This window comes from Atractosteus spatula, chromosome 19 (genome assembly GCF_055471065.1).
Source record: "Atractosteus spatula isolate fAtrSpa1 chromosome 19, fAtrSpa1.hap1, whole genome shotgun sequence".
NCBI lineage: Eukaryota > Metazoa > Chordata > Actinopteri > Semionotiformes > Lepisosteidae > Atractosteus > Atractosteus spatula.
This window is the reverse complement of record NC_142724.1, coordinates 3,516,354-3,567,838: the sequence shown is the minus strand read 5'-3', so window position 1 is coordinate 3,567,838 and position 51,485 is coordinate 3,516,354. Positions and strand designations below refer to the sequence as shown.

Genomic DNA, 51,485 nt, shown 5'->3' with positions numbered 1-51,485 from the left:
ATCCTGCTTATTAAGTCTTGCCTGTTATATTTAAAACTTGCAGCTCACATTGCAAGGATAGCCATCTACAACACGCATTGCAGCAGTCCATTTTGAACCCCTCGCTCTTCCAAAAACAACGCTTCACCTGTGCCGTGACTGTCCGACGTCACAACGTGATGGCGCGTTCTGCGGATGTCCCCGGCGTCGATGTCGCAGAGCAACGGCCACGCTGTGAAGCGCCGACGCGAACAGCCGCCGCAGACCTTTAACGCGAAGCATCCTCTGACGCAGCCCGTTTCCAGTTGAGCTCCGCCGTCGCGTGGCGGCCTGCGTTTTGATCATTCCCGCCGACTTGTCAACACCCCTCAGTGCAACGGACAGTCTCACCGCCCCCGTGCGACCAGACCCCTGGCGGGCGAGGTCCTTGTGCTCACAAGCCCCCCAGCTGAACGCAAAAACCCAACTCCCACTATAATATCTGCAGTGCGGCTGCGTTTAGCTGCCTGAACAATAATGACGAAATCAATTGCTTACCCTGCGGCACTGGAGGATCAGGGAAGATCAAATTAAATGTTCGTTTTAAATTTTTAAATAGGAAAGCACAGCATGACCACAGTTTTACTTTCATCAGCTGACAAATCATCTCCTTCCGACACAAAACATCCACGGGTCTTGCCATTTGGATTTCAGAGACCAAGACCTCATTACTCGTTAGAAAGATGAAAACCAGCTGAAATAACCTGCTTGGTTCCATTATGCTGCAACGATTTTTAATTAACTCGGATTCCAAATTCAGAACATCAGATGTAACCAACCACACAGTTGGATCTGTCATTTTCTGTCTGCAAGTATTTCCATCCAGATCATGACCCTCTGAGGGTTGTGGAGTTTAGTTTTTGTAATATGAGATGTACTGTACTGTACATCTCTGCACTTGTTGAAAATATTTGATTTTGATGCTGTCTACTTTTTCTTCAAATGTGCGCAAAGCACAAAGCTTTCGTTTTTTCCTATTGTTCTTTCATTTTACATTTTGATCAATTATTTAAATGCATGGTTAGCAGCAGTGGGGCCCTGGGTTCACTTCCAGAACTGGGGTACTACTGTATCGTCATGGAGTTTGTATGTTGTCCCTGTGTCTGAGTGGGTTTCTTCTTGGTGCTCTTGTTTTCTCCAGGGAACATTTGCCCTGGTGTGAGTTTGTGTGTGCTTGTGTGCCCTGCGATGGACTGATGACTCATCCAGGGTGTACCCTTCCTGGCTCCCACTGCTTGCTGCGATAGGCTTCGGCTCGCCTGCGATCCGGAATTAAAAGAAGTGCTTAGAAAATGGAAGGATGTTTACAGTCTGTTTCTTTTTTTGACTTTTTTTGTGTCCTAGGAAAGGAGTCCCACTGAATAAATAAAAAAATAATGAAGACATGGGCTAAAAGTCTGAAAACCTAATTCAGAACATGAATAATAATGCAATATGGTAAAAGAAAAATAATGGCAATCTGGGGAATGGGGAATACAAAATGACTCTGCACTCTCGACAAGCCGTATTTAAAATGAGTCTGCCTTTCATATTCTATTAGCTTTCAAATAGCAGTGAAAAGAAAAACGAAAGACAAGTAAATCCAATTTTCCTCACACATTACTGGAGAACGTTTTGCACTCAGATTATTTGCAAAGGAAGGAAAAAGCCTGTCTTTTCAGGGTGACCTAGCACATCCTGATAACCTTTAACCTTTTGTTCAGAGCAGGAATCCTTGACTGCAGTAATAGCTGTAAAGAGTAAACTGTTGTCATTGACAGACAATTACCAGTGAAGGAACACTCAATGTTATAGCAGGAGAGGAAGAATCAATGCACCTCTGTGTCAATAAAACTTGTGAGTGTTCATTATCCTCATAAAAAAAACTGTTGAACAAGCAAACATTTTGTGTTAAGTTATTACTCTTAATCAATTAACGAATCACTTTGCTGGATGTGCAGGCTGTGAGACTGTGATTTGAATTACACCCAGTTGCCATTATGGAAAATGACTTGTTTCTCAATGATTTGACTTTGAATCACAATAACGATTTCATTAGCCATTTTTAGCTGTCTGAAACTGACTGTTAGCCTTTCAAATGATAGGAACTTGACCTTACACGTTGACAGATTTAATAAAAACAATTGGTCATGAAAAATTGCCTGTCTGACAGTAACTGATCTTGACAGGCTATTAGGTAGATAAACACCTTCTTTCTAAAATGACAGATCAGAATACAACAGAAAAATGACAAGTCAGGCTTTTACTGGAACAGAATGTCAATTCCTTCAGTAATAACAGTATAACCATCTTACATACATTGAAGCAAAACAATATGCAGTGAAATAAAACCATTTTCTTCCTTGTGGCCAATAACGTTTTTCCATTGTTCATGTGGATTGGTTTTTCATTAATAAACAGGCAAGTGCCACATTTTAGCCAAACACAGAGCACAGCTTCACACAGAGCTACTTGTACTGTACCACAGACTGTTGCAGAGGTACTGTAGCATGCTCGAGGAGGCAGAGGACTCTGCTAATGAGGATATACAGCACTGCATATTCCAGGAACCGAGATACCCAGAAGTAAAGTACTATACAATCTCATGTTCTTTATGGGTTTTAAGATATTTGGTCTTCCCTAATACTGTATATCTCATCTTTAAAGTGTTTCTACTTAATGATTTTTGTTTTAAAAAATGAACACTTGCACTCATCTAAATGAATAAATGAAGTGGTATATGTCAGTCAGAGACTAACCTGTAGCTACAAACATCTGGACACAGTTTGCGAGACGACACTAGTGCCTTATACTACGCAAATCTCATTAAGGCGCCGTCTTCCCTTATTCCTTTGAGGTCACTGTTTCAAAAGACTGTTTAACGATTAAGAAATCAAGGTTACACCAGATCTCACCAGAGAAGAGTCCCAAATTCTCACACTTTGAAAAATCCATCCAAACAACACTGTAAACGGTACACGTTTATAAGTACTGAAAAGGATCAAAAGTACATGGCTAGGATCATCAGGGAAAACTGGTGAATTGTTCAATAAAAAGAAGAAGTGTTTGAGATTCAGAGGACCTGTTTTAAGTATTCCATATCCTGAGGGGCTCTGACAAAGCTAGCCCTCTGGACGTCCTCAATATCACCTGCACGACATGAACCAGAGCACACAAACAGAAACTAAGGGAAAGTGTTTTTAATACACCGAGAACTCCTAAGAAGAGGAGGCACTTCGTTATGCAAAGAGTTGCGGGTGTTTGGAACAAGAAGCCCAGCCACATTGTCAAAGCCAATACCACAACTTATCTCAAGAAACAGCCAGAAGAGATCAAGCAGATACCAAATGAAGTGATGGGCCGAAATATCATTAGGAAACCTAATTCTACTGTATGTTCATTTTTGTGTTCCATCAATCATTATACCTAAATGGCATAATCAAGCACAGCTGCAAAGGTTCTATGAAAGTAATATAAAAAGGCATGTTTTAATTAACATGATCAGCAATTATCCTCATTTTTTTAACAGCCCCCCCCCCCGTAACGTGTTTGACGAACATATAATTGGTGCAGTGGTGTTTACCTGAGCACAGAGAACAGTCACTATGTGACTGAAATACACAATTTCATCAAGTGCCTCAGTCACAGCAATCATTACCTGTTACAGGCTGTGAATGCGTTTGCCATTTTGTTGGATCTATTCCTGTTGTATTGTAAGAGAGATTGTACTCCTTTTCCAGATTTGATCCATGTCTGAAAAGGCCAAGAGAAAAAAAGATGTGAAGATCCACTGCCTATTCTTCGTTCTTGTTGACTGCAATCCTTCAGCGTTCAGGTTATTCAAAAGCTGTGCTTCAGAAACCCCGATGGGTTGCAAGTTTGTGGAAGGGCTGAATCTAGCAAGAACATCTGGCATAAAAACGCTAATTGATTTTTTTTACAAGAGATGATTGACTTTTTAAAATAAATCTCAATTTTCTACATGTATACTAAATGTATTATTTTGCATTTTTCAAATTTGACACAAAAGACTGGAAGGAAATGGGGACTGTAGCATTGCCTCTTTAACTACCAACAGTGCGCAGTAAAAGAAGCTAATCCATCAAAGGATTAATTAGGCGTGATCGTTTTTGTAGAACTTCTAACACTCTTAGGCAGATGGTTGTGAAGTCAAATAAAATCTGTAGCGACAGAAAAAATCAGAAGTTCTTTCTGAAGCCCAGTCATGGTGATGTCAAGGTGATGGAGATATTTTATAGCAAACAACACTGAAACAAATCTCAAATTAATTAACTTAATGAAGCTGAACAATGCAATTAAATAAAGGGCCCATGCTCATGTGAAGAAACAGAACAGAGGAAGACTGAGGCAGACATCTGTGTCCTAACTATCCTGTAGATGGACAAGATTTCACCCAAATTTAAATTACTGAGCCAGATGTCTACATAACCTCATCACATTTCACTTACTGTTAACAAGAAGCAAAAAAAGATGCTTATTTACAGCCAATTACCTCAGCTATCCCATAAAAACACACAACAATTCAAGGTCAGTGGTGATTGTGTATAATTAGAACTTTTCATATCTCAACATGAAATGGCTGACATACAGAGTTTATCTCCACAAGGGCTTATATTCAGCATGTTTTTAACAAAACAAACACTGCAAAAAGGAAGCATCTAGTGACCTGAAGATAGAAATACAGGATGAAAACATCACACTTTCAAAATCCTTTTATAATGGCAAACTTCTCGGAAAATAATTGCACTTCTCAGAATGAAGCTTCAAAATAATATTAGCTGCCAAGCTTAAAAATTCAAAAGAAATTGAGTTAACCCGTGTATCGTGGTTTAAAAGAAAAAAAACAGTCAAAACCTCTTTGACATACATTAAAAATGTACTGTATATATTCTTGTAAACTTTCTGTCATAAGCCGATTTAATGCCGATACACAGTACATTAAGAATGTATATAACGAGACTGTGCCACACAGAAATTGTCCAAACCTAGGTCTATCCCAAAATGAATGATACACAAAATACAATATATGAAAAAGATGTGTTTTTCTAACACAGACGTTCAAGTGCTGAAGAACACCTTGCTGTACTGGAGGAGCTCCTGAAGAGAGAATGAATGGAAATAAATGCTGTCAGTAGATGGAGATGTACTGTATAATTTAAAGCTCCATGACTTGTCTGTGGCACGGGGCATTTGTTTATTTGTTAGGCTGATACGCTCCTATAAAAAATACAAGCCTGAGAGAGCCAAGTGAAGAGCTCTGTATTCCATCTGTAGAATTGTAAAGCATATTTCATGAAGGGTAAAATAAATATCAATCAAGTTGCTGTTGTCTAAAGATAATATTGCAGTGTCTTTCAAGAAAAAGCCTTAGACACACAGAGTAAATAACCAAGGGGTATTTTTTGCAAAAAAAGGGCCATTTCACACTGTTAGTTAGGACAAAGAGTCACAAGATACTTTCTAAATACGAGCATCAATGTCTTCTTCTCTGCGTGCAATCACAGCACCTCTCATCTTTGGAAACCTCAACAGAATTAATGTTCTCAAACATATCCAGTGATCATAGCTGAAAATTAAAATGCACTACAAGCTACCCTTTGAATAACAAATGCTCCAGGAATGATAATGATTGCATAAAAGTCATTCCTTTTCTTATAGGTGACTTTTTAAAAGATCATATAAGGACGACCTTTTGTGTGTGAAAACCTAAATCAGAAAGCAGACCCGGCCTCCAGACAGAGGTACAGCAACAAAAAAGAACATGTGGTGATCCTGTGACCTCACTCTTCTAGAATATTTCTGCATACTGCACTTCAACAGCATTTTGTGACAATAGCCCTGAAACTATTCAGCATTTGTTTTGGTTATGTCCCAGGGTAAAAATGTTCTGGACTAAGTTGCAGAATTATATAAAAGAAGAGACGAATATTGATATTTGTTTTGTTGAAAAAGATATTACTGTATGTTAAGTTTCAGCCCCAGTGAAAACAATATAAAAATTTCTTTTGTAATAAATTTAATTATTATACTGGCACGTTATCACATACATAAAATGAAGTGGTCTGGGAGGTACCCTGTGTTTGAGCATTTTGAAATGGAAGTAAAGGGGTATTTGCAGACTATTTCGAAATGCAAAAATATGAAAGCGATGCGGACATTATTTTTATTTAATTTGTTTAATCTTTTTTCATAACTTGAATTGATGTAGTAGTATGTACCCCTGACGATATTTTTGTTTGGAATTGTTATATGTACTCTTGTTTGTATTGTAATGTTTGTTCTTTTGTTAAGCATAAATAAAAATTAAAAAAACAAAACAAAAAAAAAACTGCCATCTACTCCCTAAGAAAGGCATCTTGCTGGGGACAGCCACTGGGATCATTTGGAATGACACGGTGACGGCAGCACTGCCTCGCCAGTGAAGGAATGACACACAAAAACAGAGACAAAGACACTGAAACCATGTTTTCGTTTTCGGCATACTGTCCCTACTGTTTCTGGGATGTGGTTCTCCCCCTCCCCTGTCCCAACAGCAACAGCTTGTAAGACCTGTTGAATTCCCTGCAGCAACAGGTTGTAAGACACGCTTACATACAGTATATAAGAAAGTTCGACCAGAATGTCAGACCTCTCACTGTTCTCTTCCGAGAGGCTAGTTACTGCTGTGAAATGCACCACGCAGGCCTTTAATTGAGTGCTCTCCAGCTGACACCAGCTGCTGTTAATTGCACCAATTGCACATGAGTTATTGATCATCCCCCTTTAGATATGTGGAAAATGGAAAATGGATGGTTGTGTCGTGGAGTAATTAAACTGATTGCTTCTTAAATGCAACATCTAATTTGGTAACACAAACAGCAATCAAGCACACGGAATTCAAGCTCTGCTAACCTGGACAAGAGGGTTAGCCTGTCACAGGATGGATGATTTCATATATCCGCCAGATGTCAGACAATCATCAGGGACTTACTATAAGGCACCATGAGGAAAGAGACAATACTTTCTTGATACTTTTACTTCATTTTTTTCTTATATATTCATACATACAAAGCTGATTCAAAAGATGTGTAACACAGAGTGAATATAGTATCATCTCTGAACAGCAAATATGGTCCAACACATGGTGTCTGTAAAGTCAGTGATGGTGCAGTACAGTATGGTCACAGATTCCACCTCTCATTATTTGCATGAGAGCCTGAGAAGAGTTCATTTATACAGCACTCCTGCATTGCACAGTTAATCTTGTGGCTGTAAATTTACCAGAGTCTGTAAAAAGAGTAAAATAAGACGAGAAGAAGGCTGAACATTGCATGTAACCCCTACAAACAGGGGGCCCAGTGAGGGAGACAAGAGACTTCATTTCGGGTTTAGAAGAAATAACGACTTTAATATTCTGTCCTTAAAGTGATCTGGTGAGCAGTCGCGCAAAAGAGATTATCCCAAAGGACTAGAGAGAGTTTTTACCATCTCAAAATGATTCACCAGGCCTCTGAGGGATTTATTCTGCCATTAAAATGCAGATATCTTAAACTTCTTAAATCTCTCGGTGCCTCTTCTTCCCTTTTGATGTCAAAAGCCATCCAGACGTCTCTTCCCTTTTTTGAAAAATTAGTATTTATTAACTGAGAAACAGCCAAAGAGACCAGGCTGTCTGATTCAAAGATGCAATCCCTCAAGGTTAGGACACACGCAAGTTAGGATATAAGTTTTATATAAAGTTAAGCCAACATGTAATATAAAATTGTTGCATTGTAGTATTACACAATTTTGTGGATTTCATTTGGAATATCATGGATTTCTGCAGTTGTTGTCTTAAGAACTAGTTAACCAAAAGTTGAAACGTTAAAATGGTACTGTACAAATCTTTGTATATTTTGTGTACTTCAGGCAAAGTTTTTTTTAACCTCATGCAGTTCTAGAATTAGATGTATTTTTTCTGGGACAGAGAGTATTTGTGTCATGCAAAAACCCAGGTGAGGCAGTATTTCTCTTACTACAGAAAATACATTCCTTATTCTCTCTGCCCTTCAATGAAAATGTTTTTGGCATTTTCTCTCCTTCCTTGCATTTCCAGCAAAAGGCATAGCAAAGAAATCTGCAGCTTTCAACGCAACACTGGGTTGACTGCCAGTGCAGTAGCGAGAACTCGACCAAGCTAAGATAAATTCCGCCTATTCCAAGGTCTCTTATCCGGGTAATCTCTGCACATTTTACTTTTATTGCTTCTTTTTTTTTTTTTTTTAATCTCCGCAATTCAATGTAAATTGAATTGAATCTCTTCAAGAAAGAAATTGCTTGGAGAACTGGTGACTTTCTATCAGTAAATCACACAAAAGGTACAACTGGACAGCCAAGGTATTAAGTTCAAATCATTCCAGCAGGATTACAGTATTATTGTGATAAGTGCTACAGTTTTGCTTAAATAACAGGCCTCATTCAGCATGCCTTTTAGAGTGATCTAACACCCGAGGACAGGATAGTCCTACTCCAGACCTAGGGATCTGGTGGGCCTAGAGTTTCCTACAAGTTTTCCAGCAAGCACTGTGCAAATGTACTTTTTCTCAATAACCTAATGTGAGCACTGTGTTATGAGTCAAATGTACAGTAACATGACAACAGCGGGCCGAAGCAGAGCTTCCTATATTATCTTCCGATCACGGGGGCATACAATCTCTTGGAGTTTTTGCCTCCACTGTAAAATTTACTTCATTTTTACCTCCAGCAGCCATTGCTTCTTGAGATCAATCCATAAAGTCCTTTGCTCCTGGAAAACACCAATCTCGAAATAAAGAGTTATAAAGAAAGTAACAGATAAAATGAAGAAGATTTAATGAATCGTCCTTTCGATCGACACCAGGCCAGCAAGTGGGCCTTAAACATCTGACTCTTCAAGTTATGATACGTTTTTTGGTTCCTCTGGCACAGCCTTGGGTCCTTTATATGTACAAACAGTAAATAGGGGGGTTGCTTCTGAGCAGCTTTCTGTCTGACATAATTTATTAAGACCTAATGCTCGCAGCAGTGCGTGATAAATTGACACCATTAAGAAGAACACAGTCGTTTAGTTATAATTTATGGATATGGAGAGACAGTGCGCACATGCAGACAAAATGCATTCAGATTGACAGAACATCCAATAAGTGTTTAGTGATGGGAGCAGACCATAGGGAGTTATGCCACACAGATTTTAAAAGCAAAATCATTAAAAGAGGTTCTGGGAAATTCTGAAAATGTAAGACTGTTTTCAAGTCAATCAGCTGTCGTGACTATTTCACACAAACAAATACACATTTTAGTTCATTATGTGATGAAACATTTACAGCAATGATGTCAATTTATCACACATTGCTGCAAACACTAGGTCTTCATAAATTATGTACAGAACGTCTTAGGGTCGAATCAGACAGATAAAACCCTGACCTGGGGGTATTGTCTGGGTTTTGGGGCTAATAGGAAAAAAAACAAAAACGTCAAACATGCAGATGCTATGAAAGGAAACTGTCACGACAGCTCCTCCTCCTCTTAAGGGCGCTCCAGCTCTTCCTCGTTTGCCTTATTCCCCGCACCTGTCCCTTGGTCCAGCCTCCTTCCTGTCCCCCTTTAAAAGCCAGACGCAGTCGCCAATCGAGGCTCTGCATCTGATTCCCACATCGTGCGAGCCCGGGACCTGGATTCATCTGGCTCCGTTATGCTTTTAACTCTCTGCTCCTGTTCCTGTTCCTCCCCCCCCGGTCCCGACCCGGCACCTGTTTTTAAGCTCTTGTTTTGGATGGATCACCAGGCCACGGACTTTCGCTTTCATTTGGATTCTCCTCTGGACTTTTTCTAGGATTGTTTGCCTCGGCCACACCTCCCCGGATCACCAGCACTGCATGGACACGCCCCCCTGTTTTCATCCCCGTATTCCTGCACGACTTTTTCCCCAGTGTTTCCTCACTATCCCGGATTGTGTCGTCTGCATAGGGTCCGGAAAGAACTGTTCGTTACAGAAACTTACTGTACAGTAAATGTCTAAATGTATCACATTCATTTCATTAAGCAGCTCCTTGAGATTTCTATCGTTTTTTGCCATGGTCATTTGTACCCCATCTCAATGTCTTCAAAAAAAACCCAACATCTTACAACCAGCCATGCAGCAAGAAAAAAAAAATCACAGCCGAGTACGTGCGGCCATCTCAATTCTTGGATTTAGGGTGAGAAGAAGACTGCGAGCCCAGAGCAGTAACCCAGATCCCAGATTTGGATGCAAGTCAACAGTACTCTGCTGGTCCAGGTCCCAGATTTAAAATGGATTAGAGGAGATTCACACACCAAGAAAGGCAATGAGACGCACAGCGTCACTGAGAAAAGTGCAGAGAGCTGCACGCTCAGCCATGCTCCCACAGTTCTTTCTTCTATTTTGCAGAAGCCATGTGAAAAATGTGTTAGTCACATGAAGGGTCGAATTAAAAAAAAAGAGGTCATTTGGAACAAACTCCAGCAGGTACGCGAGACCCTGCATTAACTCACACGAAATGTCTACGGCTTATAAACGGTACACACAGAGCACACATCCATCTACAGAAGATGAAAGAAGGACTGGCAGTTTAATCTCAAATACATCAAAATATCAACCAAAAACTTCAGCATTTCTTTTGCCTTTGAAAGCCAGCAGCGACCTGCTTTAAAAAAAACACAAAAGCCTTTGAATTTTTTTTTTTTTCCGGGTGCATAGAATTTAAAAGGATCTCTTTGTGCAAAAGGGAGAAAAAAAATCATACTCTACTGACATTTCTGGGAAAATGGCTTTCTCAAATTCCCCTCCTGTTGAGCCTCCTGAATAAGGTGCTCATGCAGACACGAATAAAACTGTCCTTTAGTATGCTCTCAGACACTGCTCTTCAATCATCAAGCTGATATTATGCATTTATTGGCCTTTTGTGGTTATTACAAATTATAACAAGCTTAGAACTGAGACAGCCCTCTTGCTGTGATTTCTCAGTGTTTCAATTTCACTTAATCTAGGTACTGTATACTTCTTCAGCAATTAAATCTAACATACAGAATTGCCTGGGCAGGATGTTTTTATATCCAGTCAAAGGAGAAGTCAGCTCTCACACGAGTTTGCAATGCTTAATGTATTTTCTGTGCAACATTTGCCACAACTTTTCTAAACAAGTAACATGTTATGACAGCGCACATGTGGAGTTTTTAAGCTCACTGGGGAAAAACATATTAACCACAAGTCAAGTAAACCAGTCTTTGGGTAAGTATTAAGCAGAAAATATTAGGAAGCATTTTTAAAACAGAAAAGATAAACACTTCCTTTAATGACTTACTGGACTCAAAATACTTAGCTTTTCTGTTCCCCAGTGTTCTTCAGACATTACGGCGCTTCAAAACACACCAAGTATTAAAGGCAAAGGAAATCCTGGTAGTTGCTGTTAGAAAAGAGAATCATGGAGCACATACTGTACTGTACATGATTGCCTGGAAACACAGAAAATGGCTGCTCTTGTTACTCTAGATAAACAACAGAGGTCATAACTCCATTTCTTCAAGGGACTGACAAGCTGTTAATCTGCTTGGACTTTTTTCCCCCCATTGAAAACAGACAAGGCTCCAAATGATTAAAACACCAAACCGAGTCTCCACCCCGCCCCACACAACACTCACTGTTGATCCTCCTGTGCTGCCTGCTCCTTCTCAGTCTCCAGACACTCATCAGAGAAGAAGAGCAAAGACAAAACTGTTTTTCAAAGTCACAGCAGCCAGAGCGCTCTTTCACAAAGAACGACCTTCATGTTTGATGAAGACACATGACCTTGTGCACATCTAGTACCGAGAAGGCATTCCTGTAAACCTGTTGCTTTAGATAAACATGTTGATCTTACACACTGTAGGTTAAAAAACTATTAAAATGCAGTGTTTTACTAGAAAGATGCATGGAACATCAATATGGCAAGTAATTGAATTTAGATACAGGAGTACAAACAAGCATACAATATAAATGAAATACTACAGTATAAACAATAAAATCCTAACATGCCAATATGCATATAGACTAAAATGCAGAAGCGCAGAACAGTACAGCATCAGCAGAAGAGGTAAGACTGAAAGACCTGCAGCCACAGGTATGATTCGCCTTTTCTCTGACTTTCAGGACCAGCTGGTTGCAGGGCTCCTACCTGATCCTCAAGACTAGAGGACCAAGACGTCCCAACCTCTTTAAGGCACAGAAGATCCAAGATGGCCAAATTGTAGAGGTTCATAGGGTCACTTTATGAGCAAAGAGAGAAAGCTTTGACAATCAAGACCTGCAAAATCAAAGCTCACCCTATAGCTGTAATACTTAAACAATGCAAAGATGCATCTATATTTAACTCTCATCTTTGGTGTTTGTCTTAATTAGAGAACTACTAAAAAAAGTGTCTTACTTGCGATAAACCTTCTACCAATTTCAGCTTCACACATTTCAGACCACGACACCAAATGCCCACCTTGTCCAACTGTTCATTCACTCACTTCTGCAAATGCCCGGCAAAGGATTCATTCTCAAGTGTCCCAGAGCTGCACTGTAATGCCAGCTGGAGAGGTGAGAAGAATGCCTTGGCAACAGAGACTGAATGAAGAAAAATAAGACAACTTCCCATCTATATCACCCAGTACTTTTCCTTAGATCAGTACGGTAAATGCTCTGGAGACTTATGGACGGCTAGCTTGATCACTGTAAAAGGCAAGCCTTCAACATAAACTGACTTGTTTCTTTACAGAGGAAAAGACAGACACCTCACAGTTACAGCACATGTTAACTTTTGGCTTTCGTCTTGCAGACAAAAAACATTTTTCCCCAAAAATGTCCCTACATTGTTGACTCCATTACCCGGACTGCAGCAGATTTTCAGATGAAGTTCTCTTTTGTTTCTATTGCAGTTTTTGCAGTGCATCTGGCAATAATGAAAGAAAGACTTTGGGATCATTTAACCACTGGGTGCCTCCATTATAGCTAGTACAGTACCTCATTAAAGAACATTAGTACTTTAGCACAGGGCTCCTAATGGATTGACACAGCAGTGACAAGATCATTAGAATTACATTGCTTTGTTAACTGATTTACTGAACATCAACTTCATCATTTTTTGACTGCTCTGCACTTACAGTAAGTGTGTTCTAAAATTTGCTATGCAAAACTAGGCATCGTCAACGAAAAGGCATCAAATACTAAATGTGTAGTGTGCTTTACTCTGATTTGATTTGTGTGTTGTAGAAATTACTCGGATAAAACTGAAAGAAATTGTTGACGGAATCAGACCAGGTTGAAGTTGAAGGAAACAAAAAAACAGCTCACTTAAGGGGGTTTGTGTAGTTAAACTGTGTGGCGGCTCCCGTCAGCTCCTTCCATATCGTTATTCCACACAGACGGCACACATGCTGTGCTTCACACACAACCTAGGAATGAAGGAAGACTCTCATGTTTTTCCATTTTTCATCTGAAGGACAACCCCCACCGACATGTGAATGGCAGGAAATAAGTCCACCAATATACAGTACAGTCCTCACTAAATAAACATCCACTCACACACGCGAGCAGTAACACTGTGTATTAGAAACCAAAAAGCAAAATAAAAGACTACAGGAAACGCGATTTACCCATTCTGAACTTCACTGATTTTAATGTGTAAGTATTTCTCTTGGATACGTGTTAAATGACAACAATAACTGTCACAGAGACCCCGGTCCAAATAGGTGGATTGGGACATAAACCTAATGGAATTACTTCCTATAAAAATCATCTGCGTGTGACACCGCCTGTATGAGATGCAGAAATGATCACTCTCTCCTGCCACTGAAATAATCAGAGAACCTGTGTGCAACATATTTTACAGGGCGCCACGCTCACATTTCCCTGAGAACATTTTCGCAAAGCAAAGTTTTTGAGATGAACTGCGCTGATGCTCCCACAAGCCTGATTTGTCTGCCTTTTATTTTAAGGATGAATGAGATGCTGCCTAAAAAAAAACCCAGAAAATCGAAAGCTTCTGGTATCAGTTATTTCTCTTGTAAGCTGCACAAAGAGAATTAATTTGTTTGGGCTTTTGATTTGTGCTACTGTATGTCATCTGCTCGCATTACTGACTTTTGCTTGAAGCACTGCACACAGCCCTTCTTACAAACTTAGTAATTACTGTATATTTTTCTCCAGATAACTGCTTTATTATGGTTCTACCAAGACCACCTAAACAAGCTACACTTCTTAATTCATGTCCTGAGTGCGGGTCTTCTGGCTTGCAGAATTCTTGCAAATGACTGTTTATTGTCTCTGCAGATTTCTATGGTTTTATAGTTGATTCCCTGGCTCTAGAAAGCCGAACGCAGCGAAGGCATCTCCAATACAGGATTACACAAGCTGAGAAATGAGCACCCAGGAGGGCAGGAATTAATAGTCAATCTGAGACTGTGTTCTCTGCGTAGATGTGTTAAATGGCATTTCTGGAGACCAACGTGCCTCCACGTGTCAAAAGGGAAAGCTGCGATGAGGATGTTTGTCAGTCATTTTCAGTGCTGCTCTGATCCCTGGATTTTCCAAACTAATCTCTACTGAAAAGGGAAAAGTAGTGATTAGGCACATGTCTGTTGAAATGTACTGGAGATTAATTAACCAGTACAAACACAGTACAAGGCACAAGGCACAAAAAGAGATTTTTGACTGTTTGTCAAAAAAGACTTGGACCCTGGAATATAACAGTAACAATCCCACAACGCTGCATTCTTTGAATTTTTCCTTTATACAGTAAGCGCTTGGTAAGTCAAATTAAATAAATCAAGCTCTCCTTTCTCTCCCATTACATTGGTTGTTCTGTGGCATTAAATGTCTGCAAACCCGTAAAAATCTTAGCGTTTGGTGAGTGAATTCCAGTTACTCTTGCTGTCAGTATCTGAACACCCTCAGCAGTAGAGGTGCACAAAACCGAAAGCACAAACACCACCAAATACTGAATAAACTGAAAAGATGTCAACCCAGCTCAAGTTCTGTTTAGCAGCACTCATTGCTGCCTTTGATTCATGACACCTGCTGAAATCTCAAAATGACTAGATGAGGCAGCCGATCATAAGTAGCTCCACCCAGACTCCCAAGCTTTGTGGCAAACCTGGTGCTGTACCTTTCAACGCGCTCGTGCTGAGCACCCTCTGCTGTGTGCACACCGCACAGCGGGGGTCGTGGGGCCGGGCTGAACGGATCAAAACAATTCTCATTCGGTAGGCTTTGACCCTCAGGGCAAACCGGGCACCACGAGGAGCACAATCCCCCGCGCTGTGGAGGACTGCGCCCAGCTTCATGCTGCTGAGTGAGTGAAGCCAGGGGTGGCCAGCGCAGCATCCTCAGGAGGGCGCTGTGACCGTTCGGCGTTCCTCGTGGTCACCTTGGCGAAACCCGACCAAATTCTTCAGTGCCAGGGCAGATGGTTTTCTCGATACGGCTGCTGGAATAGCGTCAACCAGCTCCTTCATCATTCGTAGCAGCCGGCCATGAGGGGTCCAGATCTGCGACCCAGGCACCGTCGCCTCGAACCTGGGTCACTGGGTCACAACAGACAGAGCCGGTCTACCCGGCCAGTGCAGATTCCAAAATGATGGAGGGGCCGGGGAGGGAGAATTCTAAAGCAGAGAATCAGAGAGGCATTTAATGTCAAATGAACAGATGTAAATCGCTCGCCCTCTGATATGTCTTCTGACTCATCTGGCTGTGCCTGGAGTACCGTAATTACTGTAGCCGCCGGGGCTGGGGAAGCGAGGGGACAGGCCTGACAGATTAACGAAGCAGTGAAACCTTTTGACGTATGGAGTATAAATGGTATCAAACAAGGGTGAAGCGATGACTCAAGCTTTTTTTTTTTTGCCATACTTGACTGGACGCTGGAGCACTGCTGCTTTCAACTCACTGACAGCCTACTGTGGGCGGTGAGACAATAAAAAAGAAATATTATAACCCCCCCCCAAGGTCTTTTCTGTTCCTGTTCTGCTGTATTTCACACTTTGGTTTGTCCTATTCCCCATGAGCATCCCGAAAGCTAACCTGTAATTCCTAACCAGCACCGGAATACCGGAATATAGTATGGCCTCGTTGTGAGGGAGAGAGATAGAGCCAGGAGCTGATGGACCACTGCAAGCCGAGAACTCAGGTGTCAAGAAACCTTTTCCTTTTCAGTTCTAACAAAATTGGCTCAGCTCAATCTAATACCCCTGTTGAATACCCAGTTTGAGAGCGGTACTCACTTGACTTGCTGTGATTGGGCTGCAGACGCCAGAGAGCTTTTGTTTGAGGCGTGTTAACAAGTTCATTTCCCAGCCGTCTGAGTGATGGACATTTTGGGTACACCACTCGCAGGATGACTTTTATTTCTCTGTTACTGGATTTCAGTGCTTATTTCTGATCACATGGTTTCCATGAATTCCTTTTGGGAGGAGATTCAGTTAATTACAACCACAAAACTGGTCTGATCACCAACCACGATGACCGAAGTTAGTTACAGTAGCTCCTGTATTCAGGTCTCAACAGGACAGATATGGTTGTCATTAGGTGACACTGGTGACTCATCCCAGGTTTGACTCACATTTCATTCCGCTAATGATCAAATTTAACCTGGCACACATGTTGTTTTATCATTGCACTTCGACCACTGTCTGAACATGAGATCTTGCAGAAGTCATTGAAAATCCATACAGCATTGAATCCTGTCTCCTAATTTACAGACAACAAAAAAAAGGACTAAATATGATGTAACAGGAGAAAATGATACATGAAGAAAGCACGCCTGAAGCCATATGTCCAGTTCAGTAAAGGAAGAATCACTGATTTATCATTGTCTATAATCAGATGCAGCTCACCTGTGCCACCAGAGCACTCCTGCAATCTGTCACCTCAAAATGACGAATGTGTCCGTGTTCAGTTTCTCAGAATACACTTCTCAGCGAGCTAACTCACGGCGATTTTTACACCGGATCCTGTTTTGGCTTCAAGCAGTGGCAGGTTAGGGCCTCTGGACCCCGAGTGGAAAGCTGCGGGCTCGAATCCTGGGTGGGGTCCAGCTGTTGTATCCTGGGAGAGGGACGTCTCTCCAGCTTCCCCAGCCGAAGGCTTGACTCTATCAGTGCAATTACCATCACAATGTACTTACTAATTACTAATTCTAGTTAATAAATTCCTTAAAATGAAGCCAGTTAGGTGTATTAAATGATTAGTACTGTATTAAAGCCCCTTGCTTAGTGTACTAACATATCACAGGGTCAGCTGGGATAATTTTGTGCCTGTGACTAAATACACTGGGTAAAGAAAGATACTGCCTTTTAGATTGGACATTTCCCAATATCATAAATCATGATTCTGCAATAAATATACTTACCAAAACAATTGTGGGAAAGTAGTGGACAAGGTGGGAGAGACCAAAGCACTGATGTAATTTGTGGGAAACACACTGACAAAGTGTAAAATCCTTCATCTACCCTTCCTGTTTCAGGGGAATGTTTATTGAATCAGAACATTTTCCATTCATTTCTTTTTAGGCTCTATTTAAAAAAAAAAACAGGGCTCATGTTAAATACACCACCACGCACCTCCCAGCTGTGGGTGGCCTGTGCTAGAAACTTTCTTTGCAAACCACCGGGATGGGGGAAGGAATGGGAACAGAGATCGGATCATGACAGAAAAGCCATTTGCTCATGCTACTGTAACTCGAGCACTAGAGCCCGTGAGTGCCCACACGCGCATTCAAACCCCAAGTTCGGGGATGGAAGCTGTGCCCATCTTCACACATCAAGAGCACTTACAGTACATCAGCCTAGACGTCTTCAGGCATGCTGGAGCACTTACTCCAGCTTGGCAGGACCTGCTGGAATGGAAGATGCTCTCAACTCGTTGTCCCCCCTGTGGGGGTGCCAAGAACTCACTTCTACCGTCTCCTTCTCAGCGCGCAAAGAAGAGAAATGCTGCACGCCGCGTCCGAGATGGACAGGCGGGGCTTTCTGAAGAACAGCTGGTTGTGACCACGAGTGAGTCCTTTTCAATTCAGTATTAAAAGACAATCCCGGGAGAGCGAGGGTATTGAAAACAGGCGAATGGCTGGCTGTGTGTGTGTGTCAAGGACGAGTTTTATAATTCTCTAGAAAGTGGAGCAGAACAGGTATTACAGTTGCTATGGCTAATTACAGTAGCAAGCAGCGAGGACGCTCCGCTGTCGCCGCGCTCAGCCGCCTGCGCGTCGCCTGAGCACGGCAGCATTCTTCCACATACCGTCAAACGATTAAACCACGTCAATCCTAAAGAGTGCTCTTCGGCTTTAAAACCGCAGAGAATAACAAGGTTTCGACTCATAACTATGGGTGCTGCAAAAGGAGGTTGAGTAAACAGAAATGATCAAATTGTCATTTTTCTCCTCGGGTATGGGCGTTAGAGGGAAAAAAAGCAGGAATGTGAAATTTGTTACAGTGGTTTTACTTTCAATTCAGATTTGAACACTCAATTTTATTATTTGCTGTACAGGTTAAGCCCAGATGTCCGGGGTATTGCTGGTTTGAGTCTGGACAGTCAGCCAGCAGCGAGAGGGATTTTTCAGAAAACCGGCGAAAAATGTATTCGAACTCCGTTTGGAGGGTTATCGCCGATTTAGGGCAAACGGGCACGTCTGTGACTCGCCTGGCACCTCTGATTTTGGGTGCGAATCGGCGCTAACCGTCTCGTAGACCCTCTAAGACTCACAAAGTCAAAAGAAGGACGATAGACGCCGAAAAAAAAGGCGCACCTCCCGAGGAATAAAACTGAGCTCAGCGGGTTATGTTTTAAAGTATCCTTGTTGTTACAAAAACACAAAATGTTATGATCCTTTTGTTACGTGGGAAAACGTGAGTTTAAATACAAATATGAACAAGAAAGCTAAGATGCCGCTGATAAGACAGATCTGAGGCAGACGCGACAAAATGTGTCGCCTAGTAGTAATATTGTCCTCCGCATTCTTTTCTCTTTCTAATTATGCATTTCTAATTATAGCTTTCAGGTTGGAAAAAAAAACTCATCGTTGTTCACCAGAAAGATAGGGTTTCATCTTTAGATCAGCATCGATGCAACAAATAGACACACAATTACAGTACTGTATATACCCATAAGAAACCTCCCTGCATACAGAATCGTTGTCGTTTAACATTTAATTTTTAAAGGTGTTTTCGAACTGTTTCTCATTCTTTGGGGGGGGGGGGTGGTTATATAAAACAGGGAAATGATCAGACTTCATGAATGAAGTGGTTTGCGTCAGTGCCCGAGGTCTGAGCAGAGAGGCAGCACGCCTCCTCCTCCGCCAGATAAAAAGCCAAGTGCAACTTCTGGGGGAGCGGCGCTCTGGGCTGCGTTTAACACCGCCGAGGAGACACTGCGGTCTGCCTCGCATTCCCCGGAAAAAAAAAAGGGACGAGGAGGAGGAGGAGGAGGAGGAGAAGAAGCAGGAGAAGAAAAAGAAGTTGCTCGGCCACACAATGGACGAGACCTACACGCTGCTGGGCCGAAACTTCTCCCGGGACTTCCAGATGCTCAGCCAGTACCTGCTGGCGGCGGCCGGGAACGCCTCGCGCCCGGCGAACGCGACGCCGGCGGAGCACGAGGAGGACAGCCTGGACGTCAGCACGGACATTTACTCCAAGGCCCTGGTCACCGCCATTTACATCGCCCTGTTCGTCGTCGGCTCCCTGGGCAACTCCATCACGCTGTACACCTTGGTCAGGAGGAAGACCTTGCAAAACCTCCAGAGCACGGTGCACTACCACCTCGCCAGCCTGGCGGTGTCCGACATCCTCATCCTGCTCCTCTGCATGCCCATAGAGCTGTACAACTTCATCTGGGTCCACTACCCGTGGGCTTTTGGGGGAGCCGTTTGCAAAGGGTATTACTTCTTGAGAGACGGCTGCTCCTATGCCACGGCGCTCAACATCGCCAGCCTCAGCGTGGAGAGGTACATGGCCATCTGCCACCCCTTCAAAGCCAAAAGCATCATGTCCAGGAGCAGAACAAAAAAGCTGATCAGCGCTATCTGGGTGGCGTCGTTTCTGCTGGCGACCCCCATGCTGTTCACCATGGGGCAGACGTACACCAACAACGTTCACATCTGCACCACCATAGTCTCCACGCACACGGCCAAGATCGTCCTGCAGGTGAGTGAAGGGACTTCGCGACAAGGCAAGAAACAAAAAGTGCTTTTCTCGCACCCGAGCCACCAGCTCAGCTCCGGGCGAATCAAGTGGAGAAACTCACGGTGGCGCGTAAAAACAGACAGTGGGTCGACTGTCCTAAACCTGATCTGTAACATTCATAACACAGTTACGTAGTATTTGGGTAGTGTTATTAAACTCTAAGTACAACAACAACAACAACAATAATAATAAGTAATAAGTAAAGTCGGTAAGACATTTTTTAAACATTATCTTGCGCCAAGGACTACCTGTTGCGAGTTTAACTTTTACCACATCTTTAAAAAAAAAATGATCGTCAGAAAACGCCGGCATGTACCGTTACCGTTGCGGGCAGCAGGAACTGTCCCAGCGGCGCCGCACGACCCCCGAGACCAGCCGCCGAGGCAGTGCGGGCGGCCGGCACTGCGCCACTTCCACACGGCCCGGGCTCGATAGGCGAGGAGAGAGCTCCGTGGATCTGTTTAGGACGGGTGTCCTTTAAACAACCCAGTAAAAAAGTAAAAGAGTAAAAAAAAAAAGTCCAGATTTATAGAAAAGACACGAAGCAGATCTGGACTGTTTGAATCCAACAGAAACACACAGATACCTCAGTACTTGACACTTCTTCTTTCCCCCAAAGACACGCTCTACATGACGTTCACTATTTAAATCGAAACGGAAGAATGTGCTCGACGGGTATAATTAATGTCATTACAGTCGAGAGTGCTTCAATTACACCTGCCTGCGCCGTGTTTTCTGGTGGTACATGTCGGGTATCGCGCTGTGTGATGGAGGAAACTGGTAAAAAAAATAAAATAATCATTCTTCTTTCATACATAGAACAAGTCGTGTGGTCTTGTAATATACTGTATGGAAAAAATAGATTGGCTTACTTAAGAAATAGTTATGCACCGTTGTTAGTTTTAGGTTTGGTTTTCCGTTTTCTAAAACGACCCTCAGAAATAACCTAAAATTTGAAAGATAAAAATGTACAGTCGTTATTTTAAAATATTTTCAGTTCTCTTGTCGTACAGTAGGTTTTACCCCATTCTAACAGGAATAATATTTACCCTTGAAAGATCACACCTTCTGTATAAATTATCGCAAAATTTTTGGTCCCGAAAATGAAAAAAAAACAGCAACACAGAATTAATGGTACTGTAAGTGCGTCGAAACTGTGCTTTTAGAAAACACGGCCATCCAGCCCTGCGCAGCACAGAGCGCACTTCAGGAATGTTCTCCGGCTGGGTCACGTCGTGGACATCAGAACTACCGATTATGCATTACAATTGATCAGAAAGCAATTGCCACAACAATAAAACACAATATATTACAATAGATTACCCTGTGCAATAAGCAATATTCACAAATGTGTTCTTGCTCACAAAGTCATCCCATTACAGTGCGTGGTATGGGATGCATTGCACTTTGCACACACGGGGGCTGGGAGTATTTCAATTACATCCATGATGTCAGAGTGGTTCTGATGAGATTCTTTGACAGAAATACACCTTAACCCTGACGTGGCGGTAGGAGCTTGGCTCTGCTGTGCTGCCACCAGAGTTTCAGAGTTTGGACGGCCTGAAGTCTGTAATACAGTGGAGGCTGAGCTCGGAGCAGCGTTTTCCCCCATTTTAAAATCCACACTCTGTGTGCAGGAGAGGGAAAGCAGACAGCCCGCTTGGCTTGGCTGTATTTTTCACGGGGAATGTTGGAATTGTGTTCCTGCGCAGGGAGAGATTTCCGAAGGAAAAGATGAGGTTGTCTAGGTGACAAGATCTGCGTTTCTGTTGAGCCGATGCAGGCAGGCAGCGAAATACCTTCCTTTGAAATGTTTCCAATTTCACAAGTGCTTCACTGCTGTGTTCTAAAGCTCAGCGTGTAAGAAATGTAAAAGCAGAACAGTAGTGTAGAGGGCAAAATCAACTCACAGAAGAGTCTTTTAGAAGCCCTGTAACACAGGCATTGCAGCACCCAGGGGGCAGACTGCCACATCGCTTTCAAAAACCTCTTATCCAGTACAGGGTCGCGGGAACAATGGGCGCAGGGCAGGGTACACCCTGGGTGGCACGCCAGTCCATCCCAGGGCACACACACTCGCACCAGGGCCAGTTTTCCCAGAAGCCAATTAAACGACCAAGCAGCAAGCCGGAGCACCCATAGGAAAGCCATGCAAACACGGGGAGGACATACAGACTCCGCACAGACAGCACCCCATCCTTTTTTACAGACAACCTTCTCAAAAAATGTCAAGATTTACCTTTTTTTTGGGGGGGGTGTAACTGGAATATGCTTCATTTCAAACAACTTTCCAAAACGAGCCAGTCACTGCACCTGCAGTCATAGGAGGGTGAGACCTTTACAGTACAGTAGCCACTGGAGATCTGACAAGGTCCAAGCTGGAGCTTGGACTTCTGGTGCTAAAGCATTCTTACCCATCATTGCTCTTCTTTAACCTGCTACTTTTCTTTTGGTTTCCATGGATTTTTTAACATTTGTACCACATCTGAATTGTGCTTTGAAGGAAAGCATTTTGTGAAGGCTGGTCTTCCCAAAGGGCACTATATACCGATTGGTTGATCGGTGATATTTCACACTGATCATTCACAGATCCACAACGACTATAGGACTGCATTCCAGTTAAAGCTATCCGGCTTCTCCAGATTCATAGGCATTGCTCACTGCGTACTGTACATACTGTACTGGAAATACTGTAACTATCCTTCACCAGTGAGGAAAGTCAGAGAGTTAAGAACTAAGGCAGGGAACAGCACACCAGTCTAATGGTGCTAAGACAAAACCAATCAATTGGAAATTACTGGATGCACGAGGTGTCGTTAAATGGTAGACTATCATTTCTGATACTGGGCGTGCAAACCTGTTTTTATTCGGCAGGAAGGAAAATCAAAGGTACAGTATTACAGGGCAGAAGCCCTGCCTTTGATGTCTTCGCTGCCTCTCTTCTTTTTGTTGCCAAGAAACTGGTCAAAATGGCTGCTACTGTATTCTTGTCAAAAAGATCATTAATCCATTTCCCTAGTCAGTATCATAAGGGCCTCTATGACTATGAGCACTGCATTTTCCAACAAAGTGACAAGAGTTCAGTGCTAGTCTGGAAGCGTGGATGTACTGGAAAGCATGGGTTTTGTTACATTCTTGCAGATTGTTCAGAACATGTAAGGGAGGAAGATTTACAGCTTTTGACAGCAGAGTATGAACTAGAGACGAGTATTACTTCAGCAGCATTCATTCTGACACGAGCAAAGAAAACACTGTATGCACAGTGCCACCAGTCACTCAGTTCACGTGAATTTTCCTCGGCAATACCAGGAGTACAGGTGTGCAATTGTGAAAGAGAGACCAATGACATATAGAATTGGGGGGAAAATGTTTCTACACAGGCAAGAAAGGTAATCATCTTATTCCCCTGGGATGTCAATATTTAAATAGACAACATTACTGCCGTTCAGGCACAAAGGTAGTAAAATCACTGATATACTGTAAGAAAGTAGACTCAGTGCAGGGGTAGCACTAGTGCTTCTGTAAATACATATTTAAAAGCCTTGGAGCTTATCATTGACCCCACTTCCTGTACAGTATGGCCTGTAATACACTGGCATTTCAGGGGGCGTCGAGAAAGAAAAAACGATGGACCAGTTACTCCAAAATCTCCAAAATAAATGAACACCAACAATTCTGAAGCATAAATGCTTTTGTTAAAAAATGACAGAATAAAATAACAACATTTAGGTGTGAGGTTTTTTTTGCTTTTAATGACTAACTTTAGTCTTGCAATCACACCTGTCTCGGCAACACAATCCACTCCTTTTAGACCCCGGGATCATGAAGTATAGATGCAGGAACTGAAATTGGTAGACGCTGAAATAGAGACTTCAATCCATACAAACCAGGCTTGCCATTTAATAGAAGTCTGATGCTCCTGTAAATGACATTTCAGTCCCTTTTGCTGAAGTACTTAACAAGGCTTAAATAATCCAGATGACACATTTATACTAAGGGCTGTAATTACTCTCTTCAATTGCTCGAGTTTGTTTTCATGCAGTCCGATTATCTGACACAGCCCGAGACTGGAAAGGGGAAGAGCAGAGAATTGACTGGTATTTATCGCCAGCTGGTCAGGCACGTGAGCAGAAGGCTGCTCAGGTTTCACGCCGTTAACAAGCAACCACTTGTTTATCTGCAAAGAAATGTCACTTCTCCTCCAGACTCTACAGCTTCAGTCCCTCTTTAAATACTGTCACCCAGCTCAGGGACGCTTAATTCAGGGTTGATGTCATCTCAGTTTCATATTCAGTGATTAGAAAAGGGCTGAATGAGTAGGCTCATGCTCCCTGTTAGGGCCCTAATAGGATTCAGGCTCCTGAGGTGTTGTGTACAGACTTAGCATTTCAGTCATCTTCAGGAATAAGCGCAACGCAAAAAAGCATCTCAACATGCTCTCGGTTACAGTATGGGCTTACAGAGAGGGATAGCATGCTGCAGGTTTCATTTACATTTTAAATACTTTGGTGGCAGTAGTAATACCACACTGGTGGTTTTTGGTTGTTTTCTGCAGAGGACGTTATTTAGAGTGCTGATCCTTCCAGCCAATTTAACTGGTTATTCTGACTGAGAGGAAATATCTACCTTTGCAATCAATATCCATAAAAGAATGTACAGTATCTTTAGCTCCATTATTACTTTATTTACGAGCTTCTATTTGAACATTATTGAACTCTAATGGAGATTAAGTTTTGTGGACATCACAGTTGAAAATGTTTTGATCCTGTTCTGTTTCAACTAAGATGTACTGAACACCTGACAGACTGGAGAACTGTTCCACAGCCACTGGCTCAAGGTTAACTCCACTCCTGTTTCACAGTACTGGCATGGATAGGCCAGCAGTACTTTAGCTTTCCCTTATAAATTTTGCAGTGATGAAATATTTTCCTGCAGACTCATAAAAAGCAATCTACCTTAAAGAAATCCACATAGACGCCAGCCTCTGTTACACCTTGGCAATAAACAGTATTGTGATTATTAAGAGCTGCGTATAACATTTCTGCAATACATATCTGTGTACCACTTTTATGTCTGACAAGCTAGCATAAACTAACGCAGTATATCATAGACTAGTAATAAATATAAAACACCAATACAAGATGAACAGTGAATGCTGTGCATTAAAAAACTGTTATGAAGAAGGCAAAGAGTACCTGACAGATTGTACTTTTCAGCAACAGATTGTCGAGAAAACTGTTAAGATTTAAAAGGAAGGTGTTATAAAACAGCTCACAATTCACCTTCCACCAGTTATTGCGACAATACTTTCAGGTCCTATGAAGTCAAATATAATCCTGACATTCATTTACAAATAAAACAGTGTTCAAAACAAAATCCCCAGACAGTGTCAAATACTATTTTCCACAGAAACGAAGGCGGACACAAGGAATTTTTTAGCGTTACTGGAAGAAACATGTCATTGCCCAGCAAATGTCATGATTCATTAATTTCTCTAGCACCTCATCCTTAGGCAAGCATAACTATTTTCCTGTTAATCCTCCTGTTAATCTTTCCTGTTTTAATAGCCCGTAGAGAATTTTTTTTTGTATGCACAGTCATATTCTCACCTTTGTGTATTTTTACTCCTCGGGATGAAAGAAAAAGTAAACAGCTGGAAATCTCAACAAAAATATTCTTAAAAAATGTAAAAATGTTATTAACAAAAAGAGATAACACATTCTGCAGGAGATAGCACTTAAACCACTGCAATGAACATTCCTGTGCTTCACTTTTCTCTCACACGAAGGAAGGCATTTTAAAATCTTTGTAACTCTTTGTCACTCTTATGCTACTGTATATACCTGCAATGCAAAGAAATAAGCCTTGCTGTCCCAGATACACTTTACCATACAATGATGTTCCCTAACAACCAGGAGCTTTACCAACCTAACTGCCTCATGCAGTGTTTGGCTCATGAGTAGGCAGCTATTGCAAGAGAACACGCAGGCAGACAGCCTGAGCTTCACACTTGCAAACTCAGAAGTCACATTTCACAATGGCCACTAAAGTTGGGAGCTGTCCAGCACACAGTGCTGAGAATGAGTTCCAGCCACAACACGGTATAGATAATTGTCTTCATACCTGCAAGTCAGATTCAGTTCAGCAAAAAACAGAACAAGGGAATTACAGTACAGTTCATTTATGATTTGAAAGCTCTATTTATCGACCTAGCGAATTAGTTAAGTCTGCTTTGAAATTGTTCTGGTTTCTCAGTCTAATTGGTGGCTGAATACAGCCAGCAGGGTTAAAGAACAATGCTGGTGTGAATATGGAGCATATGAAAAAAACAGATCTGAAACTACCTTTACTGTGTACTCCTTTCCAGTGCCTTCAAGTGTTTTATTTTGCCAGAAATCAGAGAAGGTATTTAACCTTCACATCCTTTCATCTCATACTAAGCCAGGAGAACAAAATAATTGTTACCTTATACAGGTTTTTTTTTTAATTTAGCAATTTCTAGTTGTAAAAAAAATTCCAATTAAATATGGCCCTTGTAAAACAAGGTGCATCACCACCTGTCTTAGCTATGTCCACCATCAGTGTACTGTACTGTACATATTTTTTCCTTGCCTTGTCATAACTAAAGGAACAACTGTACCCAGTGGGTCACAAACATTGAAATCATTCTTCATCGGATATAAAGATTAGCGTGGTTCTTCAAGTCCTACAATTCCTGCCTCCCCAGATTATTATTCACAGAGAATTTATGATGCAATGCTTTTTTTTAAATCTGAATAATTTCCTCCTCTTTGTTTTTTCCATGTCCAAATATCAGAAGGGAAACGGTAAATAAATTAATTTCACTGTTGAGTGATTTCATACTGTTTTACAAATGTGCCTGGACTCTGGGTATTGTACTGCCATATGCGTTTGTGGCGCTTCTTAATCACTGCAGCTGAGGATGCTGGCAGAGCTCTGCAACAAGAGGGATTGAGCTGTGTCTGCAATTAAGCAGCATCGTTTGGGGAACCCTGTAAAACGAAGAATCAGAATTCGGCTTAATGTCTGTATGGTAATGAACTGCTTCCTTGAAAAACTTCCAGGTTTGTCATTTATTGAGCTTTGCAAACAACAGACACTAATTTATTAAAAAAGATAGCTAATACAGTTTCTGATTTTACATTAATTGACATGACCCGAACAGCATTTACCAAATCTCAATTCAAAAAGTATTCACTCACGAAGAATAATGCAGCATTTACTTGCTGCTCCTCTTCACACATTGATGTTTCTAATACCCTCAGGGGATCTATGGATGTTCACCGAAAAAGAAGAAGATCCATATTTCAACAAATCAAAACACCCGAAGAAACAGAACAGTCTGAACAACTGGCACCCCACAGGAGGTGGAAATCCTTTCTGACACAAGCTAATGGTTTTCATTGTAATCACACTGTCCGCCTAACTGAGAAAATGTCTGGAAACTGGTATGCCAGCTTTGTTCAGGCAGTTACCCTCGTTTCACATTTCCAGACAAAGCTGTGCTTGCCTCATTCACACCGAGCTAACACTGAGTTAGCGGACGTGAGATTAACATTTAAAATCGCATACAGAGGTTTGTGTGTGTAAATACACATGTGATGACACTTTGTGAAACTACTGTACAATTAATATTCTGTAGTCTGTACTTAAAAAAAACTACCACTTAAGAAACAGCATCATTTTATTATTATTTTTATGGGTTTCATGACAGTAATACAAAATAAAGATAATGCAAATTCCAAGACTTACAGAATGCTTTCCATCCAATTTACAAGAAACTCACACACAACAAGGGCAGTGAATCGCTGTCAAACATGTCTCATTGGCAGCACTGCTCTGACAGACCCAGAATACACTTAATGATACATAATGGTACAGATACATCAGGATTGTGAGATTTTACACTAAAGACCCATAAAGCATTACCATCATTTTAAATTTGCAAACTACCGCATCAAACGTTCAGCAAACAAACAACCACCGGTAATAAATTTAAATGGCTTTGTATCGTCCTATTTCAACCTGCCTTTCATCAATCCTTCTTCACTCACGTAACTGCCAGCCCTCCAGAACACTCTTGTCACATTTGCTGTGCAATCTTCCAGCACCCTCCACCTCTGTACAGCTCATGCCTGCCCTGCAGACACAGCTTTGCCCCTGTATCCAGGCGGTCGTCTGTGGGCTGCGAGATCCTGCTTTTGGAAAGTACTGGAGCCTCCCCTGCCTGAAAGGGCTGTGAAAACATCATTTCCTGTGTGTTATCGAAAGCTACAGTTTATTCTGCCATAAACAGAAAACGATTGAAACAACTGCTAGCCCGGTTTATCACACCTTCAGGGTGCAGAACCGAATACATCTCTGGCTGAACTTTTGCACGCCAAACAAATTAACAAATGAAATCCCTGCTCAACAGACTGAAACCGCATCAGGTATTATCCCAAACGGTACTTCGTTTTACACAGCCGTTCTCGGCTGTGGTCTCTATAGGATGGCCATGAATGATGATGGGGAGTTTTATTTTTTGGACACAGCTAAAAACAATACTGATTTCCCTAGTTTCTTGATGTATTGAGGTGAAGGTCATTATCAGACCACCAGGTTGTTCCCGAGTCAATCATCTGTCAGTATGGAGCCTTATCATTATCCGAGATGAGTTCTATGTTTACAGAACCTACAGTATCTGACTATTGCAATAATGACAGAAGAGAAATAACAGTAAGAAACAGTAAGATGAAAAACAACAATATTCAGAGTGCCAAATTTGGGAATAAATAAAGTGGTTCATCAAGCTCATTTGGTTATCAAGTGATCTGAAGATCTCATCCAGCCTCTTCTCTCGAGTACAAAAAAAAAAATTTGACTCTTGAGCATAGTAACATTAACCTGATTTCCTTTTAGTTCTTTGTTGGGTTGTTGGTACTTAATTAAATTATTCTAACACAAGGGAGATTATCTTGTATCTTTAGATTATGCTGTGTCTTTAGCAATCTCACTGTACTCTCTAAGCTTCTGTAATGGAAAAGAACGGTTTGAGGCTGTTCAGGAAATGTCGCTGGCAACCGTGTTGATCCCTCAATGCACAGCCCAAACTCCATATTTTTAATGATTATTTAAAAACTCTAAAAGTTCATAAAAATGAAAGGTGGACCATGGAGCATCTCACTGACTGGAAAAGAATGAAGAGCTGAGAAGAGAGATGATACAGATTCTCTCTTGTGTTTTCTGCATCATTTTGAAGTCGAGTCATTTTCTGGTAAAAACTTCCAACAGCACCACCTCATACTGTATATGTGCTCCTTCTCTCAATATTTCCTCGCTGACAATTATTTTTAAAAGCATCTTGAGTGCTTTCTAGCTGTCTGGCATGTCATCTTTCAATTTTTTTCCTCATCACCCTCTTGTCTTGGAAAAAACTCAGACGTGATCACAAGAAGATCAAAGTTTCATCAATCCCTGGAAGAAGCAGGACATCCCACACGGAGGCTCATTCCTCCATTAGAATTAATATCCCAGGCACTGGAAGAGCAAAAAACCCTTTGATATGGAAAAAATGCTTTTAAGAAAGTGAAGGAGTAAGAATTCTCTCCTTGTCTTAGAAGGTAACTCAGATGGCTGTCATTACATTTAAAAAATGAAATGAAATGGCAGATATTATGAGCATGACAGAGCGTTTCTGGAGGAATATTTCAAAGCTAAGGAGACCCAAAAGTGACAAAGAGAAAGTTTTCAGTACTGATGTTTGAACTCCAAGCTTTCAAGGTGACTAAGGAATGTTGGAATGTTAGCCCAACTTTGTCACAACTACATTAAACAGAGTTTCTGGATCTGTGGATGGCAGGGTGGTGTGGTGATCACCACTGCTTCCTTGCAGTTCTAATGACCCAGCTGGGCACAGCCCTGTCCTGAACAGTGACAGCTGGGCACAGCCCTGTCCTGAACACTGCCTGACAGCAGCTGGGCACCACCCTGTCCTGAACACTGCTTGACAGCTGGGCACAGCCCTGTCCTGAACAGTGGGCACTGCAAGACAGGTGCCGTCAGCCTCAGGAGCCAATTCCTAATCCGTCTCTCACAGGAAGAGGCAGGGAGAGCCCCATGTGCAGGTGCAGTACCCCAGCTTTTAAAGCCTGATTATGATACAGACCCAAGACACTTCACTGCCGCTGTAAGACAATTCAATTTCTCAGCCATGCTTGGCAGTAGAATATGAAACCTTTCAAGCTGCAGGGTGGAAAGGCAGTGCGGACTTCGCGATATTCTCTCTCCTGCGTTTAAAAATAAACAGCAAGAAGACAAAAGGCACAAAGCGGAGACAGAGAGCTTCACTTAACCATGGAGATGCTCCCCATCGCCCATTCATCGTTGCACTCCAGTCTCTATGGAAACAACAGATGAACACAAAAGTCCGAAACAGCAGCTGTATCAGAAGAATATAAAATGTTGGGCAAACAAGAGGAGGACATTTGGCCCATGTAGCTCGTTTGGATGTTAGTAGCTAATTCACCTGAGAATCTCATTCTAGTTCTAAGCCAACTGAAAGAAGCTTGGGGCATCCAGCTGTTCCCAACCTCCACTGGTCCCTGCTCAAAGGGAAATGTCAGCTCCTGTTCATCCACGCAGAGAGACAGCCGCACGCGCACTGAACTGACTGAATTTTTAATGCATATGTATCAGATGATAAATAAAAGGGTTAAATGCATTTTTGACTCCCCTGTGCTGCAGACCATAGAATTATAGATTGCTGTCACCCTCCTAAAAACAGAAGAAAAGTTTTCCTGATCTCTTTGCTATGGAAGTGCATTACTGCCACCAAAGGAAAAACAATTCTCCCCCTTATCCCGTAATTCCGAGATAGCAATGATGACTTCTGTGTGTGTAAAACCTGGTACGCTGTGCACTGAACGCGAGAATTACTATCTCGTCATTACAAGATCATTTTCTCCCAATTAGGAGATAAGGGCGAGGATTATTCTTCCTTGGTGGCAGCAATGTGCGAATAGTCCATAGTGCGAATTACAGTCATCACAGGTGTATCGTGTTTAGCTGTGAGCATTACTTTATACTGTACTTGCAATCTTAATCTTAGCAATACATGTTTTAAAAGATATTCTATGGTTTATTAGACCCCCTTAACAAACAGGGACAACTTTCATTTATCCTCAAACCTAGGCTATATTTTGCTCAATTTATCCATATTTCCATATTCCTCTTTTTTTGTCTTCAAGAAGGGACATTATTGTTTCCACCTTGCATGAAAATTTAAACATATTAAAATTTCTACATTAATATAATTCTCCATTTCATCAAAGGACCTCTTCATAAAATTAATCAAACAATTTAAACTTGAGAAAATTAGTGTCTGTTTTCCCCAAATCTTCCAATCAGTAATATACTGTAGTTACGTAGCAAAAAGACAAGCTTGGCTAGATGGGCTTTAGCACATTAAAAACTGTGGCTGCATTAAGCATCTCCCTTCAAAGTGATAATATTCACCACATCAAAGGCTGAGAGAAAGACTTTTAGCACATTGTAGATACTCAGACTCCCTGTCGTTCATATTTTAAATTTCCCATTTTTCTTACATAAATGACACAACAAGATTGATTGTTCTTCTTCATATTTTTAAGAGCAGGCAGATGAGAGCATTTCATGAGATATTTCAAAAAGAATAACATACTTTGAAAGACGCAGCTAGTAAAGCTCGGTGCCTGGCAGCACAAACTCTTCTGTTTGACAGCTGGGCCTGGCTAGGAGTCCTTATCGAACAGCTGGGCCTGGCTGGGCTGGCAGGCCCTACAATGCCTATCCACACACCCCTCACACTGAAAGGGTTCCCTCGAACGCAAAAGGCCCTAAAAGCAAAAACGTGAGTTCAGTCACCTCACAGAGTGATACAGTACACAAAACAAGTGAGGTGAGGCCCTATAGAGCAGACATTCAAACTTAATTGACCGAGTATTGCTTAAAAGAGGTAAAGGATTTGCCTTCTTATACCAAAACATTTCAATGATTAATACTTAATAAATAGATTTAGCCTGGCTCATGCTTCAGAGAATCCTTATGCTCTGAATTAGTATCAGAGGTAGACAGTAACAACACTTAAGATGCACTTGTAGTTGGGACAAGAATGGAGGGAGGCTGAGGTTTTAAATCAACATGAAAACTGAAAGACTTGAGATTAAAATGGGTGTTACATTGGGCTGGAGTGAGTATGAGCTATAAGAAAACAGCTAATTGTTTTTTTTTTTAACTGTAGGCACAAAATGTCCTGGAATAAATAGGCTGTGGTTATTGCTACTGTAGAATGCACAGCTGCACAACTGAACAGTAATTTAGAATTGATGCGAGTGGTTTTCTCCAGACCACCGAACACAATTCTTCACCATCCCTCCCCTGCCTCTAGATCAAGCCCTAACCCACAACAGATTTAAAGGGCCTGGCAGCAATAATTAGACATCAAAATATAATTATAGCCAGAGATGGGAGGGGATGGAGATGGAGAGCTCGAGATGGAAAACACATCAATAAAGAAACAATCTCTTTAATTTTAATAAACGCTCCAGTACGAAACAAGGCCTGACATTTCAAAGTGCTGCCGCAGTATGGAAGCAATAAACCATGTGAGTTATAAACTGCGTGCACTGGCCTGCAGGCTTACAGTACATGCATCCAGCCGTACTCTGCAGTCACTTCAAACTTTCTACAGTGGCTGCACAGTGTCTGCGGGTACAGATACATTCTGGGGCTCAACCTTTTCATTCCTGAACACAAAAGACTGCAAGGCAAATCCTCAAAAGCACTGACAAGGTGATCCCATCAGATTTCTCCAGACTGAACCACGACACATGAGCTAGAGGGCACAAGAGTAAATGAAGCAGTGATAACAGAAGGCTCTTCTTTCCCCCAAAAGTTGCAGGAGTATGGAACAAAGACTCGGCTTCAGCAGCTCGGTGGTGTATTTTCTTCCAGGCTCTGAATGTGGGTGATTTTTAAATGTCCTGAAAGGAACGTGTCAGATCTGCAACATGTCACAAAATACCTCATTATTGTCATGCTTTTACCCTTTGTTAATATCACAAAGTTGACTCAAAGCAGTCAAAATCCTGCTGTGATTTTCATTCGGGTATGATCTTCATGAAGTCATACATGACGATCCATTCTAGAAGTCCTTCACTGTGCTCTGGTGTTACCTGGATGCGTAATTGTGCAAAATTAAGGATAGAATACTAATGTTACACAAAAATATTTATTTTTTCCCCTTAATGTTACACTTGATTAATTTTAGCTGTATAGTTTATGCCCACATTGATAAAAACACACTCCTCCTGCCCACTGGAAGAAAATGAACATATTGTATAAACACAAGCACTTTTGAGTCTCTTTGCATCAACATTGTTTTAAGTGTTGATATTGGAAATCTCATGAATATTTTAAAATACGCTCGACTGTACCCTGCTGCCCACTGCCTACTTTGAAACCTAATAAGATTATGCAAATAAAAAGCTGTCCATCGCACCTGAACCGACATACTAATATATTTTGAATATATATATTCAAGAAACTGCACTGTTTCCAGCAGAGCACAGAAGTATTGATCTGGGAAAACATTTCTTTATGAAACGTTTAGAAATGCATAACTATGTGCTGCAGAATTCTGGAAGACAAACGAGAGCTTTAGATAAGATGAGAGAGAGAGATAAGATCACTTTCTTAGCTATATACAAGTTCTTGCATTAGGAATTTGTCTTTTTGCATACCCCAGCTTGCTCTCAATGAGACACACAGATGCTTGGGGTTAGAGCGCAGGGTCAGCCATTGTACGGCGCCCCTGGAGCAGTTGGGGTTAAGGGCCTTGCTCAGGGGCCCAATGGAGTCGGATTCCTCTGCCAATTGCGGGATTTGAACCAGCAACCTACAGTACCAGCCACAGGCGCAGATCCTTAGCCACAGAGCCACCACTCCGCCCCAACTTGGTAATAAAGTTCAGCTTCAGAATTAAGCATTTTGAAGCCTGGATTTGTACAACTTTATAAAGTCTACCGTGAATAATTTCAAAGTCTCGGTTTACCCTCGTCTGTCTAATTAGAGGACTTTACTTCCCCCGTTAAGCTGGCAATCAGATGAGACATATTTGAATTTCTCAGAAATCTCACGCTTTTCCTCTTTGATCTGTCTTGGTTTTGACTTCGCCTGTTTTCAAAGGGAACCTGCTGCGATTTGGAAGGTGGAGGTGAGGGTCCCTCAGTCTGGGCTTTCACTCTGCCCCCTGAATGATAACATGAAAGGCATGAATATTCACACGGCGCCATCTGACTAGCAAATCCGAAACGACATTAACGTCACGCGTTGTTTGTAAGATTGTGAGAATGGAAAAGTGACTTCATCACGGCCTGTCCTGCTGCAATCTTTTACCTCATGAACACCTTGGCCCAAATAAAATACTATGTATACTGCATCTTGGCACGTTCCGTGTATAGTTTATAGTTTAGGAGTGCTAGGCGCTTACACTGGTGTTGAGCCACTGTTCTACAGTTCTAAGGGAAACGATTTGTGACTCAAAACAATGTCAGTTTTGAATTTCAGATTTTTGCATTATAAATCTTTGAGAGCTTTAGAAAACGAAAAAGTATTTTCTCACTCTATATTCAGCATGTTTATGCTGCATTGAATAATAATTGATTGAAGGTGATTTTTCTATGTGTTAATGATTGATGTGCGCTTGAATAAACATTTGGCAGTTGTTATTTTTGTCAATTTCCTTCCTGAATTTACATCAGAATTATTGTTACAAACTTCCTTCTGAGTTTTCTGACTTATGCTGATAAAAGCTTGCTCTTATGCTGCAGCTAAATGCCATTGATAATTTAATTATAACTTGCCAGAAATAATTGAATTCTTTTTGTAACAGCTGTCTAATCGGTTATTTTTAAAGATATTTCACAATAGAACAAGGACAAAATTCATACTGTCTTCTGCTGTAACCCTGAACACAGGAGGAATGACAAGAACAGTAGTCAAAAACATGCCTGACAGATTAAATATATTTTGACGATTCGTTTTTACTTTCTAATAACACTATATAATTAGTAACCCTTTCCTGCTATAATTTTTTTTCAATAAAGGCTGTTAATTATACGTTTTTAGATTTAAGAAATGAAATACGATAAAAGAATGTGAAAAAATGTTTTTTTAGTTCACATCTTATGTCTAAGAACATTAACCACCATCAACGTAAAAGACAAAAAAAAAATTTTTTTTTAAAAATGACTTTTTTGCCTGAATCAGATATAGGAAATTTTGAGTAAACCCAGAAAACCAAATCAGTCTATTGTTTATAAAACAGTACATCTAATCGATGCTTTAAAGTCAATGACACTATCTCCCAGATATTTGTGGCGCATATCTATGTTTATCTATTATATGTTGCGGTATTATTTTTAAATATCACTGATTCCAAACTTCTGAGTCACAGGCATCAGATGAAACTGGAAGACTGTGCCGAAATCAAAAAGTAAAGTTGAAAAAGTCCTGAAAAAGTAAGAAATGTTTTTCATACCAACAGGCTTAATATTGAATCAGTGAAGGCCAGTCAAAAATGAGGATGCAGGGACGTATTTAACATCTTTATAAAAAGAAAAACACCTTAGGAAGCGATCGGGGCCACTGTATCTGAACAGTTTGAGAAGAAAAGGGCCCGTGGATCTAGGCAGCTTGACGTCTTGTTTGCTTTCAGTACTCTTCAGAATCAGCGTGGGGCGTACAGCACTGCGGAGCTAGTCGGGGCCAAGCACGTCCCCGGGGTTAATCAAGCTCTGCTCTTCTCCCTGTCCAGGTTAATGCATTCCTGTCCTTCATTTTCCCCATGGTTGTGATATCCGTGCTGAACTCCATCATTGCCAACCAGCTCATCGAGATGTTCAAGCAGGCTGCCCAAGACAGCAGGGTCAGTGCCAGCGGAGGAAACGCCACGATACTGAGCGTGGCCGTGGAGCCCAGCCGAGTGCAGTCTCTCCGGCACGGCGTCAAGGTCTTGAGTAAGTAGCCCTAACCCCCCAGAACTAGCTTTTCTTTGAGCCTGGCGTTAGGCGGCAGGAAAACAACGAGCGGCTTTCCCTCCTCTGCACGTCAGCTTCTGTGCTGGTGATCACAGGAGATCAAATCATCAGACCAGCCACAGATAAGTTTGGTTTTAATTTGGTTCACCATGCTCTAGTGATTGGTCCCCCTGGAAGTGGGGGGCCTAGAGTAAGCAACATCCCAGGGAGATCAAATCATCAGGGCAGCCATGAATGAGAGGCGCCCATCGTGCTCCACTGTCAGTTTCTCTGTAGTCCTGGTACAGCTGGTACTGCCTGCATTGAGAATAAAGTCCCCCAGGAGTATGACACTGCATTGAGAGACTCCTCCTGGAGAGGGAGAACTTAAAGTAGCCAATCACACCAAACCTGCATGTCAATAGGAGGGGGTGGGACCGGAGCAGCCACATTGGAACAAGCGGAGAACATGTGACCTCCACAACCCAACGACGGGGGCGCCCCTTAAATTGGAATCAATTCCAGGAGCTGGACCCGTGAAGCAGAAACGCTCACACCCAAAATCCAAAGTCCTGCAACATGATGCGTCAGATGTCATAGACTACTTAAAGACAAGGACAGAGCAAATTGATAGAAGGAAGTGTTGAGCTCTGCAGTCCTGGATATGTGGTTTTAAGAGAATTTTTTAAAAGCTATGGTTCTGTTTCAGTATTCCACCAAGCCTAGGACAGACATGATCGCTGGTGTGGTGTTATAAATCACCTATGAGTATACAGGGTTGTGGGATTATGGAACAGGTTTTTGAAGCCAATACCCTGGCTCCCTTTAAGGTACAGCTGGATGGGATCATTGGATCAGTTAGCTAATCAATTAAAGGGGGCACGTGTATCTGCTCTATTTCAGAATTGTGTAGGTCTTGTTAGGTTTTGACTCGCCACAACCCAGACTGAAGAACTGAAGACATACGGTATGCTGGCCTCTGGAACAGGTCGCACTCTAGTGTGTCCACAATCAAAAGGGGGAAATCAGGAGGTACTCTGGTGCCCACGTCAGCACCAGGTGATGAAAGTCTAGCAGGCAGACCCACATCGTGAAATCCTGTGCATTTTGCTACCCCTTCAGTATCATCTCCAGCTGCACAAACTGCATGAAAACGGTTGCGAAATGCTGCAACACTGGATTGGACACATCTAGATGCCTTGACAATATTCTTCATTGTATTGTGAACTGCACCCACAATGTGAGATACAATTTTCATCCATTGCATCTCAGGGCCACTCCAGGCTACTGTGTGGGAGTGTATTAGCGTCTCTCTGCCGACCATGCTGAAAGGACTTTTTGGAGGTTGAGTTTACCTTATAGCAAAAATAAGCCAAGCAGCTGAGAAATAAATGGACCCCCAGGATACAGTACATTCTAATGCTGCAAGAGGAGTAATAAATCATACTGCAGGAAGCTCTATTTGTTCTGTGATTCATTCATTTTTATGCTTCTTTTACTTTAAAAGCATTAATGCACACTGGAAGACAGCTTACACTGCTACCCATTTACTGCTAACCCCAGTGGCAATTTTATTTAAGTGCTGTCAAGTGCAAAAGCTAATTTGCGCCTCAGTGTACTGTGTGTGCAGCAGACCTTGGACCTTATCGGACATGATATTCGGACCTGGAGTTTTCTGAGCCAATTCAAGGCTGCCATTTCACTATAGGACTGCATTCTTCCAACTAAAGAAGGTCCCCAGAGTCCATAAAAATGTGGAAATCATGTTGAAAATCAGCAAATTGACCATTGCCTTGCAGGATCATAATGTACTGTGATGGCTTCTACTGCTGTTCGCACAAGGTCCCCTCCACTTGAGAGGCTAAGTGGCCTCGTCTCGTTTGCAGGTCATGTTAATAGCTCTGTTTGCAGAGATCCATAGTTTTTCAGCTACTGCTGAAAGCGATGAATGAAAATGGTTCACATTTCCAAGAGGAGATTCCGCTTGGCAGCCGGCTGTTGAAACTATGCTTGCAGTGGAGCTTATAAAATTCAAGGGCACAGCCCGTAATAAAGACGGATTTGAGTGATGGAAGCACCTTCTGTTTTGTGTTGCTTTAGAAGGCGCAAAGCTCTGTTAAACACACACGACAGCTGCTAGACATTGGCAAGGGAACCCCTGAATAAACCTCCTCACATACATTGCAGACCTCTGAGCATTTCAGCGTTCAGACTGATCTGTTCTTCATGGTAAATGTGTGCCATCTTACATATTGCTGCTAGCACCATCTGTTAGCATTGCTTCCCAAGCAAACATCCAAGCATGCCAGTGGCCACAGGCTGACATTTTTTTATCTCATTCTTTATCATTTGGAATGTAAAAAGCAAATTCGTGTTTCTCGTGCTCTACTGTAAGTCACATTTCTTCAGATGTACCTTTAAAGATAAAAGTCTATCCTCTGTTTCAATGTTGGCAAGCCTCTGTGCAGGTGATAGGCTTTGTGTTTAAAAGAAGCTTTGTGGATTTTTTCAGCATCTTTTCCCAAGCCTCAAAGACAACTCACTGTGGCACATGGGTTAACAGTAATATCCTGCCTGTGTTTCCAGGGGCACAGAAGTGCATCCATCCAGCCATTTTCTTACTACTTCTTCCAATTCAGGGTCAAGGGGGAGCCAGAGCCAATTACTGTAAGCAAACTATGACTGTGTACATAAGCACAAGCATGGTCAGACACTCCTCGAACCTGCCTGCACAGAACCATTTCCCTTTTGGGAGATCTGAGCTCTACAGCGCTCAACATGAGGCTTGGCACCAACTGGAGGAACAGCGCGTCTCTCACTGATGTCACTGCAAGCCTGCGTGTTTCTGGGGAGTAGAGTAGTAGAAGCCAGTTTTCCTAGTCCACTAAGCCCAACCCTACCCCCTAGTGGTGATCTACTGTCAACGCACTGCTGCCTGCAGACGGGCCTGAACTCACAGACAGGAAGGACCGAGTTCAACCTAAGCTCTGAGGAGATCTCAGATCACAGGTGCAGCAGAAAATTTTTGCCTGTGCATTCTTTTTTGGGAATTTAGCTATTTTTGCCCATTAATTTTTCCCTCAATGCCCAATTTGGAATCTGGAATCTAGGCGTTGTTACCCAGTGGATATGCACTATGGACTTGATAGAAAGCGTGGAAATGTAAACCTCCAGACCTCGTAAATCTGATGCACAGCATCCAATCTTGAGATGATCATTTCTTTATATGGCTGCAAACAGAAAGGACTTACAGAAGTTGGGGCTTGAATGGTATGTTGGTAACGTATAGAATACTTTCTCATTTAAGAAATCTCATGCTATCTTGGATGTTTATGGAAAGATCCTTGAAGTGCTACAGCATTAGAGCATTTAAGAGCAAGGCTGCCTGTTTATTAGAATAAAGGAAATATAGAGCAACTCGTGTGCTGCTGTTATAAACCACTTCTGCCCCTCTGTTGCCTTTTCCTGAAGCTCCTCCGTGGATCTGTAGGTCTCAACCCATCTCCCCAGGATCTCCCTCACCATTTCTGCCTCTCGGGGTGCAGGGCTGCACTCAAGGTATTTCAAACCCTGAGATTTTTCCAACCTCAATCCTGAAAACAGCTGCAATCAATGAAAAAAATAGAACATGTCCAATAAAACAATCTTTGATTTCATATCAGGATGAACCTTCTCTGAAGTACTTCTCGAAATTTATGAGGATGTGGTCCATCAGCTTCAACACACTCAGTGGTAGAATGAAATGCCTCTCAGCAAATAAGATCTTGCACTCGTTTTTCAGAGCTACAATGCATTCACCTTTTTATCTTGGGAGGAATGACTGCTGAATGCGAATGAGTTTGCTGCCTCTCTGCAGACAACCAGAAGAAGGCTGTGCGCTGGCGTAAAGCAACAAAGAAATGCAGCATTGAAACTAGCCAGAATATAAAGGCAGCACGCCTAGACGGAGAGATTAAGTACCATCTACCCATTCATATTCCAACTGCTTCATCCAAGTCAGTGTCGCAGGGGAGCCAGAGCCTGTCCCGGTAAACAACAGGCATAAGGCGGGGTACACCCTGAAGGGGGCGCCAGTCTGTTGCAGGGCACACACACAGAATGTTGCCGAATGTCCAAACGACCATGTTGCTGAAGATGACACCATCAGATCTTTCCAGAAACAGCTGGGCGAGAACCTCAGCTTGACTCAATACCAGCAAACAAGCGAGAAAGACAGGTGCATGGCCTCCCGGCTTCAGGTTTTAAAAACAGACACTGAAGACACTGAAGTCTAGACAGGAAAATACACAGGAAGGATTCTCACACAACACACAGGAGAAGGAATTTTTGCTAGTTGTTCCACAACCTGATATTTCCTTTGTTTTCCTTCCTTTAAGGAGCTGTGGTGATCGCGTTTGTGGTCTGCTGGCTTCCCTATCACATTCGGCGTCTCATGTACTGCTATGTGACCCACTGGACAGAGTAAGTGCTCCTAGAAGAGGCTGGCCATGTTACACAGCTTATTAGTTGTTTTTTTGTAAACCTCCTTGGCAGAGAGGAAAAGCTACATCAGACTAAAGGAGGGGGTGACAGATAACCAAGGGTTTGTTAAGACATCGAGTTCAAAAACTGGAAATCAATGCAACATGATTAAGTCTGTGGTTTCTGTGCTGCTCCGTTTCTTAGAAGGAAAAGGTTTATACTCAAAGCAAACAAAGCATAACAGCCAACACAAATTTCGCAAAAATGAAAAACAATTATTCAATGTTACTAATGCTAACTTCTAACAAGATTTAAAGACCTGGTATGATGGTTATATATAATATAAGTTACTTGATTTTTAAAGCTAAATGCAATTTGGCCTAACAGCCTTTGTAAGTTCAGCTCAGGTTGAACAGTTAAGAAAGAGCGACTGTCTTTGATCCTATTTCAACCCCAGGACTTTTCATGAACAGCTTTTTTTCTGAAAGGACATGCAGTTTAGAGATGCAAGGTTGAAAGAAATTAGTCTGCCAAATCAACTGCAATCAGGGGCTTGCTACTGCATAAATGAGACTAGAATTTGGATGCCTTTTTAAAAATACAGAACCGGAGGTAGTGACAGAAGCTCCAATCGTTCCAGTAGTCAGGCAGGCAGGTGTGTTGGATTAATGATACACGGGCCATGACCCTTGTGCTGTACAGGACAGACTATTCCAATCTGAGAGTCTGTAAGAGCAGAAAAATGTCAATTATAAAGCTGAAAATAAAGAAAAAGAACATTATTCTAGGTCCAAGACTGTCACACTGTCCAACAGTCTAAATTTGACATTTTGGTGCACTGAATTAAAACAAACATTTTGAACCTCTCAGATTTCTGCTGCATTAACAGACCACCGTTAATCACTTCATTCACTCTTCAAAGGTCTAGTAAAAAGAGGACAAGATTGCCTGAATTACGGTTATTACATCTGTGATGGAAATGAACCGATTAATTGCTGCTCATCCTATTTGACTGCCAAGCACCCATTATATTTTCAGCTTTAAGTAGATGAAACGAATGGTATTACATTAAGCAGAGCTGGCCAGCCTTACCATTTGCTCTCGGGTTCTGACTTCTGGGCTAATGCTGAGCCTGTCCTTTCACATCCCTGTCGCAGTCTGCCGAGACGGTTGTGGCACACACTGGCAGCTGCGCTCTTTCAACACAGCCTCGCCTCTGTGGTTCTATTGTCCCAGTGACGTTAACCAGGCCATGAGCCCTGTCACCACATCTCGCCTTCGGCCTCCCAAACCAAACTGCACCACGTGCATCTCCACAACCTCACAGGGTCGGCATGCAACCAATCTACACTACTTACCGTCACCAAAGTGAAAATGGCAAAGCTGCTGTGGAAACTTGTCCTCCGTGCAACGTTCTTTGGCACAGCATGCATACTAGAATCTGCCAAACTATTTCCCATGACCTCCAGTTTGTTTTAAGCATTTAGGCTAATAAAGAACTTAGGAATAATCTGTTATCTGGCACCAAGTGGTATTGAATGGCTGACCTGGGTGAAGGCCAACAAGTCCTCTAAATTTTAGTGCCGAGACAATTCAGTTAACATCTCTTAACAATACTTTCAAAAGGTTTTAGGTTCACAGTGTGCATCCCTCAGATGGAACAAACAATAGAATTATTTTTTCCACCATTCCTCCTGCTTCAGAAAAAAAAGAAACTTTCACAGTCTGTGCAATGTGTACTTCAGCTGACAGGTCCGCGTTGGAACCCTCAATCGAGATTTTGTTGTGCGGTATAAATTAATCAGATGTTCTGTATTCATTGTGTTTTAAAAGATGCCATGAATATCACAAATCTGCTTTACTGCTCCCATAACTAGTTAGATCTTTCTGTAGTTGGCTGAGCTGCAAACGCTATACTACTAGTTAAAAGTAACATTCATGGGGGAAAACACAAGACAACTTCTATTTTTGCCCACAGACAGCATTGCCTTACTGCACTTAAAATGTGAACCAAAGCCCTTTTCATTTGACCATCTCCTACAGCAGGTTCAATACAATTATCCAAGAGGGCAGCACAGGGCACTGCTATTTTAAATGACCGCTTTCCCACTGTAATTTGTGATGGGCAGCTCTCATTGTTAAGGATCCAAAAAGTGTAGGAATGTTTTTAATTTTGAAATAAAAAAAACCCAAGGGAAATGTAAGACAACAACTAAAATCAATGTAGTGTAGCAGGACAAGGTTATTTTTATTCAGGAAATGTGAACTAGATCTAAAAATAATGATGAGAGTACATATAACAATCAAGAGTAATATACTGTGCAGACTCCAGACAGGAAATAACCTGGGCTTAGCCAAGCAGCACCCTAGCAGCACCGTGTTCCAAACCTGCTGGTGGCAGGCATGCAGGGCTTCCTGTTAGAACATATGAAAAAGAGGACTGCACGGTAAATGCATCACATTTCTTTGGCTGCTCAGGACTACATGGCCGCCCCAATGTCAACCAGGACTGTGCTGCAAGCTCTGAGCAATCAGCAGCATCTGCAGCCCAATTAGACTGGTGCAGGTCCAGAATTCTCCACACTTGTCCAGGGTACACACTGTGGCATTGCCCCAATGTTTCTGTGCCACCTCTTAAGCATGGTGGTTCAGAAAGAAGCCACAGAGGTTAGATCTCAACACGTGCAGCATCCCAAAGAGCCCTAATGGGCCTCCGAGTCAGGACTGCGGCAGCCTGATCAGACACCGCAAGATGTGACCAGGTCTAATAATAGGAGCAAAGCAGCGGGAGGCTTTCTGCAATGATCCAGAGCAGAAGTGCTTTCGAGTTTTCAGAAATGGCCCTTTTAAAGTGTTGTAATGGCCTGATGAAAAAAACAAACATACACACAGAAGAATAATACCTTTGAAGGAGCAGGTTTTCTTTCGAAAAGTGATTCTAAAACAGCTGGTTTAAAGGGCACCTTTGAAAATACCACTGCCTTTGACAAAAGAAGCTCTGAGTAAGAAAAACAAATCAAGGAATTATTATTGCAGATCAGACCATTCATTATGGTAACTAATATGAATGCAAAACTAAGTATTTCACACATGAAAGGGCCAGCTGGAGACATGAGTCAGATAAGAACAGTGCACGTTTCCCATTAGCTTGATGATTATGCAACTTGTTCATCTTTCGGGTTTTTTTAAAAAATCGTTCTGTTAAATGTCAGCCTGATACAAAACAATGCTGCTTTTTCCCCGTTGTTACAATAAATAAAGGGCAAAGAAAAAAAAAAAACTTTTTTTAAAAAAAACATTGAGATCAGACCAAAGTAGGAACGCTGTGGAGGAGGTGACAGGGGAAAAAAAACACACAAATTCGGAAAGAACATGCGAACTCCACATGGAATGATGGGTGGGGGCTGACTCAAAGTTGGGAGCTGTAAAGCAGCAGCAGCAGCATGTTTCAGAATGGCCCAAACGAATTAGCCTCATTAGCATGAGTCTGACCCATGCCACATTCAGGACTTCATTTTTCTACTACAGTCTAGCCGAGTACCTCAGACTAGACCTGAACCCCTCAGCACATCTGCACCTCCCAGGTAAAAGTCAGCATAAAAAAAAATGATTTGTGTCAAAATCAGAAGTACCCTACTGACTCTACTCCGGTCGTGATCACAGTGTGAGCACTGCAGGAGGACGGTCCAGTGCCTGTGCGGTTCATCAGGCTGAGATTCACTGCCACAGCTGCAACTGCATCCATATCGACTGAAACAGTGGGAGCTTCAATTTCATAGACTAAAGCAAACTTTGTCCCATAAAATTATTAAATCCAAATTTTAACCTAAAAAAATCATTTTGCTGGTATTGTACAGTATGTTCTGTGTATACTTGTGACATCTGCTGTTGGTGTATTGCCATCATGCATCGTAAGATAATGCAGGGAATTTGCCAATTGCAAAGCTAAAGTAGAGGTGTCAGCTATTCGAACTTCCCTTTCATGAACCACAGTACAAAAGTTTACTGATAAGAGAGCTTCCCGAATCTAACCTGCAGGACCCAGATCAAAGTCACTTCATGGCATTTCTTCCATTTGACCTCCCAATTACTGATCTCTTAACTGAACGAGCAAGTCTTTACATCATGTTTTCATCTGTCCAACTGTTTGAGTTTTATTTTCCTTCAAAAATGCAGCAGTTACCAGACCTGCGATTTGTTTCAGAGCGGAATAAAATCACTACATGTAGATTCAAATGAATCCTATAATTGGCTTAAGTAAGGGTTCTGTTAAGTAACAGAGCTATACTGGAACAACACCCAGGGACTGGGAAGTCTTACCTAACTGGTAGCCACTGTTGAATCTAGTCACACAGATCAAATTTTAATTCAAATTAAACATGACACCTAAATCAACTTATTAGCTGCTAAAACCAATAAAAAGATCTAATCAAGCACATCCTTAATTCTAATAGGGATTTAAAGAAGTAATGGGGAAATCAGTCGAAATGCAAACTGACAGAAACTGATGTCACCAGGACAAGGTGTAGAAGAGTCTTTCTTTTGCAGTTATTCATGATTGTAAATGTATGAAATGCAGTGGAAGGAGTCCTGTAGCTTTCCCTGTAGACTCCAGACAAGGGTATAGCATGTGGAACGACTTACGCTCCACTGATCTAATATTGTAGAACCTAGACTGGTATTTAAGCCAAAACGATGTACTGTAGCAGTGTTCTCACATTCTGTGGGACTCAAGAGTAGTCCCTTGTTACTATCACCACGTTCCAGGGGACCCCAACTTAATAATCGTCAATGATTCAAGATCCAGAAAAGATCTTAAAATACAGACCATTTAACTGAACAGCTAATTCATATGAAGTCATGAGGAATCCAGGTTAGAATGAAAATCAGATACCCTCCCAGAATTGCAAGAAATATCTGAAGATTGGTCAAATGCATAACATGCCATTCTTCCATCCCCTAAAAACAAGGTCTGCTACCTGGACCTCACCAGGAACACAATAGCTAGACTGCATATACTGTAGGCAGCACTGTTACCATTTTAAAGTCACCTTTGTCGGCACGATTTAACTAGGTTGCGCCTGGTTATTAAAGGGCCAGGAGAAATCTGAGAACAACCAAATTCTCTGGACTAGACGTTGGGTTCCCTTGTTATAGAGGACACAGTGCTGTAGTAGCTGCTGTTCTGAGCTGTTAAATCAAGGTCCTGAATATTTTGCCATTAACAATTCCATTGCACTTTTCACAAGAGTAGGGGTGTTAGCCCCAGTGTCCTGGGGTCATTCCGCTACTCTCCATAAAGTTACCCTATAATTCAACTGGCGAACCACTTTCTCAGGTCTCCACCTGATGAGCTGTTCTGTGGCGCTACTTGTGGCTGTTGTCTCCTCTCCTCTATGTAAAGCATTTCCGAATCCTTTTGGATAAAAATAACTACTCTAAAACACACAAACGCATAGCTGGATGTGAACTTGGATCATACAGTACGTTGGTGAGAAAGCTGCCCTTCTGTGTTTCAGCCTCCTGTACGACTTCTACCACTATTTCTACATGGTGACCAATGTCCTCTTCTACGTGAGCTCCACCATCAACCCCATCCTGTACAACCTCGTGTCGGCCAACTACAGGCAGATCTTTCTGTCCACGCTCAGCTTCCTCTGCCTGCCCTGCCAGAGGAGGAGGAGGAGGAAGCAGCCTGCAATGGCCAGACACTCCAACAGCATCTCCAGCAACCATACCTTCTCCACCAATATGATCAAGGAGACCACTTACTAGGCTTCTCCAGCCCAGAATACCGTGGACCCCTCTCCCCTGTACACACACACACACACACACATCCCAGAGGACCCCAGGCACAGAGTCCTTTCTGCCACTTTGTCTGGAGAGCGCCCATCATCCGTTAACCCTTCGGTTTCTAGTCCCAGGAATCCACTGATCCGCGACACGAACCTTTCCCAGAAACCAGTGCGAACGTTCTAGTAATAAAAAAGGATTCCTCCCAGTGTAAAGCTCACCTGAAGAGTTTACAGGGTATGTGAAATTTATCGACAACGGCCAATGTCCCAAATTATCCCATGTTTCCAATTCCGCTGGGATAAAATTCATTTTAACCGATTTATATATTCTGCACTGCAAAGGAAAAAGTGGAGGAAAAGTTTTGTACCCCATTGTTGAAATGGACTCTTTTTTTAGTGCAGTAAAATAAGCTTATAGCACAAGAGCTCTTACACTACAGCATCATTGGTCCAAGATTTTACACTACAGTATTTTTCTTTAGCCAAAGCTTTTTTTGTGCAGAACTGCAAATCATCACCTCATGCATTTCCAATGCACTCCATGTAGAGTGCACAAGGTGCATTTTCATCAGAAACCAAGTACAGAGGAAAGCTCTGTTCTCACTCCTCTTCATGCATTTTGATGTACTGTACGTGGGTTCAAATTGATTTACTAATTTGGCTTTTATCAATATCAATAACGCAACAGCAAGTGAGACCAGTTTCAAACCCCTGGATGGTGGATTTGGCTTCAGTTTGCATGAAGCCAGGCACAGGGGATCAATATTAAGCCAGAGAAGTACAGCACACATCTTCCCACCTAGCAAACTTCTCTGTTCTACTCTGCTTTAAAGATCAAAGCAGGCTGCAGCTTTGCAGCATAAAAGCATAGAAAAGCCATTTCTTTGCATGCATTTTCTTTCTCAGATTGAGCAGTGACACGTGAATTACATGCATGTTAAGTAAATAATTACCATGACCCAGCCAATGTTTGCAAATGGGAGGTGTCCAGACACACACACACAGCCAACAGGCTGCACGATGATCGCTCCTCAGAAGAGCAGGCATCTGTCAGCCCTTCCGAAGGAAACACGGGGGCGAGGTGCGATCTAACTGCAAAGAGAACACGCTCTTCTCGCTTTGGGGGAAAACGGCACATGTGTTGCGGACACAGATGTCTCCAGCTCCCATTAGCATCCGAGTACAAAGGCTCTTCTTGTGAAGCACTCGGAGCGGGACAGGCGCTGACTTGCATCAGCTAGGAAAGACGAGAGAGAGAAATCAGAAGCATCCATCAAGGAGAACATGCGAGACAAGAGGTGCTACTTCAAGCAGAGAATATTTAACGTTGTGCTGCATTTCACCCTGTAGGTGAAATTATCTGCTTTCTGTACCGTTCACGCTGAATAACTGACACTGACAGACGCCCCCATACCTAATAAAAGTGAAAATCTGGAGAACTGCTAGAGCGAATTATGAGAAAACATCAATGAACTGTCACTGGAGAACCTCCTCCTCCTCCCCCCAGAATTCATCAACGTGAAGACAAAAGCTCAGGTGATGTCAAAGTGCTTTTTTGTAGTGTGGTAAGTTACAATTGCGAGCTAGTGCTACAGCAGACTTAAGCCTACATGTTATCACGCATCAAAATGAAGTCCCATCTCTCTCAAAAGGACCGGTCCCTGTTCATTGATCCTCGGTGCCCTTTTCCCAAATGCAGCACTTCTCCATGTGAAGAAACCCATTCTCACACTGAATGTAGTTGTACCTTGTAAATAAAATCTATTTTATCCGAACTGTTGCTTTTTACTGTGCTTTGAATATTTTGCTGTATTGTACTCTGTTTCTCTGGGAGTTAATTCTTTTATTGTTGTGATAAACTTCAATCGAGCAGTGCCCCCATTTAAAACAGAGGCACTACAGGTTCATGTCAATAACATTTCTAATCAGTGTTGCAATCCTCTAATGCATGCACTTATGTCTTTAACCGTGTCCTGTCTTTCTCTTCTACATATTTTTTACTCCATCCTCATAGAGAAGGTGGCCCACTTTGAAGAGCGGCTTCAACAGACAATATATATACAGTATCACTTGACGTTTATCGAGGCTTTAGCCTTCCAATATCTATTCATGCCAGGTCTCACAAAGACATGACGTCCTCCATAAAACAGAGGAATCCCAAACTGGCATTTAAAAACCTCCAAAGGCACAGTCTCAGATTATACTTTCGCCCAGGGTACCTTGATAATTATTTTATCCTATAGTTTGATCCAAAGTGACTCACATCTGTACCCATTTACTCAGCTGGGCATTTGACGTGAGCAATGTGAAGTGAAGTACCCCACAAGCACACACTCAGATCAGCAAATTTCATACTGAAGCTAGATATGCAAAGGCAATAATTCTGTTTTTCCTCCGAGTATCTAGGAGATCAACTGCAGTGCTTTCTTGCAGGAAGACTGCAGAAATCTCTAAGTGTGATTACAGTGAAGTAGAATGGGACCTTCACTAGTGGGCTCAATTGACACCTGTTTGGAATTCACTGACAAAATTGCCACTTAGAAACTGGCTTCACCTCTTTGTCCTTTTGTACAGTATTATAAGGCAACTTTAACCTAACAAAGTGTGGTCTAACATTCTCTTGTTTTGTATGTAACTTTGGAATTTGTAAAACAGCTCTTCTGTACATAGGCAGAACATTCTTGTTCGTTTTCAGTTGTTCAATGTGACACTTGTTATTTTTTGCTGCAAAGTATCAATAAAATGTGCATTTCTTTCACTCTAATCGAGACTAAAGCTTTTATTTTCCAAAATAAACTTTTTTTGGCAGATTTGTTCTCCTGCTGGGAATTATAAGATGACTGTAGCTGTGGAAAAGTGCAGTTTGCCTGCTGATGGGCACTTAAAAACAAAAAAAATGAAATGAAATGAAAGGGGCTCAGCCTGCTCTTTGGCCAAACCGCAAACAAGCCAATCATCTCGTTTATGTGACAGTGGAATGATGAGTTTGCCAACAGAGGAAATAAAACTGGGCCAAACATCTTTAAAAGCCAAGTTTAAATACCACTCCATTGCACAAGATGCGCTACTTACACATCCCAATGAAAAGCAAACTGTTTACATCCGTAAGCCAACACATACATACAGTACAGTACCAGCCCGTACTACAAATAAAGTACAATGCTACGAGTGTGCCAATGTACACAAAATAGATGTACCGCAGGCACACGGTGTTTATTGTTTTAAAGCAGTCCACCAATAAATTAAATGATGACATTACAGACTTCAGTCAGGGAGATATACCAAGGCAAAGCCGGTACAAACGTACAAATCATAAATCAAAACAGAATGTCTGGGGAAGAATACGATTTAAAAAAACATCATCTCCATAGAAACTGGAACTGCTGACCTTCATTGCTTTCAGTGGCATTTTCCATATCTATGGACCAGCACATTCTCTTTTCTTAACACTGCCTTTTAAGCATCAATGTGCAACGCACACACAGAGAGGGAGGCGATCCAATGCCGTGTTGTGATTGCAGACTACGGAGAAATGCTTCAGCACAGATCAGTGCCGTGCGCAGGTCGCCACAGAGAGAGGGCAAGCGCTGGCAGCTAGTTCAGCTCCGTCGCCGCACAGTTGAGGAATAACTCCATGTACTGCACGACGTTCCGCCTCTTTGCCTGAAAGGGCCAGAGCAGCTCAGAGTGCCGCTGGCTTGCACAAAAGATCCATCCCATCAGGTTTTGGAAATCTTTGGACACAGCCCGTTGACTAATGTTTGGGATCAATTTTATGCTGGTGTAATTAAGAAAAAAAATCAATTAGGCTACCAAGAGCTCAGCTACAACTGAAGTGAGAAGGCTTTTCTGTGTGGATATTGCAAACTAGAGCCCATATGCTACAGAAGCAGCCTCAGAACCTTCTGCTGGAGCTATAGCAAATTTCTGAATCAAAGCTTTTTCAATTACTCCAAGAGCCAGTATATACTGATTTGATTTTCTTTCAGACATTTGACTCAATTGTTTTCCTCGGGGTGTCTGTGCTCTGTTCTGATGGTAAAGAGGCAGTTTTTAAAATGCTAAAACCGTTGCAACCCAGCAAATCAGAACTTACCAAAAGAAATTATATCCTGCTTCGATAAGAACAGAATGCAATGAAACCACACTTTAAAGCTGTGGGCAAATCTGTTAAAAGTTTCTTTTTCAAACACTGAAGCACACGTGGCACTTTGAAAAATATTTATTCACAAATTAGTTCATGAATCGTGGATGTTTCCTTAAAAAAATATCTTAGGTTGCAATGTGACAGCATCTTGCCAATATTCATGCAAAAGACCCCAGACCTTCCCCAGGACAGCGCGTGACATTTAGAAGAGCCTGCGGTCTAATAACACAGGTGTCAGTCACCCGCAGTGTGGATCTGAAGGAGAGGCCAGGAAATAAGGTGATCACAGAGATCAGAAGAGGCCACAGGGTTCAAGGGAGGTCATTCCCTCATGCCTGTTGTACACAGGAGGTCAACTTCACATGCCCACTGCACATACTGTAGGGTCAGTTTTCATACAAAGCAGCAATTGTTTACCAAACTTCTGCACAACAAACGCGTTACCCAGTGGCAGTGGTGAAGGCGGGTCCTAATGTTTTGGCCAGGGGGAGTAAATGCACATACTGCTTCCACCTGGGCTGAGCTGCAGAGGCACGTAGGAAGCTGCTCGCCTCCTGCAACAGGTGACTGCTGGGATTTCACACGGAGGCCTGCTCCTGCTGCCTCATCCTCCCTGAAGCTCCTCCGGGACCTCGTTACCGTCAGCCCAGGGTGTCAGGACGCTGCCGACAGAAAGGCCGGAATGTCAAGGCTCCTGCAGACGCTTCTGGAAGCCGTGCTCATGTTGCCAATCAGAACTGGGAAGCCAGGTCAGCGCAGCTTTAGAGAGAAACCTTTGGAATTCTGGACCAAATC

The 51,485-nt window shown here is 42.1% G+C and overlaps 1 protein-coding gene across 2 annotated transcripts; it reads left to right on the top strand.

Moving 5' to 3' along the window:
* The first annotated feature begins 19,378 nt into the window (after positions 1-19,378).
* Positions 19,379-49,304, top strand: ntsr1 (neurotensin receptor 1 (high affinity)). 2 transcript variants are annotated; one of them, XM_088937170.1, is made up of 4 exons: positions 19,379-20,190; positions 36,158-36,287; positions 40,664-40,748; positions 46,268-49,304. In XM_088937170.1, exons 1-4 carry the CDS (start codon positions 19,519-19,521, stop codon positions 46,521-46,523), a joined length of 1,143 nt encoding a protein of 380 aa, XP_088793296.1. In that variant the 5' UTR covers positions 19,379-19,518; the 3' UTR covers positions 46,524-49,304. The 2 variants fall into 2 exon arrangements, with proteins under 2 accessions (XP_088793296.1, XP_088793298.1); XM_088937172.1 differs by having other exon boundaries at positions 36,086-36,287.
* The last annotated feature ends 2,181 nt before the right edge of the window (positions 49,305-51,485 follow it).

Bases quoted from the DNA above. Each gene is read 5' to 3' on its own strand.
- ntsr1 (XM_088937172.1), top strand. From the start codon at position 19,519: ATGGACGAGACCTACACGCTGCTGGGCCGAAACTTCTCCCGGGACTTC. The intron at 36,288-40,663 runs GTAAGTAGCCCT...CCTTCCTTTAAG, and splicing joins GCACGGCGTCAAGGTCTTGA to GAGCTGTGGTGATCGCGTTT. The intron at 40,749-46,267 runs GTAAGTGCTCCT...TCTGTGTTTCAG, and splicing joins TATGTGACCCACTGGACAGA to CCTCCTGTACGACTTCTACC.